The sequence below is a fragment of the Camellia sinensis genome, chromosome 7 (assembly GCF_055761805.1).
Source record: "Camellia sinensis isolate YWXY chromosome 7, ASM5576180v1, whole genome shotgun sequence".
NCBI classification, from domain to species: domain Eukaryota; kingdom Viridiplantae; phylum Streptophyta; class Magnoliopsida; order Ericales; family Theaceae; genus Camellia; species Camellia sinensis.
Window position 1 is genome coordinate 92,701,776 of NC_138967.1, and position 72,089 is coordinate 92,773,864.

At 35.7% G+C, this 72,089-nt stretch overlaps 2 protein-coding genes across 5 annotated transcripts; one reads left to right on the forward strand and one right to left on the reverse strand.

The window, feature by feature from the left end:
• Positions 1-11,587: 11,587 nt before the first annotated feature.
• LOC114319571 (uncharacterized) lies at positions 11,588-36,612 on the reverse strand. 4 transcript variants are annotated; one of them, XR_014335684.1, is made up of 10 exons: positions 36,090-36,612; positions 35,863-35,975; positions 32,462-32,511; positions 31,593-31,826; positions 31,280-31,432; positions 27,661-27,756; positions 27,543-27,563; positions 23,237-23,363; positions 21,687-21,857; positions 11,588-11,807 (listed from the first exon to the last, which is right to left on the reverse strand). XR_014335684.1 is itself a non-coding variant. In XM_028266600.2 (9 exons), exons 1-8 carry the CDS (start codon positions 36,452-36,454, stop codon positions 21,690-21,692), a joined length of 1,200 nt encoding a protein of 399 aa, XP_028122401.2. In that variant the 5' UTR covers positions 36,455-36,612; the 3' UTR covers positions 11,588-11,807; positions 21,687-21,689. The 4 variants fall into 4 exon arrangements, 2 of the variants coding, with proteins under 2 accessions (XP_028122401.2, XP_028122400.2); XM_028266600.2 differs by lacking the exon at positions 23,237-23,363; XR_014335683.1 differs by lacking the exon at positions 11,588-11,807 and having other exon boundaries at positions 21,337-21,857.
• Positions 36,613-44,169: 7,557 nt separating this feature from the next.
• Positions 44,170-45,347, forward strand: LOC114319555 (L10-interacting MYB domain-containing protein-like). Its single transcript, XM_028266575.2, has 2 exons — positions 44,170-44,562; positions 44,802-45,347. Exons 1-2 carry the CDS (start codon positions 44,170-44,172, stop codon positions 45,345-45,347), a joined length of 939 nt encoding a protein of 312 aa, XP_028122376.2.
• The last annotated feature ends 26,742 nt before the right edge of the window (positions 45,348-72,089 follow it).

The window sequence follows — 72,089 nt, forward strand, 5'->3', positions numbered from 1 at the left end:
CCAACTTTCAAACCGGCTTCGCGTAGCGTATAAGTCCAACTTTCAAAACCGGCTTCGCGTAGCGTATAAGTCCAATCCTCAAAATCTTATTGCATATCGTTTTGCATTTTGCCCCCCTTTGCCTGCGGGCATGCCTGCAGGCACATCTCTGTTTATCTTGTATGTTTGTCTAAGTCTTCGGCCTTGTCAAAAATGGGTCGTCTCTGGGCTTTGACATTCACTCCCGTCACTTGTGACTTCCGAGTTCTGTCAAAGAGGGGCAACTGTAGACACCCCATTTTTGACCGACCTTGAGACTCAAACGTCACCAGTTGAGCACTTGGTGATATTGCATAATGTGCTTGTTCAGAAGTTTCAGAGTCACGGCCGTGAGCCCTACCTCCGGACTTCCGAACCCTCTTCTGTGCCTTGTCTCGGTTGGCGAACCAGACTCGGTTTCCTCTGTTTCTTTTCCTAAGGGAAGGGAGAGGTCCCGTAGACCATCTCTCAATGTCCGTAGGCTACATTTGGTGGCCGTAGGCCATTTTTCCCATTTCGGAGTCCGGTTTCCGGTTTTCGGGGCCGTCAGGCCGTGTGCCTCGGTTCGGGACCGCTTAACCATCTCCTTTTGCTCCGGTTTTTGGTATACTTTCTATTTGCTCCCTTTTGAGGGACACTGGGGTCCCGGAAACCCACTTCGTGGCTGAACGCCATTTTCGGTGCTTAACAGCCCATTTTCGGGATCCCGAACTGCGTGTTTTGGCCCCCGAACATTCGTTTTGCATCGGTTTTCGTTCATTTTTGGCAGGTACCTCTGTTTTATCACCAGGAAGGTCACTGAAGGGTGGGAGGCTAGTAATTGTTGCAGCAACCAGTTATCTCTCCTCCGGAGCCTCCCGGCGCCCGTTTTTCTGACTTCCGGGCCAATGTTGAACACCCTGGGGTTAGTGTTGCCAACTTTCAACCACATATTTGTGATCTACACACTTGGGAGGATCCTAAAAGTTTATGGCCGGCCATTAATTTTTCTTTCCATTTTTGCCCCTCCTCTTCAAATGCAATGTTGAACACCCTGGAGTCACTGTTGCCAACCCCAAACCACATATATGTGATCTACACACATGGGAGGACACCAAAATTTGGTGGGAGGCCAGTAATTTTGCCGAAAAGCCAACTTCTTTTTGGTCAAAAGTGGTTCAGCATGAATCCGGGAAGGAGAAAAAGCTGCGCGGCTTCACCGAAACGGGCGTAACTCTTTGCACAAGAGGAATTAAGATATGAGGCCACCACCATTGGAAAGCTTACTTCCGGGGCTTCATTTTGCACTCAAGAATCTCCCAAGTTCAAGTCCGGGGGGGAGAGATGTGGTTGGTTGAAGTCCGCTTGGACTGAATCTGCGCGGCTTCACGGAAAGGGGCATAACGTTTTCTACAGGAGGAATTTTAATGCAAGGTTTGCGCCATTGGAAAGCTAACTTCTGGGGCTTCATCCTAGGGGGTGGCCGGCCACTTTTTTCTTTGACCTAGCCGGCCGGCTAGGGGAAGTGGCCGGCCGGCCACCTGCAGCAAAATACCTGGCCGGCCTGCTTTTTCAGGTTGAGTGCATTCCAGCTGTGCCTTGGTTTTCCCCCAAAAAATATCTACATCCGGGGACCCTTTTGAAAGAAGAAAAAGTCTCATTTTTCTCTCCACTTTGGGAGAGGCTCTTCTCTCTCTCTCTTAAATTTTGCTGGCCTCCCAACTCAAGAAAAGGGGTTACAAGGCTTGCTTTGAGGAGATACATACATAGCACCCCATTTCCTTCAAGTTTTGGGTTCCATTTCTTCATCATCTTCAAGCTCTACCACCACCCTTCCATTCCACCAGCAAGGGGAAGAATTCCAGCAGCTTAGAGTCACCAAATCTGGTCCAAGAAGCAACAAAAGTGTTGGTCTTCAAAGGTAAGTCCAATTTCCTTCTTTTCTAGCTCATTCTTGCACCATCTCTAAGCCATACATTCTTATTAATTTGAGCTCCGACCAAAACTAAAAAGGGCCCTCTTTTGAGCTCATCTTCACTTTTCATTAAGGGCTCAACCCTGTTTGAGCCCTCCATGACACACTTGCTTCATTGATCCTCTTGTATGTCATAATTTTGCATGCTATTTTTGACCCATGAGAAATTTATTTTCGAGCATGTTGTAAGCTGATATTAGGTTTATTTTGAGCCCCTCTTCAACATTGAAGAAGGGCTCAACACCATTTGGGACTTCCATTTTGTACCTACCTTTATACTCCTCTTTTCTTCCCCATTCTTGCATGCAATGGCAGCCTACCATGCTTTTGTTTTTGGCCATTTTACAGTTCTGAAAAAGTTCTTATTTTGGTCCATACTTCATGTTTCATTTAGGTCCTTTCATGGTTTGGGGCTTCCATAGGTCACTTCATGTTATATCCCTCTTTTATTCCCCATTCTTGCATGTTTAGTTAGCCTACCATGCTTTTGTTTTTGGCCATTTTACAGTTCTAGAAAAGTTCTTATTTTGGTCCATTCTACATGTTTTATTAAGGGTCTTTGGCTGTTTGGTGATTATTTTGTATACCTCATGTTATAGCCACTTTTGAGCCTTATTTTGCATCACATTTCTATCATGTTTGTATACTGATTTTGAGGCTGCCATATACTGTAAATATTCATATTTTTGGTCCCTCTTCAGTGTTGTAGAAGGAAATTTTTCAGTTTGGGTTTTGCTTATATCACTTGCTTCATTACCCCTCTCTTGGCCTCTATTCTTGCATGCTATTTTTGCCATACCTATGCTTCCTGTTTGGCCATGTTTATAACTGTGAAAGTTCATCTTTTGGGACTGTCTAGCTTCTGTCTTTGCATTGCGTGTCCATATTGTGCATGTTTGGCATAGCTATAGGTCATTTCGGGTACCTAAATTCGCATTCCGGGACAATTCCATGCATTTCATGTCATTTCGCCTCATTTCGGGACTGTTTTCCCCCATATTTTAGTGCTGAAATTCTATTACCATGTTTGCATATCATTTCCCATGTCATTTCATCGCATTTTGTCGTCGCCTCGGTTTGCGTGCCCGTGTGCACGCATTTCGAGGCACTTCATTTTTATCCGCCGGCATCCTATGTGAGTGTGGCTGAGGCTCACTCATGTTGGTATAAGCCCATTTGTCATTTTCATGTCATTTCATCGCATTTTGTCGTCGCCTCGGTTTGCGTGCCCGTGTGCACGCATTTCGAGGCACTTCATTTTTATCCGCCGGCATCCTATGTGAGTGTGGCTGAGGTTCACTCATGTTGGTATAAGCCCATTTGTCATTTCCATGTCATTTCATCGCATTTTGTCGTCGCCTCGGTTTGCGTGCCCGTGTGCACATATTTCGAGGCACTCCATTTTTATCCGCCAGCATCCTATGTGAGTGTGGCTGAGGTTCACTCATGTTGGTATAAGCCCATTTGTCATTTCCATGTCATTTCATCGCATTTTGTCGTCGCCTCGGTTTGCGTGCCCGTGTGCACGCATTTCGAGGCACTTCATTTTCATCATTCGGCATCCTATGTAAGTGTGGCTGAGGCTCACTCATGTTAGTATAAGTCCATTGTTGCATCTTCCATGCCATTTTAGTCACTTGCATTGCGTATACCATTGCCTCGGTTTGCGTGCCTGTGTGCACGCACTTCGAGGCACCTCATTTTCATAGCATAGTGCATACTAGGTTGTATCTTAGATTGCATTCTGTCATTTTCTCGGTTTGCGTGCCCGTGTGCACGCACTTCGAGGCATCTCATTTTCATAGCATAGTGCATACGAGGTTGTATCTTAGATTGCATTCTGTCATTTTCTCGGTTTGCGTGCCCGTGTGCACGCACTTCGAGGCATCTCATTTCCATAGCATTGTGTATGTTAGGATTATATCTTAGTTGCATTTCATGCATATCATGCATATTGCATCGTGTCCGGAATAGGAGTTAGCCCGGGCACGGGAAACGAGGTACATTTCGTATTCCGAGTGACGGAATGTGTCTCAATTCCCCAGTCACCGACACTCCGGATTATCCATGATGGAGTTAGGTTTTAGCTGTAGTTTCATGTGCATTCATCCTATATTGAGTTGTGCATTTCGACTCCTCGGCCATCATGCCTCGATATGCGTGATTGGTGACACGAGGATCGAGACATGCATATATCTGTGCAAATACATTGCTATGCCCCTTTCCTGCTCTCTGTTGCAGAAAAACCAGGAATCAGCAACTTTTTGGGGCTTGGCACGCATTTCAAGAACAGGTGTAAACAGAGGCTAATTGGGGCATTCCAGTGGATTTCCGCGCAAGACAATCCGGACATGCATCATCCACCAGAAGCAAGGCAGTCCCTGGCTTGCATGCCAGTTTTATTGGTTTTCTTAGTTAATTCATTAATTAATTAGGATTTTGTAATATTTTGGACTGTAATATTCTTTTATTCGGGACTGTAATATTGGGACTGTATATTTATTCGGACCCTCTGAGCGAGGGCATAACTGTAATAAGTGTGCGTGAGTGTGATGTATGTCTTCCAAACCCACGTCTTTCTCCCTTTTATTTATCCGCTTTTGATGGTTAGATTAGGGCATGTTTAAATTAGCATACAGTATGACAGCATGTTTGCATCATTCATCTGTATTGCATGCACCGGGCTCGGCACATCATACTAACTGCATTGTATTTTCGATTTCAAAGTTGAATACATGATAGTTGTAGCATTTCATATGCCATGTTTAGAATAGCCGAGCCTGTTATAGTTGCATTTTGCATGTGTTGCACTAAGCATTTTTGTATACTTAGGATCATGCATGATTTCTAATGTGGTTTCTATTTTGGCTTGGAGTACTCGGTGAGTTTTATGCTTTACCATCCTTGCATGCGTGTGAGTGTTGCCATGAATAGCATGCTTACCATGAGGCTATGTGCTTATGTAATATAATTGCCTGAATGCCTGTGGGTGAAGGTTGGGTTATCTGAATTGGAATAAATCATCAAATGTTTCAAGCCTACCTGCGGGTAGCAAACCATTTTCAAAAACAAGCATGAAATGTTTTATTCCAATCTAGGCGACCCGGTCTATACTTATATGCTGTGAGCATCACATAGTAACCTAGGCTAATAACCGGAATAAGAACACACAAAGTTTTCAAAAATTGATATCATGGTTAGTAGAGGCCGGTCTATGACCGGGCGAGCGGGGGTGCTCACGAAGTGACCTTCCCCAATCGTACCCAAGTTCCCGAGCCGAGGCAACTTTGGTGATGACGGACACGTGGCCTTTTGGCACCGAGTCAGGGTTTCCTAAATTTCCCAAAATAAAATATTTAGGTGGCGATTCTATATCTGGCAAAGCAGTCCATGTTTGGCACTACTTTTTCAAAAATCAGTTTCTCAAAACGATTTGCCGGATTTGGACTCTTTGGTTCAGATTAGGAACCGTGACATTTTAAGAGTCCGAGCTGTAGTAACCCCAAATGAACAGAACGGGAGCTAACCCTTCCGGGACGTTCGGGGGACGTCTACAACAGTCACTCATTCACTCGACACTACGTGCCCCAAAAATTTCACCTCAATGAGCCAAAACTCACACTTATCAAATTTGGCATACAAACGATGCTCGTTAAGCAATTCAAGCACTACCCGTAAGTGAGTCTCATGTTCCTCCTCGGAGGTTGAATAAATTAAGATGTCATCCACAAAGACAACCACAAAAAGGTCCAAGTATTCCCGAAAAATTCTATTCATCAAATCCATAAAGGAAGTCGGTGCATTAGTCAACCCAAAAGGCATTACAAGGAATTCATAGTGGCCATAACGCGTACGAAAAGCCGTTTTCTGGATGTCCTCCTCCCGTACTCTCAACTGATGGTACCCCGACCTCAAATCTATTTTTAAGAAGCAACGAGACCCTCTAAGTTGGTCAAACAAATCATCTATTCTGGGTAGAGGATACTTGTTCTTAACTGTAACTCTATCCAACTTGCGATAATCAATACACAACCGCAAAGACCCATCCTTCTTCTTCGCAAAGAGAGCCAGCGCTCCCTAAGGCGATGTACTAGGGCGAATGAAGCCCTTGTCTAAAATTTCTTGGAGTTGAATCTTCAACTCATGCAATTCGGCGGGTGCAAATCTATACGGTGACATGGAAATCGATGTCATGCCAGGCACTAATTCAATGGAGAACTCGACCTCCCGGTGAGGTGGTAAACTAGTAAGATCTTCTGGAAAGACATCCAGGTATTCACAAACTACCCTTAGTAACTCAACATGAGCCCCGTCACTCTCACCATTCAAGAGTGTTGCAAGCAGGCCAGTAAGCTTGCTCCTACTATGAGGGTCAAAGACTGGCGACAAGACCTTATCCACTCGGTTCCCTAGAAAGTAAAAACAATCACCACCTGAGGTGCAAACTGTAACTCTCTGACAGTAACAATCTATCACAGCTCGGTACGAACATAATCAGTCCATGCCTAGAATGACATCAAAACTCGACATATCTAGCAATACAAAAACAAACGGAAATTGACGCCCGACAACTTCTATCTCACAATCACGACAACCCCAGTCTAAATCAACTGTACCCCCAACAGGTGACTCTACTCTGAGCGGAGGCACGAACCGTGCTACCTCTAACCCCAATACAGAAGTAAATGCAGTAGATATAAATGAATGAGACGCACCCGTGTCTATCAATACATTAGCCAAAGTATTATACACAACAAAAATACCTCTCACAACTGAGGTTTCTGGCAACTGCTCTGGCATGGTAACAGCATACACGTGCCCCTGTGGCCCTAATTAACTTGCTCCCCTCTCGGAGCATAAGCCTGATGTACTGACTGAGATGAAGCTTCTCCCTGATTATCTCATGAAGCATGAGCTGAATGAGCCTGCTGGTGGCTCTGAGTCTGCCTCGACCCTGATGCGCCAGATACGCCTCCCAACTGTGGCAAGTTCTCTTCATATGCCCAGGCTGACCACATTGGTAACATTTTAGAACCAATTGTCCAAAATCATGGTCCATTTCCCAAATTTGAACTCAAACTTAAAGTTATAAACCATGCACGTCTTAACTTGAATGTTCTTTTTTTCAAAACACAACAAGATGGCATGAAATATATAAAATCATGAAAAACCTTCAAGGTCTTGTCTTCTAAACCTCATGCATGTCTGAAATTCAAGAAATCTTAGCTCAAAAATGAAGGATCATGCATGCATGTACATATTTCAACTCAATTCTGCCAATTCAAGGTGATTCATGTCTCTATTGTACAAGTTCATGCAAATAAACTCAAAAATTAGATGAATTCAACTTCTACATTTTTTTATCTACAAGGATTAAGGGAGAATTTCATACCTAGTGTGTGAATTCAAGTGTATCTTAGCTTAATTCTCCAAGTCTCCTTCAATTCTCCTTGTTCTCTCTCTAAGTCAAGTGTTCTCTCTCTCTCTCTAAAGCTCTCTTGGCAGATTTTTGAGCTCAAAATATGAGTTAAGCCCCTTAATTAGCATATATATAGGCTTCATTAACTTAATTCACTAATCCAAACTTAAGCTAATTAATCAAGGCTTAGTTTCATTAATTGAAGGCTTAATTAATTTGAATTAATCTAATTAATTCAGTCTGAATCAAATTTTAATTAAATTTCACCATAGGCTCTAAATATTATGCTAATCCAATGGTATAATCAATTTTAGTCTATGTTGCCTCTACGGCCCTTAATTTCAGTTTATAATAGAATACTGAACAGATTTCTCTACAATGGACATATATGAATTCAAAAATACACATAATCACATGATTAGCATCCAAACTCACATTAAGCACATAATCACAAGTATAATTAAGGATTAACAATATAACACAGAACGGGGTTATTATAATATAGTTCTACAACTCCACACCGGCATACCCTCAGGCTAGTGGCCAAGCCGAAGCATTGAACAAAGTTATCTAGGACGACTTAAAGAAACGATTGGAAAAGGCAAAAAGAAAGTGGGTTGAAGAACTCCCCCATGTCTTGTGGGCCTACCGAACTATCCCAAAGCGATCGACTATGGAAACGCCATTTGCCTAAGCCTATAGCATGGAAGCAGCCATCCATTTGGAAGTTAGTCTTCCCATTATTAGAAGTGAGAACTTTGACCCAGATTTGAATAGAGAAGCAATCACCTTGAAACTTGACCTTGTGGAAGAACAAAGGAAGAGGGCTTTAATTCACATTTCTTCACATCAGCAAGAGCTATCTCGAAAGTATAATAAGGTAGTGCACCCAAGGTAATTCAAGGTAGGAGATGGGGTTCTAAGTGAAGTCATGGGGAACACTTTGGTGCCTGGTGATGACAAACTAGGGCCCAACTGGGAAAGACCATACAAAGTAGTGGGGTTGGCGGGAAAGTGAGCTTACCGCTTGGAAGATATGGATGGCCGAGCTGTTCCAAGACCATGGAACACGACCAACTCAAAGTTGTTTTATTTTTAGTTTTAGCACTTGTAATTTTTTTTATTTCTTTTTGCTTGGCATTAATAAAATAAGTAGACAATTTTCTTTTTCAAACTTTGTCGTGTTGTAGTTTTACAATGTGCTTGTGCTATTTCGTTTTGAACTTTTTGGAAAATCTTTGCCCGACTAGTTAGCTCGACAAAGTAGGTTGGCATGATTCACCAACTTTAGAAAATCTTTGCCTGGCTGGTTAGCTCAACAAAATAAGTTAGCCGAATTGACCAACTTTGGAAAATCTTTGCCCCGGTTGGTCAAGCTTGGCAAAGTAGGTCAGTAGGATTGACCAACTTTTTGGAAGTTTTTTACTGAACTAGTTAGCTCGGCAAAGTTGGCATTCAAGCTTAATTGAAGCATAAAAACAAACTGGGTGAGCATAAAGTTGTAGAATTTTCATTAATGAAAAGGTTGATTACAATAGAGGGGCAAATAGCCCAGTTACAACAAAAAGAAAACAGAAAGAAAAAAACAAAAGTGAAAGCAAAGTCATATCTTGGTCAGATCACAAGGTCATCCAACTCGGTGGTGGCACCGGTTTCACCTTTAATCAGCACGACACTAGCACTATCTTCAACAGTCAGATCGACGATGTCCTTTTCTGTAGCGATGCTCGACTAAGCCTGGTTGGAAATCTCCTACCAAATTGAACCATCTGCCTGCCGAGCTAAAGCAACAACTGGCAAGGTTGGGGTGGTGTTGGCAGTTAGGCTCTCATCTTCTTCCTACCCAAGCAACTTCTGCTGCACGGCATTGGCGTACGCCATCATGTAACTCGGAATAAAGTGAGGAGGAGGGTTCATGAAGATTTCAGAATCTGTGGCCTGGCCTAACTTCTTGGTCGTCGCCTTCCAACTGCACTTGAAAAAGATATCCTTGGTAGCCTCGCACTGCTGAACATAAGCCTTTTCACCGTCAGCATAGCCTCGGTCCTTGGCATCTTCTACTTGCTTTTCCAGCGCCTTTATCTTGACATCTTTGGTGTCCTTGAGCTTCTTCAAGTTGTGCAAGTATCTATTCTTCTTGGCTGCCAGGGTCTTTTGCTTGCTTTCATTGGCCATGCGAACTTGTTCGGCCAGCTGGTCCTACTTGGTACTTGTCTCAGCCAGTTGTGCCTTCAGCTCGGCGTCTTTCACGTTATTATCAGCAATGGTTGCTTTGGCAGTCTTCCTCAAGTCCAGCACACGCTGATGCGCCACTTGATTCTTCTGCACGGCTTGCAAAACACGTTTGAATGTCTGAAAACTGAGCAAACAATTTAAGGTTAAACGAAACAATTTAAGGTTAAACGAAAAAAACTAGAGACTGAACTCACCAGTACCAAGGACTTAGTGGCCGACCTGATGGCTTTCAGGTCAGTGAGTTGCTCATGCTTCTCCATTTCAACAGGAAAGTAGAGACTCTTGGATAGATTGAAGGCCAATTGTGGTCCTTGTTAGCATAGACCAAATCTAATATGGTCATAGCTTAGCCCTTGTAAGTTAAGACCGGTGTCCACACCAGGAGGGTAAAGGGGTTAACCTGTTCGATCCAGCTTCCCTCCAACGAAGCATCCAAGTCGAACTACTCGATAGTTCGTTGCTCGGTCTCTTTTTCGTCCACCAGATGCTGGTCAATGGGCGTAGCTCGGGCCTTTTTGTTGGGCTAAGATGAAAAAGCCCTAGTAGTTAGAAGGGCAACAACAGCTGCCTTCCTTGGCTAGGCAGGTTGCTGCTCGGTCTCATCACCCGTAGGTGCATAAGAAGCTTGTTCGGTGATGAGGGGCCTCAGTGCTCTTTTCTTGGCCATATCTTGTTCTTCGGTCAAAGGAATGAGGTTGATTTCAAGAAAATTTGAATCAGGTTTAGGCAAAGTCTTTAAAATGAAGTTTGTAACCTTACTTTTCCATTTGCTACTATATCGGTAGGTCGGCTCGAAGTTGAATAGGTTAGTCTAGTCTCTTTGCTTATATCTCAGAACGACGCGGAGAGCATCTTGGTTTGCATAGGCATATCTCTCCTTCAGCGCGTCCAAATCTGTTAGGAAAAAATGCAAGTGTTACTGCGGTCTAAAGTAAACAAATTCTTTGCAAAAAGATCGTGCTATCAAGAAAAAGGAAGACGATGATATCCATACTAGCTAATCCTTTCTTGTGATTTATGTACCAGCCCAGCACGGGGGCCTTGATGTCTTTATAGTTGCCAGAGACCCACAAGAAATCGTCATCATGCAACTATTTGTCCGACGTTCTTTTGATGATCTTCTCGTGGCCTCTTTTTACTTCAGATAATAGCACCAGCTATCATCTGTTTGGCGAATGGAGTAGTGATGGAATAGCTCAGCTAGGCCTAAGTTGAGGCCTAGGCATCGATTTAGCTCGGCTATACCATTTATTATTCGGTAGGTGTTTATGACGAGTAGTGTTGGGAAAAGTTTGGTTTGCCTAAGGAATTCACACATTAAAGGTTAGACTGGGAAACGTAGTCCGCCCTCCACTATGGATATCATGGTGAAGGGGTAAAACCCTTTTCGGTCCCAGGGCAGTGTGTCCTGTTCGCTCAGCTTCACAGCGTGGCTGCAAATTAGTGTGTGTTTGTTCGAACAAATGGCTTTGCCAAGGGGCAATTGTGAAGGTGTGCCTGACAAAGCCTAGTTGAGTCTGCACAGTCGAAAATGAATTTTGTTATGCTCAAGTGATTGACCGAGCTAAAATAACAATGTAGATTGTGTAGTGTAACAAAGCTTTAAGCAAGTTGCTCAGTTGAAAAAATGTGTGAACATTGTTTTAGCTTAGTCGTTGAGTTGGGTGTATTGAGCTATGGTAGCTCGGTTTGGGACATGAACGTGCAAGGATTCAATTCGGTTTGGAGTGTGAGCAAGATTTTAGCTCGGTTCCAAAATACGAGCAAGGACTTAGCTCGATGGGAATAAATGAGCGAGGTTTTTGTCACATCCCAAACTTGGGCATGATCGGCCATGGCCCACAATGACTTAGCCCAAGGCACATATAAGCCTATACATGAACCCAAAATCACAAAGAATAAATGTGACGATAACTTAGAAATAAATAAATCAAACCCAAACTAGTGACAAGTCACAAGTATAAATGGTAAAACCAACCATAATCAATACCATCCAAACTTATGGGGTATAACCAGTCCACATATCAAAATAATCCTAAATGAACCTCAATAAAAAATAAAAAAATAAAAAAAATACACAAACTTGACATAACAATCTAAAACAAAATAAATGAATGTCCTAGAGGTCCATGCAATTGAGTCCCCGCTACGCCATGAGTCCACTCTAAGTCCTTCCAACACCTGGAAGTGATAAACAACTAAATCAATTGATAGCTCAGTGAGTAGCAACATGGATAGTAAATAAAGTTTTGAAAATAGAGTTCAATTCCAAAATAAGATATATATCACAGTAACTAGATTGACATACAATTTGATAAAGACAATCTATTTCAAAAAGAAGGTTCCACAGTTCAACAGTTGAAATACTCATGTTTCTCAAGAACATGATAAATGGCATTTTTCACTTAAAACAGATTACAACATGAACATCAATAATTTTCTGGGTACCAAGAATAACAAGTAACATGCCACAAAGTTCTAAAGGCAATAAGCCCATTAGATTCAATATCGAACCAAGAGTCATCTTCGAGGTGGCAACCTGAGCCTTTTCTCTAAGACAATTCAATTAAAGGTCACCTAGCCTAGCCTAGGTCCTTTCCTTACAATCGTTGAGCACTAGAGTCATCACAACCCAACCTGGATCTGTTCCCTAGTGGCCATAGTCACCACACACAGTGGAATAATTTCCCTAGACTAAAATATACATATGGTCCTGATAATCAATACAATTCAGTTTCGCAAAACATGATAGTTCACCATTATAAACATGAGACCATAACAAATAGTTTACAGTATGCCAAGTTTACACATGTTTCAGAAATAATATAATTCCATTGATAATATAATAATTTATCAAAACAATTTAGTCTTGAAACAACAATTAAATTTTCCAAGGTAGAGGAACATTTATAAAAATATGTAGCGTGCAACTACTCACCTGAATACGATATAATATATATCTCGGATAAAGTATGAAAGTCTAACTAGTACCTTGAACAAAGTATTAAAACTATACATCACTACTAATTCAAACATACTAAAAGGAATAATAAACTAAGTAACCCCAAACTAAAGCTCACTAATACAGCTCAACCTCACTCACCGTTACTTTTAAATAATACCTAAGCTCATGTTCTTCAAGGTCTAAAATCACCCAAGACATTGGTTCAGATCAAAACTTAATTAAAAGTAACTTTAAGATAAAACAGAATTTTAAGAGCTTTCCCAATCTATTCGCTAACTTTGAAAAATACAAAACTCACTCTACGTTGTTCGAAAAATTTCAAAACCCTCCAGATATCAACTAATATATCCTAAGCTTCAAACCCAATGGGTTTTACTTTATTTTCTTATCAAAATAATTATTTACAATTAATTATATCCAAATAGGTTGTTTTTTGCAACACTTTAAAGAAATTAATGGTTCTCTTAGTATACACGAGCAATCAACGCAAGGCAAAAAATGTAAGAAACTAGACTTGTAACCGGTTCTAATGACGCTGATTTGATAAATTTCAGATTTATACCCAAAGAGAACGACACTTTCAAAGTTACTGTTTTACACCAATTTTCTGAACAGATTTGAACGCACCAGTTAATATAGATTTTGACTTCCAAAAATTATGAGAACATTCTAATATGCAATTCAATATGTAATTAATCTATTGAAAACTTTCAATTCAAAATTCATCTGTTTGATATGATTCCTCGATTTTTAAAGTTTGTGGTTCTGTACAAAATTTTTAAACTAAGAATTACACCCATTTTTTCTCATCACCAACCATTGACTTGGCAGCCAAACAACACACCTGTTTCTCCTATTCCTTCCCAACAACAAGTAGATTACACACATGAAGCATCACAATAAATAGATATAATAAAATAGGAAAAATACCTTAGAGTTGTTGACCACCAATGTTCCCAAAAGTTTTTCTCAAATCTCTCTCTCTCTCTCCTTTTTTTGTCCCTCACGGTTGCTGCTAACTTGTGATGAACAAATAAGAAGGTAGGGTTTGTGTATATTTTATTTAATACTAGTGGTTGGGCACACCCAAAGCATATGTAGGTCAAATAAATAAATAATATACAAAATGTTTAAATATGTTGTAAGCAACTCAAATGGTAAGACCATTATTTATCAAATTGTGGTCTAGAGTTCAAGTCACACCATCTTCTCTATTTATTTATTTATTTTTTCAAATAATAAATATTGCCTCTAAATTAAAGACTTCACCATAAATTTATTTTAGGTTTTAAAATTAATTAAAAGACCCTCCAATAATATTTAGTTTGCACTTAAAGATTCATAAGAAAAATATTTGAAATTGTAAAATAATTATTACTTAATTATTTATTTGATTTGTATATTTGGGTTCTCACAGTTTTAGCTCGACTAGATTAAGGGGCAAGGTCTTAATCTGGTTTAGGTTATAGACAATGTTTTTTTAGCTCGGTCATTAGCTCGATTGGTTTCCTAAATATACCACAAACACAAGGTTTGCTCAGTTCTAGTGTGATTTTGGATCAAGCTTATAGTTTTTGTCTAGTTTGTCCCAAGTCGTTTGGTGTTCATCCCAGAATAGAGAGTTTTATGGGTCGTTTGAAGTCCTAGTTCATTACTAGGAATGGTTTTATGCAGGTTTTATTGAATATAAGTGCTTTGGTGCTGTTCGTGGATGTTAGTACCGTAACAGTAAGAAAATGCCAAAAATGTGAAAAATGGTATAAACAACAGTGACAAGATGTAGAGAAGGCATAGAAAAATGTTGAAGAGTTCAAAGAACTTACGAATTTAGGTGTTAGCTTAGGTCTTAGCCGGAAATGATGGTCCTTTGGCAATGGTGAATTTGGTGTGGTAGTGAGAATGCTCCGATCTGGGCTCGAACGCAAGAAAATGGTGAGATGGAGCTCTAGTTCTTACGGTCTTGTTGGCTTGAGAAGATGAACAGTGGAGGCTGAATGGTATATGTATCGTTTATTTATATACCAAATGGCAAAGGGCGTGTTGATTTGAAATTTGAAAATCTGTGCGTGACGGCTGGAATAGTGATATAGACACAATAGGGGATAGCCACATGTCCCAGAAAGGACATCGTGTTAGCGTGGTTGGTGAACATGTACAAATACAAGGACCTCCATTGAACCTAATTGGAGCCTTGACTGAACATGATTGAGTAGCTCGGCAGGAATGAGTATATTAGCTCGGCTGTAGTTTGTAATCTCTATCATGCGCTACAGATGAAATAAGGGGCAATTGAGAGGGTAATTTGTGTAGCCAAATTGGGTCGAGCTAGATGAAAGTGACTTTGAGGCTTGGGCCACGAGTTAGGCTGAGCTATGTTTTGGGAAGAACTTTATAGTGACCCCGGTCTTTTCCCATTTGATTGTTGTATCCGGACTTAGGTTCCGTAGATTTTGTCATTGTATAATTGTTGTTGTTGTCCCTTATTTTCTCATTTGGACTTATAGGATGTGTTGGGCAGGTTTGTTTCAGGGTGGTTGGGTTTAGAAACCAAGTGTTGCTGTCCAGAATTTTGGATCTTCGCTCGAGCGAGGAATTTGTCGCTCGAGCGAGATGTTTTGTTTTGGTTCTTCGCTCGAGCCGGGGTTTGGTAGCTCGAGCGAGAGTTTGCGTCAGATTTGGACCTGTAGCTGTGCATTCTTGGCTCGAGCGAGCTTTTCTTCGCTCGAGCGAGTTAGTTCGTTCTTCGCTCGAGCGATAGTTCCTTCGCTCGAGCGTGTGTCTGGTTACAGACCTGAGGGTTTGAGTTCTTCGCTCGATCGAGTTTTCTTTCGCTCGAGCGAGCTTTTGGGTTGTTGGCTCGAGCAAGGCTTCCTTGGCTCGAGCGTAGCTTCTCTGTGTCTGGTCGCTCGAGCGACCAAGTCTTCGCTCGAGCGACCAAGTCTTCGCTCGAGCGAGCCTGTCCAGTTTATATACACAGCAGCGGGTTTTGATCAGTCTTTTTCATCTTCTTTTGATTCCAAACCCTAGGTTCGACTTCTCTCTCTCCCTACTCACCTTCTTTCTTAGATTTGATCTTTTTAGAGGGTGTTTCTACTCTAGTTGCTTTATTAAAAATATAAAGGGAGTCGAGGGCTTTCATTTAATCTGAACATTTGGCGATTTGGAGCACATTGGTATTTGGGCACTCATCTCTGTCTTCACCATTTGGGTTGTTTTCTTCGAGGTAGGGATTTCCTACTCCATTTTATAGGTTTTGTTCTAAGCTTTGGTATTTTGATATGTTGGGGATACTTTGGTAAATTTTGGAAAAAGCCCTAGTTGTATTATTAAATTAATTTGTATAATTAATTCATGGAATTGGGAAAAGATGGTTAAATTCATGGAATTGGGGAATTCATTGATTAAATGGCGTAATTGGATAATTTGTATCATTTGTCTATTGAATTGTTGACATAGTTATTTTCAGTTTAGAAATAACTGTTTTGGGCTATCGGTGGAGGATAGTCGTGATTGTTGTAGACATTGCATGTGGATTAGGAATAACTGAAACTAATCACATTGGTTAAGTCATTAATTTTGACTATTGCATTGATACAGAAAATACGTGTATTGATTGAGCATTGCATTTGCATACATTGTTTTGTGTGGGAGGAGACAGGGGATGTACTCCACGGTTTAGGGGAAGATAGGGGATGGACCTCTAAACCGGATTTTGTTTAGGAGGAGATAGGGGATGGACTCCATTAGCATCACTTTTATGTGTGCTTATTTATATAGAAGTGTTTTATTGATACAGCACTAAAATGTGTATCAATCTGGAAGTATGAAGTGTTTGGTTTTGAGCTTGAGTCTCATTTGTTTGTTGATATTGGAAGGATGTGAATATGATATGTGTAATTCACTGTTGTAAGTTTGGCCAGGTTCTGAGCCATGTTGATAAAATTGGAAAGTAAAACGTGTCTTAGACAATAGTGTCATGAGACTGTAAAATGAAGTAATTAATTAGTATATTTCTACTGGGCTATGGCTCACCCTTTATGGGAACATCATTTTCAGGTTCAGGTGATAAGCTACCTCCAAGGACTTAGCTTGGAAGGACTTAGATTTTGAAGACTATTTTTAGTTATTTGTTTTTTTTTATTGTTAGTACATGTAAACACTCAAGCCTAGGGCTTTATTTATATTTGAGTTAGAACTCATACTTTGTGTCCAAGTGTTGGCTTGGAAAGATGTAAGCCAGTAGGGCATTTACTTTGATGTTACATGTAATGCTTTTGTTTAGTAAGACTCTGATGGATATTACAATGAATTATTAAAGTGTTTTCTTTAAATAATGCATGTCAATGATATATATAATGGGTATATTTTTGAGGGCGTTACAAACTTAGCTTGGGCTGAATAGTGAATGGAGTCGGTCAAAGAAGTTTGACTGAACTACCAAAATGCCCATATTCTTGGTTCTAACTACTTCCTATTGGTGGTCAATGCTTTGACTGAGTTGCAAGAGAAGGCGGTCAAATGGATTGAGAGTGAAACTTCAACTGAGCTAGGGAAAGAGCCGTGTAGTGTCATCAAGATGGACTGCCGAACAAGCTATGCACGACGCTGTGCGTTTGCAGCTAAGTCAGTGGCGGACAGAGTCAAGTAGTTCGGTGGCTCGGCTGGAAGCCGTGTAAAGAGTTAAACCATCTCATTTGGCTTGCGGTAATAGGGGTGTCAAAGGATAAGCATTATTCTTTAGAAATGTGATTCCTAGGAGGATTTTACAAATGAGAGTTAGAGTCCTACTAGGATTGTGCCATGTAGAACTTATAAAAGCTCAAACCAAACTTTAATCTCAGGTATTGCAATTCTTACTCCCGAATTCACAAAGCTTTTACATCGTTAGTCTATTTTCTAAGTTAGGCATCGAAGGGGTTTTCGGCATACACTCGCCGGCCAGCTCACGTTTGTGGTTTCAGGCAACGTTTGGAGGAGCGCAAGCTCGATCAACATTATTATACGAGTGAAGATTATTTCGCACTCATACAAGGTACATTGTTTTTTTATTTTTTTTTTTAACTTCACAACAGATAGGACAATTCCTGCTTCAGCTCATCTAACTTTACTTGAAGAGTATGTTGTAATATTTTTCTGTATTTTTTGTTTCACTATGTTCTTGTTTTTCTTCTTGCTCAATATTGTAACTCATTATAATAAAAATATTTTGATGAGTAAGAGTTTGAGGCAATATTATATTGTTATGAATTTCAAAATCCATTTTTCCTCACTAATGTGATTTTTTCAGTGAGGGAAAAAAAGTACAATTATTGTAGTGATTGAGGTATTTTGCAAAGTCTTGATTTATTATTGAAATTGTTTATTGTAGACACTTGTTTGTATGACATGTATGTATATATGTATTGAACATAAGTTAATAGGAGAGCAATACACAATTCTACAGTTTTTTTCCTAGCGAATATAACTATATTACTAAAGCAATAAATGTTAGAAAATTAAAGTATCCAATGGTAATATAGCATTACAGATTGACAATGTATGAATACAATAACATATATAAATTTACATACATACATATATATATATATATATGTAGACATTGGCATATATAAGATATCACAAAAATAATATGTGAAATCTTTTGCAACAATATAATACATGCAAAAATGAGAAATTAATTATTCATAATTAAATAGTTGGTCATAATGTAACTGTTTAGTGTTACATTTTTATGTGTGTGCACCATTTTTTAATTAGATTATTAAATTCACATAAAAATTGAAATTAATTTGTTAATAATTTGTGTAAAATTAGAGATTAGTGAAGAAAGATTAAAAAAAGATAAGTTTATAGTGTTTGGTTTGATTTATTTTTTCAAACTTTTGTTTTGAAAATTTTGATTTTCATGTTTTTTGATTTTGACATTTTTTTTTAATAACCATTTTATTTTCTTTTTAGATTCACTTAATTTAATACTTTTTTATTTTTTAATTTCACTTTTAAATTTAGGTTCACTTAATGTAAGTACACTTGGAAAATAATTTGTTATGTATTTTTTTTGGAAAAAAAAATGTTAATAATAATAATAATAATAATAATAATAATAATAATACATGTTTAACTAATATTTTACTTTTTAATTCTATTTAGACTATTAGATATTATATTTTTCCTGTAAAAGTATAATTTAAATATAAAATATGAAGAAATTTTGATATCTTTAATCATCAAAACTGAGAAAATATGAAAAATTAAAAACTAAAAAACAAATTTAAAAAATAAAACCAACGAAAATGGTTCTTGTTTAGAATTTTGACACTACCTGGGTTCTTAAAGTACGATATAAAATATTACATTTATAAAATATAATATAAACCAAGAGAAAGTGTATAAAGATAACTTGTAAATTTTTGAAATGCAACACAAATCTCTATTTTAAAAATGCATGCGCTTTCATCTATCTAGATTTAAATGAATGCATATAATTTTAAGATTCAACTAAAATTATTCACAGTGATTTAATCCATGATGGATAATTGTAAATATTATTTATATCAGTATAGAAGCAGACACAAGAAATTAAAAAAAAAAAAAGTAAATTTTTTTTTTTTTTTGTTCTTCAATCGTCATCAATGTAAAAAAATAAAGAGATGACTTTTTTTTTTTTTGGTTTATTTATATTAATATAGGACTCTTGAAAGCAAATATATCGTTTTCGAGTGCTAACTCTAAAAATAAAGAGATAGTTGATTTATATAAAACTCTCCAAGACTTTTAAAAAGTACAATAGATTTGAGAAGATAAAATTGAAATTTAAAAACAAAAAAAGTAAAAAACACGACAAACTCTCCACACTTTTATAATATAATAGTAATTCACACTTTTATAATATAATAGTAATAGATATAATTAATGAGGCAGCAGGCATGGTATTTTCATTAAATTTTAAATTTAGGATTTTCTAGAAAGTTATTATTATCATTATTATTATAGTCTCCATTTGTCTTTTTGGTAACTTTATTATATTTTTTGCAACCTAATTTACGTTAGTAATATTTTATGTACTATTGACTTGATTCAGAAAGTGAATTACGACTTTACCAAGTAATCTTTCACCAACATAAATTAGGTAGTAAACCTTCTAGGCAAATGAGTTAGTTTTTAGTAATGAAAATCTAGAAAAAAATTTCTTTTTGTTTTGTTCTTATATTTCTTTGTGTATTTTAGTGATTACATACGCTTCTCTTCAATTGGAGAAGTCTGGATGTGTCTAGTCGTCAAGGTACAATTTCAGATTAGTATTATCACAATATCATGAAATAGAAATTTATACACTTCAAAGCATTTCCATATCTACTACATCAACAACACAAGTTTTAAAAAATAAAAAAATAAAAACAGAATAGAACAGAACATTAATCTTAGGTTTAAAAGAAAAAAATTATACAACTTCAAAGAAATTTGGTTTGCAAATTGCATCTTGACGATTAACCCAATAATGAATTTCAATTTATAAGGTCCAAAGAAATGCTTTAAAGCTCCTGTGTTTGTTAATAGCATCAGTAGCTAACCCAAGATAAAACAAAATATAAAGCAACAAAACTGTTTATGGCATTTTGTCAAATACCTAGTAGACATAAAGACAAGTTAAAGGTTTCTCCAAAAACAAAAAAGACGAGTTAAGGAAGTCAAAGAAACAAATTTTAAACAAACAGTCAGAGATCCAAAGGGCAATTCATACAACACATTCATAGTCAAACCCAGAAAGATATAATCAAAGTATATGCATATCATAGCCAAATTGAAACACACATATATATAGAGAGAGAATCCTGTCTGTTTTCTGGATGTTCAAAGAACAGAAACGAGAACAGTGAGCAATCAACAAACACTCAATTTCAAATCTAAGAGAGCAGTGAGCAAACAGTCTTCGATGGACCTTCCCTGGAGAACTGAAAAACTCTAGGGCATAGTCACTCTTTAGACAATAGTGGAAAGAGTAAAAACTATTAAGGTTTCTTAATTTCTAGTACCGGTGAATCCCACAAATTTGTACTTTCCAGCCGAAATTTTCTGGAATCACCAAAACGGGATGGCAAGCTGGCAATACAGAAATATGGCATACAGTTCCCCTTTTTTTGACTGGTACAGTACGTACCAGCTGGTATGGTACCATATTAACAACTCTGACCACCACATGTATTACTCTAATGATCTCAACTATTCATCCCTCTATGTATATCATATAACCCATAAATGTGTAGATATGAAGTTATATTTTGGAGTCTCTTTTATAGGCTTAAAGCAAACAAAACAAAACAAAACAACAAAACAAACTAGCTGGCAATGACTCCAAATCAAACTGTGGCATCCTTAGCAAGCAGCAGCTGTTGCTGCATCAATGTTGAAGGGGCATGTTTGGAATCTGTAAATTCCATGCATCCTTGCAGAGTATCACAAACTAAATGAATTGCACACTCATTGACTTTTCTGCTAAACAACCTCCATTATTGACCCCTTTGCTTACAAATTGGATGTTGCACTCCCAATTACTCAAACCAATAACGTTCATGCAATAATGCAGTGCAACAAAAATTGTGTGCTGAAGTTATTGTTGCATGACTTGCATCCCCATGGCATACTTATCATGCTAAGCAGAGACATTTGCAGAGTGAAATATTTCTCAAAAAACATTAAAAAAATCTCTCTCGCGCGTGCACGCACACACCCACACACATACATATATGGACAGAAAAATTTGGTTGCCACTACAAATCATTCTCCATGAAGGATGCAGCTGAACAAGGTTTACAAGTTACAACATGCAGCCTAAAGTGAATTTGTCGGTACAAGCATGTACTCTCAGACTATACAAAAACTGATAAAATTGAATCAAACACATTATCAAAGAAATTTATCAAACAAAAGCATGTAAGACTAAGACGATGAAATTTCATTTTACCACGGGTTTTTTATTTTATATTTTTATGGGTTGTTTAGAGAAGTGCAATGAGGGAACAACTTCATTTTCCTCTGCAGCTACAATGGTTCACAGGAGCTAACAGAGCTTTCAGCCAGAGGAAAAAAAAGGTCACCTGTTAATATGGGACTGTCCCAGTCATGGTCCTGTGTCTTGGGTCAGTGAGAATTGTTCGCACATTCACAAAACCAGCTTCTTTCATTGTCCCTTCCAGATCAGTGAGGTAGTATTCATCTAAAAATGGTTCTGTGCTCTTCATCAATGTAAACAGTACTGGAGATAATTCCTGCAACATAAAACACCCAAGAGACTGCTTTAAGTCCATCTGTGGTCTTATCGGTAGATTTCATCCAAAATATTTTTAAGTTCCAGAACATGATAACATTTCCCAATTGTCATGTTATGTTCTTATTTGTTATTTACAAAAATAAAAATAAAAAATGTAATGTTCTTATTTGAATCCAATGTGACAATGTATTATGTTAAAGTATTTTCCATACAGATATTCCCTAAGCTTGGTTTATTTTCTTGTATCTGTTAAAGGAAAGGAAAATAAAAACTAAATTCTCTACTTTTGTTAGTAAGACTGATATGATAAGACAAAAAAATTAAAATTTCTCAAAAAACCAATTTTTTATTTCATTGATAAACAGATACAATCATACAACTAATTTAATTTGTCTTGTACAAATCCAAGATCCAAACATAGCATGTGGGGAAGAAAATTGGAATTTTTAAACTTCATGGTGCTTTGATAACTGATGTTGGCAGGTAAACAGATACATCAAGCCTTGCCATGTGGGCCAATCCCATCAAGAACCTTTCCAAGATTTAACAATATAAAGACTTTTTGGCAATGTCATCTACTAAAAACTATGGTTTTCCCCAAAAATATATAGCACTTTGTACACAACAAATATTGAACTTCTGAATTTTTAAACACGAAGTGATGGGTGTCCCTAACAAAGAAAGGGAGAAGCACATTTCTTGTTCACTAGAATCAACATGGGGTTTTACATGGATAATTCCAAATTCAGAAATATTAATCCTGAACAAATTGATGCATCATATTACCATAAAACTAAACCAAACCAAACCTTAAATCCCATTAAATTGGGATCGGCTACATGAATCATTCTTCTCCATTCGGCTCTATTAAGGGCTATTTGGTTAATCAATGTAAAGAGGTTCATGTCTCTATTTGCCAGTTGGGTACTCCATAGGTACTTCATGGGTACGAGATTGGTACATCAAGAGTACACCAAGCTATGTGACATTAGTGGAGATACGTTTAATTTATTAGAGAGTTCAGATTTACTTAAAATTGCAAATCCTTTATTTGACATGCTAGAAATAAAAGACATATTATTCAATGATGAAAGTGAAAATTAAAGTTTCAAGTTTTCCAATTTTACTTAGCTTGCTTTTTGAATGAAACTTTTTTTTGTAATTTCTCCTATTTAATAGCATTAAAATAGCTTATAGACTTAGTTTTGGTATTGATATTGGTATTGTTGAACTATGATTTCTCTTTTGGTTTTGCAATTTCTCCTTTTAATTTTGGTGTTGAGCTTTGATTTCTAGATTGAATCTCAAACTATAAATTTAAAAAAATAATAATAATAAAAATAATAATAATAATTTATTGATGTACCCTAACAGTACCTGTATCCTAATTTTTTAGTTCTTTCTGTATCAGCGTACTCTTTTCGTACCCGTACCAGTATTCTTATCCGCACCTATGCTTCATAGGTGTTAACTCCTCTTGTATCATCAACTAACACGATATCATCTGCAAAAAACATACACCATGGCGCATCATCTTGAATATTTCTTATTAACTCATCCATAAGTAAAGCAAAAAGATAAGGACTTACAGTAATTGGAAATTCACTTGTCTCTCAACGATCTAATAGTGGTCACCACACCTTTATACGTATCCCTAATCACATCAACGTAGCCTTTCGTCACGCCTTTCTTCTCCAACACCCACCAAATTATATCCCAAGGCACTCAATCATACGCTTTCTCAAGATCGATAAAAACCATATGAATATCTCTTTTATTCTTTCTATACTTTTCTATTACTCTCCTCAGAAGATAGATTGCTTCCATCGTTGATCTACTGGGCATAAATCCAAATTGATTCTGTAACACCTTTGTTATATCTCGCAATTAACATTCCATCACCCTCTCTCATACTTTTATTATATAAGACATCAATTTGATTCCTATATAGTTATTGCAATTCTATATATCTCTTTTATTCTTATAGATTGATACTAAAATACTCTTCCTCCACTCCTTTGGCATTTTCCTAGTCAATAAAATCTTGCTAAATAGCCCAGTCAACCAAGCAATCCCCTTCTTAACCAAGCATTGCCAAGCTTCAATGGGGATATCATAGAGTCCTAAAATCTTATTTGATTTCATCTTCTTAAGTGCAATCACCACTTCAAAGTTCCTTATCTTGTGATAGAACCTGTAGTTTTAATTTTTCTTGTCACCGATAACTTCCTCCCCTTTTGAGCTTCTTACATGTTCCTCATTTAACTTCTCAAAATAATTTTTCCACCTCTCCTTAATCTCTTCATCCTTCACCAACAACTTAGAATTCTCATTATTGATGCACTTAACCTGAGTAAAATCTCTTGTTTTCCTCTCCCTTATCATAGCAAGTTTGTAGATTCTCTTCTTTCCCTCCTTACTATCTAGTCTAATGTAGAGGTCGTCATAGGTTTTCAACTTAGCATCTCTTACTGTTTTTTGAGCTTCTTATTTGCCAATTTGTAGCTCTTAAAGTTTTTCTTAGTTCTATCATTTAGCTACTTTTTAAAGCACTCCTTTTTTGTCTTACTACCGCTTGAACCTCATCCTTCCACCACCAAGTTTCCTTAGAGTTGGGTCCCTTTCCTTTCGACTCTCTAAGGACTTCCCTTGAGAATCTCCTCATACAATTGGCCATTGAAATTCACATAGTGTTAGCATCATCTTCTAAATCCCAAGTACCTTCTTCATTCATTCTATTCTTATTCTAGCTTATCCCCTTCTAGGTTCCACCATCTCGTTCTACAGTACCCACTGCAAGAACTCGTATTTAATTATTTTTATAAATGCATTATAGGATGTGAATAATAAATTAATCTTATCTAAACTACTTAAATTTAATATTGTATAAATTAGTTAAAAAATATTCTAATTTAGTCACTAACAAAAATATTGTTAAGAATAATAATTTTGTGAGTATTCAGTTTGTCGTCTGTAATTATTTTTGACAATGATTCAACTTAGTAATTACCCTTGCTAAATACCTTCGTTAAAAACTTGGATTAATTGATTTTAAGAAAACCGCACAAATACACAATTATACACATTTATCATTCAATTCAAACTATATATATATATATATATATTGCATTAGGTGGCTGGTGAGAGTTACTCACCTCACCACTTGTTCACCTGCATGGAACCTATTAGATAGGTTATGATTGAAGTCAGGATTTGTGATAATTCAATATATTGAAGGGGAATAGGTGGCTGAGTTTATGAGTCTATGTATGCATGCAACTCTCCTTAACTGATCAGGGAGAGAGAGCAAAGTACAAAAAAACTGTGTTAGCAAGAAAGGAAGGAAGAAGGATACAAGAAGAGAAGAAGAAGAAAAGCTAGTATTTTCCTATCATTTCACCACCTCATTTCAATCTCATTGCTAAGTAGGAAAACCCTCAAAACCATCTCATTCTTCTCTTCAATTTCAGATTATATTAAAAATACCAAAGAGGCTAAAAAATCTTGATAGAGCTTTGTTTGTAGTTGCATGTGAATTTGTGATATATATTAGATGTTTAAAGATTGTTTATATGTTAGTAGTATTAAAATCATGATACAGTCTTGGATTTAGGCTTGCATGTGTTATTTGTGATATTTAATAGATGATTGAAGATTTTATTTGGTTTGATCACCTAGTTCTTAAATTTGCCAGAATTTTGTACAAAATTTTAGACTTAAGAATGATGCCTAGATCATTCAAAAATTTTTGTATCAATTACTTTAGTTTTGTGCGAATTTATACGAAATTTTAATTCAATCTGAATTTTTAGACAGATTCTACTTTATGTTTGAAAAATCACTACAAATCCTATATTAGACCAAATTTGGTATTGTTTGAGTTAAAAATGAAATTTGAGAAGTCTAGTTTCATCCTCAAATTTTAGATTATAGATTTGATTTATAAATTTTAGTGTGAAATTATTTTAAGAAAGCGTGACAAATCTGTATCACATAACTTCTTGTAATTTTACAGAATTATTTATAATTTATTTTAGGAAAACTCTTTTGAAAAATGACCATAACTTGTTGATAGAACATTCCTGATAATTATATGAATTTTACAATTGTCTTAATAATTTATTTGTAATTTTAACTATGAAATTTAAGTTCTGGAAATTCTTGAGATAATATTAAAAGAACCAAGATTACAACTTCAATTATTTTTAGATTTAAAAATAAGTGTTGTGCTAGTCTATTTAATTGAATCTTGTAAATTAGTAGTTCATGCATGTGTGACGTTGTGATTTGTTTTAGTATTTAGAATTATTATTTCACATTATGGCTTGATTTAACTGTTTACAATAATATGTACATTCATTGATTATTGCAGAACGTATGTGTTAATATTTGATAAATACAAAATTAGATCACCATCGATGTTATATCATTTTATTACAATTTAAAAAATATATATATTAACACATACGCAAATGATTATTATGGAAAATAACTAAAATGATCAACGAAATGTACGAAATTAACGATTGACGGTTAATATCGGTTGATCAGGGTAAGCCCTAATTTTGAGAATTCTTACGTAATTCGTGTCACATAACCCTAAGATGGCACGAGACTTATTTGAACATTTATTGCTATTCGGTTTTGGAATAAGGTTGGATGTGCAGGTGGCATACCGAGAGGATACATACCCTTGGCAGACCGTTCCTTGGAGCAGACCACGAATGCCACTATTTGGGTATGTAACTCTGGGCGTAGGCATCCCTAGTAGCCACAGTTTGTAACACTTAATTATTTAACTAAGGAGAAGTCCAAATTAACCGTGACCATGGCTTAGTGGTTTGTAAGTTAAATATCTTTAATGAGATTTCGAGTGTCAATTTATTAAAATTGTTGAATTTATTCTATTGGATGTAATTTATGTTTGCAATTATATTGTTGTATCATGCTCATAATCTCTTGTTTTTCTTTCAAAAAAAAAAAGTTAAGTTTGTTGTATTTTCTTTTTGTGCTTATCAGCTCATGGCATATATTTCTGTTGCCATGGCATTTTATGCTAGATTTTGATGAGGAAGGAATGGAAGCTGAAAATGGAGATGATGCTAACGTAGAGCCTTGACTGACTTGAAGCCACGATTAGAATGGAATAAATTTTATTATCTTATGTATTAACAATTAAGGATTTTATGATTTTGTTTAATGTTGTACTTGGACATTTTAAGTTTTTATTTTGTGTTGATTGAACTTTTGGTTGTATGAGAATTGAAATTTCTACTTAAAATGTCAAGTTTTTAGTAAGTTACTTTGTTAATTTAATTTCCCTTGATGTTACGAGATTTTGGGGTGTCACACCAACTATCCTTCCTAGCTTGGTATTACCCTTTAATGCATAATTCTAGTATCAAAATCTTATGTTGAGACGTCAGGTTCTCTCCAGGAATCATCTTACAGTCATTGCACTTTAGATGGTCCACTTTTCTTACTAGAAAGTAATCTATCTGGCTCTTATTTGACCCACTCTTAAAGGTTATTAAATTATTGGTAAGCAAACAACTAGTAGGTGCCTTTAAGAATCCAACAATGACAAATTTCGTTTACCGTGTGCCATCCTTAAATGCTAATGATTTCAAATCAATCAATTTCATGAAGGAAAAGATGCCAAAAATAAGTTAATTTATCATACCTGAAGGATCTTCGACTTTGGCTGTAGAAAGAAATAAAAGTAGTTAGATACAACTAATTTCTAGCAGCACAACAAAATTTCTTGAATACAAAGCCATAATAGTCACGCTAGTTACTACCGAATTGTCTGTCACAGAAAAAGTGCCTCCAGGTCGGAGCAGACGAAATGCTTCCTTCACTAAATTAACTATTGCTCTTGCGGGACATTCATGAAGCTGCATATGAATTCAGGGCATTAGCAGTTAGTCACAATTTGACGCAAACAAATGTCATGAGGCTTGATAAGAAGCAAGTTCAACAAATTCTAACATATCAATGCCATTGCTTCTTGCAAAGAACATTATGAATTTTTTTCCTAGTTCTTGCAAAAGCTTTCATGAGAATCATGAGGATGATCCTCTCTCTAGAGAATGTCCCCCATCTTATCATCTTGACGTTTGGCAGTGCTTAATTGATTTTCCATTTTCTAAATTTTTTTGTCGAGTCTTTCCTTGAAAATTCAGAAATCCTGAAATTTTATATGGAGTTCTAAACTTTTGTTGACTTGAGTTTTCAAGAATAAGTACATCCCAATGAAACTGTAATTGAAACACATTCTAATATTTTGATCTTTACTAATTATCTGATTGTTAAGAATAAGATTTGAATCATGTCAAACAGAAAAAACGATTATCTCCTCTGAAGATGTTTTATATAAATGGAAATGATCAAAATAATAGTTTTTCAGATTACATGTTGCAGATATGGGTAATTAACACTTCTTTTTTTTTTTTTTTTTAATACTACTATCAGTATTGTTACTGTTATTAGTGTTACTAATTTGAGTACAATCATCTTAAACTGATAAAAGATTGAAAGCCATGGGAGGTTCGCTTATACATTGCATACAGAGAAGCTTAATTGGCATGGCTTAATTGGAGGAACCCAACAATTTTGAAGATGCATAAACCAAGAGCCAATTTTTCGTAATAAAATAACATGGACACCGAAAAATAGCACAAATTATGTGCAGTTGGGTTATTCATATGTAATGTCCCTTGTGTTATGTTTCCAAATAAATTCCGGAAACTTCTACAGATTCTCTCCATTTATTTTATGCGGCATGGTTGACCATGCAAACATATTCAGGAAAGCATCTTTGAATGGTTGATTTACAAAACTATCATGTCTAATTTGAATAAATTTTGGGAATTGGGATTGTGTATTTTTAAATATAAATTTAAAGAACAATAATGAGGAAACTTATGGTTAAAATTTAAAAAAATTCAAATATTGGACAAACAAGCTGGGGCTTCTGAAAAGGAAAGTAAGAATCATATAATAAGCAGAGGGAGTACAATGGAATTTTGAGATCAAGTAACTAAAAGAATCAAAACAGAAGCTTGGTAGTTGACAAAAAAAATAATTAATTAGTGAATGATACTTGGAATGGTATCAAACAATACCCAATACCATAAAGGAAAGCCAAACTTCAGCTCCATTGATAAGGGCCTTATTATCTCGTGTTTTGAAATCAGATAAAGCCTTGGAAATTATCTTGGAGAAATGTATGGTTCACTAAAATTCCATGAGCTGTGATATAATGTTACCATTAAAATATTGAGATACCGTTATGTAGTTTTACCTCATAGCAATATACCCACATAGGTTTCCATTTTCAGTTAAATAACATTCGCAAGAGAAATTTAATAAATCAAACAGCTTCACAAAATGGACAATGTACAAGGCAATGACCAATCACTAGGATGCACCAACGAGATACTTTAAAATTACACTTCCAGTTGCCATTGATGATTCACAAAAATTAGTACCCAATGTTTATATACTTTCAAAGTTAATACTTTAGCAATTGAAGCTTTTACTACCTAGAGACAGCTTCTATTGAATTTCATTTGTCTAACAGAGAAAGTATAATTTGTCTATCACATGAAGTATAAGTTGAAAACAAGCTGCATTAGCAGGGAAGACATATATTTGCTCCTCTTAACCCACAGGATAACTTGTTTATTATGCTACATGTATATATTTATTAGTAGGTAGATAGTTATTAGGAGAAGGTACAGGAGCCTCTTTATTATGAATCTAAAGCACGTAGGGTTTCTTTTTAATCAGTCGAATGTCCATGATGACTCAAGTCTTTTCATTCAAATTATTCCTTTAAATCCATCAGTCCCACGGTGCCACTTTGATTTTTCTAAAGAAAACAATGCAGATGAAGTCAATTTTTTGTTATATATAACAAAGAGTGAACAATTTCATTACATAGGTTCGATTATTAATAAGGATGGGAGGTTAGCGATGACATGAACTAGAGAATCAAAGTAGGTTGGCTAGTTCAATTAGAGGAATGCTTCTGGCATATTATGTGATGCATACCAACAAAATTAAAAGAAATTTTTATAGAAGAATTATGAGGCCAACAATGTTTACAGGACAAAATATTGGGCAACTAAGAAAAAACATTCATAAAATGAGTGTAATTGAGATAAACATGCTAAGATGGATGCATAGCAAGACTACAAATGATATATTCGTGAAATGATAACAGTAGCACCAAATAAAATAAGTTGAGAGTGAACAAACTAAGATAGTTTAGTTATATACAACAAAGATAGGTAGACACAATGGTACAAAAAAGTGATATGATCACCAATCATAAATGGAAATGTTACGAGGGGAAGATTTAAACTAACATGAGATATAGTAAAAAATGATATGTTAAGAAGCACGGACACGGATACAGATGTTGACACGGACATGGATGCGGACAAGGGACACAGTGATTTAAACAAAAATGGAGACACGGATACAATGGGGACACGGCAATAAAATATGTTTTAATATATTTTTATTTGTTATCAAGATTAATATTGCATCCACAAACACTCAATATTAACAAAAACAAACTCTAATTCTATTTTTATTTGTTTAAAAAAAAAACACTTTTAAATTAAGGAAAATTTACCCATAAGTCCTAGTTTCTGAAAAGTTGAACCATTTAGTCCTAAAAGTTTTCTTATGCTCCATTTAGTCCCATTTGCACATCAATCTAATGTTTAAAACATTAATCTGATGTTTGAAATCTAATGTTCGAAACATTAATCTGATGTTCGAAATCTAATGTTCGAAACATTAATCTGATGTTTGAAACATTGTAATGGGACCTTTCAGTCTATAAGAAAACTTTTAGGACTAAACAGTGTATAAGTTATTAATTTGGGATTTATTGGTGCATCCCCCTTAAATTAATACTTATAGTTTTTATCTTTTTTATTTTTATTTTTATGGATGATCTATTAATTATTTAAATCTAAGAAAAAAATAATAAACATTCAACATTCATCAAAAACACTAGATAAAATGAAGGAAAAGAGAACTTGGCATGTCCTTAGTGTGTCCCCGAAGTGTCCCCAGGAAATAAATTAATTAAATAATGTGGTGTGTCCCATACGTGTCCCAGAAGTATGCATGTGTCTGACACAGATACGGCACTTGTTTTGAAGTGTCTGTGTTTCATAGATGATATGATTTTATTTAATTGAACTTAGTATATGAGCGGAATCGTGTAAATTGATTCATGTAGCCGACCCACATGATTAGGACACAAGTTTTAGTTTGGTTTGGTTTGGAGTAACAACACAACTCACTGGGAAATATACTAAGTTTATGTACTTATTGGAAGTAAGAAATTGATGTCACTCTGCAAACCAGTTATTATTTGTAGGCAACAATACATACCACATAAGCAATTGATACAATGTCAAACGATTTGGCTGGCAGGCCTGTGTGTTCACCATTTGCATGTACCCAGCTGATTGGATTCTTTCTTGGGGTGCTTTGCTTTTCCTTGAATTGAGCAACAGCAAGAAAGTAAGGTGATAGATCCAGCCCCTGTAACGGATGGATCAAGAGATCAACAAATGATAATATGCACAAAGACCGAGGCATGATAGACATTAGAAGATTTCAAAATGGTAAGTTTATCACTTCCAGCACTATCATATGGAAATATTGTTTCAACAAATTGCACAGAAATAAAGTTTGTACTCACTGTGATTTTAGCAGAAGGAAATTTGTCAGCAAGATATCTAGTGCTCACACCAACAGAGCACCCGACATCAAGAATGTCTTTAACCATGGCATTTCCTGAATACTTCTGATGATGTTGTTCAATTGCCTGAAGCCAATTTCCTCGAACTATTTGTTTTGCTTCATCTGGTGAAGAAGCATCAGGTATTGTTCGTCTCATCATTGACATAGTTGCTGCCTCTGCTTCAGCTGCAGCCTGCAATTAAGATGTGCAATTTTGAAAGGGTCATTACAAATATGTTACTTTTGAATAGGTAGGTACTCGCAAGTTATCTACATACACATAATTCTCAATACATAACAAGTTATTTTTCAGTCATAACAACCCTGGAATTAATTTTACAAAGATGAGAACAAATTTTATATAATCTCATAACGCGGGACAAAATTTTCAACTTTTTAAAGGACAAATTTTCAATTATCTGAAGGAGAAGTACAGTTCAACGCAATTGCATGTCAATAACAAAAATAAAGACTGTAATTCATTTAAATCATGAGGTCAATACTTTAAAATACTCCCCCTTATCAGCATAAATCATAGGCTAAAGGACACTGTTACTTTTTCTGTGTAAACTTAAAACTAATCAGACATCCAAATGGTTCTGTGAATAACTCATAAAATAGCTGATAAAAGGTCAAACGGATATGGTAAATACCATCATTCTTCCTGCTGTCTCTTAATAACTCATAAATAGATATGAAAAAATATGGAGCAAGCAAACAAGAGAACAACCACATACACAAACACAAAATGCATTCACATAATTTCGCTACCACAAATACAGTCAATAATAACCATTTATATAATATCAGAAAGATATAGATATTTACCAGCCAAGAGAGGTTGCCCACATCATATGCATGGAAAGGATTGAGATAATCTGTTCAGAAGACAATCAAGACATCATGAATCAATTCCTCTTGCAGTAGAGCAATCCAAAATGAAACATCAGAACTGCATATAGAATTACCAATTCTTTTCAAAACTTTCTGATTTATTTTTTACAATGATTTTTCAGTTGTCTTCGGACTTTTCAAGGATTGGCACTGTGACGACCCTGACCTCCATATTATTATTATTTTCAAATATTATTTCATTGAGCATATTTGCATGATTATGTGCTTAATTGATGCTTATCTATTTGTTTGTGAATTATTCGTTTAAATGTTGACCTAGAATTCGAAATTGAAAGCCCATACAGATCCAAAAACCAAAATTGACAAATTCAATAGGCTAATTGAATTATCTAGAACCATGTGATAAATTTAATTAAAATTTGATTCGGATCAAAATAATTAGAATAAATTAATTACAATTGATTAGACTTAAGCCCAACTGATTTGTCTTAATCCCATTTGATTAGTTAAGCATAATCCATCTATATATATATATATAAGTTAGTCAAGCTTGGGACTTCATTTTCTACAACTCTTAAGCTGAAAAATTGAGAGAGGAGAAGAAAGCTCAACAATTTAGAGAGAGAAAGGAGGAATTCAAGGGAATTCAAGAGAGTTTGAAGAGGTTAAGCTAATCTAAAGCCAAATTCAAGCTCTAGGTAAGATCTTTACCCATAATTCATGAAAATAATCCATGTAGGAAGATGAATTCACCAAGTTGTAGGACCATTTGCATGAATTTGAAAGAAAAGAGTTAGAATCACCATGAGTGTAGTTTGAGTGAATTGTGTACATGCATGCATAATTCTCCATATTTGAACTTAGTTTTCTACAAATTCATACATGCATGGGATTTACACAAGTTATTTCTTGAGATTCTCCACCAGTACTTTCGTAGTCAAGCCACACCACTCGAGCGACCAAGTGTGCGCTCGAGCGAAGACCCTGTTTTCAACAAATTTTGACTAACGCTTATAAATGCATATTTACATCCTCATGCCCTTTTAGGCATTCTTTTGCATCACTTAAACATCCTTAATCATGGAATAAGCTAGAAATACACGTCAGAGAATCAAATTAAGATACATTATCTGTTTCGACCTTGTGCTTCATTGTGTATCTATGTTATGTGTTTTGTGTAGGTGGTCAACCGAGGTTTGACATCAGTACCAGCCCAGTATGAATAGTATCTCTGTAAAGATATGTTATGAAAGTGTGTTTTGGTTTACTGCAAGATCATTATTTTGGAATGCTATTTTGATACAAATGAATGATTGTCTCTTAGAAATGTAATTGTGGCATCCTTAATGTAGCCCTCACCTGGGAGTACCAATACCATGGTCCTTTGCTATAAGACCCTCGTCCGGGAAAAACAACACGGTGACCCTTTGCTATAAGACCCTCACCCAAGAGAAACAATACCATTTCCCTTTGTTATATGTGCACAGAGGTCTCTGATGTTGACTCAAGTTGCCCCTTTGCTTGACCTATATAGTCCCTTCGTTAGACCCATGTGGTCCCTTTGCTATGCCTTTGAGCCCTTTGTTGCACTATTGGATGTATCACATATGATTATGATTTGTGAACTTTGATACGATAAGTATTCAGTTATGATTTGCTTCGAAACCCATGTGATATGAGTTTGTATTACAATAGACATCATTCATTAACCTTTACTAGTATTATTCACTGGGTTTTAGCTCACCCCCTTCCCCTATATATATAGGTGAGCAATTGAAGCGTCAAGCTTAGAGCAACCTCGGGAGTCCACCCTTCTGTCAAGTCGCTTCGGAGTGCCTCTGTGATGGGGCGATCTTGGTCTCATGTGGAGCCAAGTTGTGTCAACCTTGGGGAGCCAAGTTGTGTCAACCTTGGGGAGCCAAGTTGTGTCAACCTTGTGAACCAAGTTATTATGTTTAGTTTTCCTTTGTTTTTGAAACTTGTTATGTATGGATATTTTATATAAGTGTTTAAGATGTTGATATAACTATGTGATCACATCTATGAAGAAGGTTGAAGTTTTAATTACTTATGAAAATCTCATGTATGCACCGCTCCATGGACATGGTTGTATTTTTGTTATTGCTTCCGCAGTGCCCAGTCATTATTTTTAATTATCAGTTTTGTCTTTGAGGCCAGAGGTAATATGGGATTACTAGCTGGTCACGGCCTAGATGTTAAGTGTTCTCCTTATTCGGGTGGTGACAGGCACCATGCTAAGTGTTCTCCTTTTTCATTTCTTTAATAAATTAATTATTTTAGTTTAAAATTTTTGAAGAAAAGACCAAAGTTCTGACTCTCCTATATGTGTTCATATAGGTTGATAAGCACCAACTTGTTGGCTACTGAGATAAGTTCAGATTTCTTTAAAAATAAATAAATATATAAAATTGAAAATTAAAAAAAACTATATATTTCTTTATCAACATAGAGAAAGGTTTCCTCTACTTTTACGTAACAGTGTTGTTTATATTACCTGCAATTACAAGACAAAAATATTTCAGCCTACTGCTGCGACAAAAGAATAATCCAATATTTTTGTATACTGAATCAAAAGGAGAAAAGAATTGAACCAATATGATCCCATTAAGTTTTCTCATGAAGTATTAAAGCATAATTACAAATGTTTCTCTTAACATAACATTGGCAAATACAAATTGCTACTTAGAAATGTAATTACATCCTCATAAAACTGAAGCCACGGTTATAGAGAAAAAAATCTTCACAATTTGGGCCTGAATCCCCAGAAGGATGCTTTTGCTTTACATCAGACAGATTGAAGGGAAAATATTCTAGAAGATTAAGCAGTGCCAATTGACTGGTTTATGGAACCAATAATGGCATTGAAGGAATGGATACATTTGACGAAAGCTAAGAACAAAGGTACAATCTAATTAATTCAACAAGGAGCACTCGAACGAAACCATTTAACCTCCATCAACAACAAAATGAAAGCCCTCGTCAATATGTGACGAAAATGAAGCAACCAAATTTATGACGAAAATGAAGCAACCAAATTTATGACGAAAATGAAGCAACCAAATTTGTGACAAAAATGACAACCATCCTTCTTCAACAACAACAGGCACTGGCCCATAGAGGTAATTTGTCAAATTTGTGATCCCTAGATGCAATTAAACAACCAAATTCAACTAACTCTTGTATTTTTTAAGCTCAATGCACCATACAAAATTGTCTCTTCCCGTGTTAAAAATACTATTCAAATAGGCATTGTATATAGAGTCTGAAAATCCAACTTGAGGGAAAATTTCAAAACATAGTTAAAAAAAAAAAATAAAAAAGAAGTAGGGAGTTTGGGAAATTGAGAAAATTACAGTCAGGGTACACAATGGAGTTGTTCTGGATGCTGTCCATCTCATTGTAAACCTCCGATTCCAGAATCTCCCTCGTCATATCTCGCCAAGGTATGTTTGCTTTCTCTGCTGTACTGTTCATCCCCACAAATGTGTGTATATATATATATTTAGATTCATAAATGTGTGTGTGTACATATATATATATATATATATATAGAGAGAGAGAGAGAGAGAGAGAGGGGGACCTGATGAGGACTTGTCTGGCGCCGAGCTTGAGGAGAGAGTAGAGTGGTTTGAAGGAGATGAGAGCTCCGACGAGACGGGAGAGAGGGGTTTCACCGGTCCATCTAGGGCGTTCCAGCTCACCCTCTTGGTATAATGTCGCCCTGGGGATGGTTCCAACACTGATTCTGGAGACCTCCGTCGACGACGACGATGATGATGAGGAGGAGGCCGCGCGAACAATCACACAATTGGTTTGTCTTCCATTTCTCATACGGGCACAGCCGGTGCTGCTGGTTAGGACTGTGACTGTGGCTGTGGCGGAGGAGGAGGAGGAGGAGGAGACGGCGCAGAGGCTGTTAAGCTTCGCGTGGGCACAAAACGCCATTGGAGTTCCAGTTCCTGCTTTCCATTTCTCCCCTTCCCTTCGCTTTGGGGGTCTTATCGCCAGGCCACATCATAGCTGTCCAGTATCTTACACTCACCTATTGAAATTATACACGTGGATGGACAAATTATAGCCGCTGCCGTGGTTCTGCCGTGCTTGCTGCAGTGGGCCAAAACCACGTGGTTTTGTTCAGTTGTTGTTGCGTTTTTTTATTTTTTTTTAATTTATTTATTTATTTGAAATATTAAAGATTTCAAAAGTCTTATTAAATTTTTTATTAAATATTTTATATGGATGTAAGACTTACCTACAGTTTCACATTTAGTATGTTTTAAAGTCTCTAATATTATTATTATTATTATTTTCCTTCGCATTTCTCTTTTTTTTTTTTTTTTTGTTTCTTCTCTCTCTCTCACATTGGTTTTAGAACCATAACTAGGGGTGTTCGTGGATCGGTTTTGTGCGGTTTGCGGTTCGGTTTTGACCCGCCCGCATCTATGCGGTTTGGGAAAAAGTCAACCCGCAACCGCCCGCAGTGCGGTTTGCGGTTTGTGCGGATAGGGTTTGCAAATGTGCGAGCGGTTGCGGGCGGTTTGCGGTTTACACTTTTTTCTTTAAAAATTAATTTTTGAGTTTTTTTTTCCCAGCGAATTTAGGCATCAGATTCATTTTATATATTTGTGATAACAATTTTTTGATGATTTTACAAATAAAAATTGAATATTAATACATTAAATGAAAGTACCCAAAACAAAGAGACCCTACACTAGCATTTTTGCCATGAAAAAAATGTATATCAATGCATTAAAGGTTGTACTCAATTAGAATTGCCAGTTCAGTAATCAATAATCAAACTATAAGTTCTATGGACCATTAGAAGGAAAATTTTATTAGGAAAAAGTGGATGAATCACCAATGAAAATCATATAAGAAACCAAGTTTAGGACTTGATAATTCTACGGTATTAAGAAAGTTGAGAAATACTTAAAAATAAGGATCCTAGTGTCATAGAGAATATAATGGTGCTCCTGTAAAAGTTACAAAGTTGGTATATAAAAAATAATAATAATAATAACAATTAAAGTGCGGGCGGTTTTTGCGGGTGGCGGGTTTAAACCGCGACCCGCCCGCAACCCGCAAATTTGTCATATTTCAAACCGCATCCGCCCGCATTATGTTTGCGAAACCGCCCATTTATATGCGGGTTGGGCGGATTGGGCGGATTGAGCGGTTCGGATAAACCGTTGCCCACCCCTAACCATAACCCGTCTATGAAGGAAAGACGAACAAAAAAGGTGGAGGAGAAATATAAAGGGTGGTTGACCTGTGACAATGAGAGAAGGGGAGATGGCGATAAATGGGTTTATTGTTGATTCTTTAAGTGCCGTTTTGGAAACTTTGATAAAAAGTTACGTTTTTAGGCTAGGGAAAAAACACTAGTGTGTGCAAAAACGCTGAAGACACCATTTGGGAAGACCCAAAAAGGCAACTCGGCCATTTCTCATGTAAATTGGGGCTAGGGAAAAACGAGGTCAGATTTGCCTCCTCCCACCTCTGGTTGCTATTGCTTCGTCCTCTTCGAAGCTGCGCTATGTAACTCCGTCGAACAACCCACGACCTTGCCGTCCCTCGCCGAAGCTGCCGCCAGATTCGTCGTCCACGTCCTCGCCTTCGCCGGATCTGCACCATCAGGTAAGCCAAAAACCGTCTTCCATTGTTGTCTTCTCGCAAGTAGTGACAGACCCAAAACCATGGCAGCAGTTGTTCACGAATGATGGACGACCTGCTGTGTGATATCTAACACTGATAATGGTTGCTCCATATTGGTTTGAACTTGTGATTTCGGATGTCAAAAAATAAATGTTTTTCCGATCTGAAACACCAAGGTGTTCTGTGTACTTAGAACAGCTGCAAATTAGATCAATTTTTTCCAAGAATTCTAATGAATCCCATTAAGTGAAGTGTAGTGTATATATATATATATATATATGTGTAGACGCGCCCGCGTGGGCCTCGCTACTACAGTTCGGACTCAATTTTTGTCGCGGTTCTTAATCTGAACCAAAGAGTCCAAATCTGGCAAATCGTTTTGAGAAATAGATTTTGAAAAAGTAGTGCCAACACATGGACTGCTTTGCCAGATACAGAGTCGCCACCTAAATATTTTTTAAAATGGGGAAATTTAGGAAACCCTGACTCGGTGCCGAAGGCCACATGTCCGTCATCACCGGAGTTGTCTCGGCTCGGGAGCTTGGGTACGATCGGGGAAGGTCAGCTATGAGCACCCCCTTTCGCCCGGTCCGAAGACCGGCCTCTACTAACCGTGATATCCAATTTTGAAAGCGTTTTGTGTTCTTATTCCATTTATTAGCCTAGAATTACTATGCTATGCGCGCAGCAAACAAGTATAGACTAGATTGCCTAATTTGGAAAGAAACATTGCATATCCGTTTGTTTTAAAAATGTTTTGAAATTTGCTACTCGCAAGTAGGCTAAAAAAATACGGATTTCAACGAGTTTTTCCAACTCAAACAATCCAACCTCCACCCATAGGCATTCAAATAGTTTAACACATAAGCATCTAGCCACATGGTAAACATACTGTTATGGTAGCATTCACACGCATGCGATATGCTAAAACTGGAAAATACTCACATAGTACTTCGTGCCAAAACAAAGAACTCGTTAGCAAACATGCATGATCCAAGTCCATGTTAAGTGCCTAATGCATCGCATACAAAATGTTGCTAGAATAGGCTCGGCTATCCTAAACATGGCATGTGAAAATGCACAATTATCACATATTCAGTTTAGAATTTGAAATACAAATGCAATTAGCGTGATGTACCGAGCCTAATGTATGCAATACAAATGCATGAATGCACACATGCATAGCATAAGGTATACTAATTTAAACGTGCCCTAATCTACCATCGTAAGCAGGTAAATAAAAGGGAAGAAAGAAGTGAGGTTGGAAGACATACACACCACCCACACACACTTATTACAGAATAAATATTACAAATTAATTAACTACGCAAGCTAATTAATAATTACAAATTAATTAATTTAATTAACAAATTAAATTAAGCTAAGAAAACAGATAAACCGCCTCGGGAAACGCGCCGCCATGCATAGGCTGCCTCTGTTTTCCTTCCTTCACTCCTCTGGAGGCTGTCAAAACCTCAGGACTGCATCCCTGGACACTGGGGAGTGCCACCGGCTGAGTGGAATTACCACCGGCACTGGTGTGTGGCCATCGGCACAAAATGGAGCTGTCGGCAGAGGAATTGTTGCCGGTCGGCACATTACACTGCCGGTCGGCAGATTGTTCCTGCAGAATCTGCAAATGACAGCAACAGAGGGCAAGGCAAAGCATGGCAGCACAATTCAAGACATATATGCACCAACCATGTCCCTTATCATGATAATGACTCAAAGGGGCATGTGCCTCGATTCTCGGACCATCAATCACGTATTTCCATGCATGATGGCCCAAAGAACCAAGTATGCAACTTTGATTTCAAATGCAATGCAAGCCAAATCAAACCAAAGTCCTAATCCCTATCACCAAATCAAGGGACAAGGAATGCATGCAAGATGCAATGCAACCTAAGCATACAAGCTAAGGATGCAACATGGCATGGCAACTAACTTATGCAAGCATACAAGCATACATATGGTAATGCAAATGGATGCAAAGATGGTCTTAAACATGGATTAGGCAGCTCTAAATAGGCCTAAAACAGTAGCCATAATGCTAAAATGAGGGGCCAAATATACATGCACACATGCATATGTTGAAAGGCCAACACTTAGGCATAAATTGAACAACTCTCAAGCACACTTGAAAGGGGGAATCATGGACTATTAATATGCAACCTAAGCTCTGAAAATGCATGTTAGGATGGTGTCAAACCAAGCAACAAAATAAGCTAACATTCACATGCAAAATGGTCCAAGTGTTGAAAGCAAATCAAAGGAGCATTGAACTACACTGAGTAAGACCAAACATGGCATGAAATCATTGACCCAAAACAGAGTTTTAGGGCATTAATACAAGGCCTAAGGACCACTTAGATGGCATCTAAATGACCCAAAAACAAAAGCATGCACAAACACCAAACATGGAGCATTGCTACACAAGCTTCCAAAGCATTAAAGAGGCATGCAAGGCAATCAAACAAGCATGGAAATGGGACTGAAATAACATATAAAGTGACCCCAAATCACCAAATCGATGCAAAGATGTCATGCTACACATGCACATACTCAAGGCCAACAAGCCCAAATACAAAGGAGCTATATCAAGCATGCCCAAATCAACCCAAACAACCTAGGACAGACCTAGAACATGGCAAAACATGCACAAAATCTTCACAAGACTAAGCCTAAAACATGCTCCAACAAAGGCTAACAACCTAAGACATGTTAAGGCATAACAAGGCAACTATGCTAAGCATGCATGGAGTACCAGAACCAATTTAAAATCATGTTATATTATGGATATATAAGCATGAAAAACAGCCCAAACATGCTCAACACACACTCAAGCATAATGCTCTCTCAAGAGGCCAAAACATGCCCTTTTCAAGGACAACAAGGAGAGGGGGTGACCTTCTCCTTCTTGGGACTTCAAGGCATCATCTTCACCACTGAAATCCCTCAAGATTTCAGTGGTGAAGAGACCCCAACACCAAAATCCCGGAGCTAGCACAAAATGGCCCAAAATGAGGCCTTTCAAGGCTTAAGGGGGGTCAACCACCCTCAAACAACAAAACACTCTAAATAAACAATAAAGAGGGCCTAAAAATAGAACTTTTTTATGTTATACAATAAGCACAAAAACAGCTCTAAGATAGGTAGAAAATCAATGCAAAAATGGGGAATAAAGGTGTAAGTTTCTTACCCTTGATGATCCCTTCACAAATGGTGCTCCAATGGCCTCCTTTAGGTTGAATCCAACACCAAAACTTCAAAACCAGTCCTTTAGAACCTCAAGAGCCAAAGGAAGGTGAAACACTAGGTGTTTGTGTGCAATAGTAAGACACAAAGCACCTAGAGCACAAATGAGAGGGAAAGAGAGATAGAAAATGTATGTAACTCAAACCCTGGAACCAGAGCTCAACAATGGCTGTTTTTGCTCTCAAAATATCTTAACTCTCTAACCTAAGTCCTCTTTCTTTGCCTTAAGAGAGAGTCTCTCTCTATATGTCTTGTAAAGCTTACAAGACAAGCTTTTCAAGAGGGAGATCCCTCCATACACGTGTATGGAGGGGAGCAAAAGCAAGACAGCTGTCTAAAAATATCTGCAAAAGCAGATGAATAGCAATCGGCCGGCCAAAAATGCCATCTTGGCCAAAAAGAGTGCCGGCCGGCACTAAAAAGTGCTGACCGGCAACAAATAGTGCCGGTCGGCAATATACATTGCCGGTGGCAGCAAAAACCAGCCGGTGGCCTCTAGCCACTGCCGGTGGTGGGTGGGGATGGTCTACAAGCCCTGCCTCTCCAAGGCAAAACACAAGTGTTCGGTGTGAAACCAGACACTAAACGGTCGAGTTCGGAGATCCTGAGGCAAGGCACGCGAGCCGAGGCCTCCGGGAACTCCAAACGAACACAAACATGGATGATCACCAAGTGTTCAAACGGTGACGTCCAAGTTTTGAGGACGGTCAAAAATGGGGTGTCTACAATATGTACTATATACGGTGAAGTGGAGTTATTGTATGAAACTTGCACTCTTTCATGGATTGGACACCATACTTTGTTGCTTGAAATCACTTTTATGATGTTGTCGGGAAGAGCTTTTGATCATGAAATTGTTTGTATAGTTTCCAAATTGGGCTGAGTGATTTAATTAATTAATTTCAGCGATTGTTAGCATTCACATGGTTGATAAAACAATTAGATATGGGTCACTTGTGTTCTTTTAAAGCATTCTGCCCTGGTGCCTTGCATGTTTAGTGGAATCTGATATGTATATATATATTTCCCATGGATGTGATCTTATTAAATCAAGCAGGCCATTTTTATTACATTTTTTTTAAAAATTATTTGTTTTTGTTAATCTCACCTGAAACACCTACATATCAATGTTTTGTGTGAACAAAATAATACTATGACCATTTTGGTGTCGATGTGAGAACCACTTGTTGTTCTCATGGCAGTGTTACGAGGCTAGCTGCAATAAAATAAGGTTGTAGTTATAGAAAAGTTATAATAGAGATATGCCTCAAGTATAAAAGGTTGGTGACATGATATGTGTTGAAAACAAACAACTCTTCGGTCCAAATTTATTACGACATTTCCAAAAATAACCTATTAAAAAATTACAATATAGTAAGGAACAAGTTGGTTGTGCACCGCAAACATTAATAAGAACCCAGTATGGTTTTGGTAGGTGAAATTAATTCAACAAAATTTATATGAAATGTGAAGAATGAAGAGGGCAACAGATTCTGTGCTAGTACAATTTTTGTTTCTTTAAACATATGTTTGACAGACCACAAATAAATTATTATGTGGTAGTAGAATGGTAATGCTAGTAGAATTTTTTTACCTTAACCATTAAGTTGACACACATGAACAAATGTTGAGCAACTATTATCATTTACCTACTTACTAGTTACCATCAACATGATAAAACATAAAACTGTTGATTGTGTATTGTGTTGTTGGGATAAGGAGGATTGTATATAGTACTGTGGAGGTGGTCATTTTCATGTTCATTTGATGTTTTAGTTTACTTCCCATACTACAGAAATTCGTAAAACATAAATCCCATATATTCTTGAAGTAGTTTACCAATACTTGACAACACAAGACAACGACAGTACGGAAAAATTTAGACAACAAAATGGCTAGAGTCCTGACACACCACTAAACTAGCATGTTCAAGTATTAACCTAAATTCAAAATGAACTTGTTGAGAGTGTCTGTCTTTCATTTCGCACAGTAGATTATATTAGTTCACCTTTATAACATGAACAAAAAAATCAAAGGAGTATACAGATGGCGTCCTCCACGTCAAGTGCCACTTCATCATGGCTACCGAGGATGTGTGATTGTGGGTTTGGACATTGCGTTGTAAAGATATCAAGATCCGCCAAAAACCTGGTCGTGCGTTCTACATTTGCCCTAGAACTACGGTGCGTTTGTGTTGCCACTCTCTTATACACTTAGTCATGTCGTCGTTCATTTGTGGTTGTGTCGTATAGTATGCATGCTAATTATCTACTGCAATTTTGTCCAGCAGAGATGTGCGTCGTGGGTTGGTTGGTGTGACGAGTTTCGCAGCACCAGTTTGCGTACTGACCAGCCACATAATGATGTCGATCAGGGGTTACGAGCGAACGTTGCGCGCATAGATCAAAGCCTACGTATGCTTAGGACCGCCGTCGATTTTTTGTGCGTCGTTGTTTTGGTGTTGTTGTTTCGGATGTGATGTATTGTCATAGATATTGCTGCGTAGTTACTTTTTGTATGACATATGTACTTTGCTGTCAGTTAGATGTTTTGGTCTTGTTACATAAGATTTCCCCAACGTGTAGTACAAACGGACTTTGTCTTTCGGAAAGTGTTGTACTGTTTGTTGTTATTACTGCAGTAATTGTGTTTACTATTTGGTTATTTTTTGGCCATGCAAACAATATGTACTGTACTTCATTTCTTTCTCATATTGCATTGTAAATGTTACAAGCAGGACAACACTACTCATGGCAACAAATCGATCATCACCCCATACCCTTTCAAAGTCTCGACGTAACGCTGTCACAGTAACCCAACCCCAGCCAATCCACAAATGCCAATTCAACAGCGACAATACAAAGCTGTTTCTTCAACTCATCATTGCTAAAATGGAAGGTGGTAATCGAAAACCGTGCGGATTGTCCATGGCAGGGTATAAGAACGTAGCAAACAAATTTCTACAGAAAACTGGCCTACTACATTCAGCCAAACAAATGAAAAACAAGTTTGACAACTTGAAGAAAGATTGGGTCGCCTGGAAGAAGTTGGAGAATGCCAGCCACGGCTTGATGGGGCTTGGGTACGACCATGAGACAGGCTTGTTCACTGCACCTGACCATTGGTGGGCCAAAATGCAAACGGTATGTTTTCACAAAACTTTTATGTTCCCCAGTACTGTTGTATTAGTATCGCTGATTTTAGTTGCTATATTTTGTTCACATAACTATTTTTCCAAATCAAAGCACTTGTTGAACATACTACTTTAACATATGTTGGGTAACCCACAACGTGCAATGTGTACACTTAATTCAAGAGTTACATTTATTGTTTTGTAATTACATTTCAAGCTGTACTGACATATGTGTTTTCTCCTTCACAGATGAACAACCGATGTGCTAAATTCAAGAGTAAGCCTCTAGAGCACATGGATCTCATGGAGCGGGTGTACTCTGGCGCAGCAGTGACTGAGAAACATGCATGGACTCCAACAGAAGTGTGCGATGATGCTGCTGTTACAACCAATGCCATAGACGTAGATAGCGGGATGGGACCTCTCAGTGCAGGCACACCACCACGGCCGGGCCATGACACTGTCGGGGAGAACGTGGTTGATAGTAGCCTCTTTAAGGATGCTCTCCCCCAGTCAGCTGTGGATGGATCAGTCAATCCAAAACGGCGCAAGCGGGCAGCGCCTAGTACTGTCGCTAGTAGCATGGACAATCTCGTGGAAGTAGTGAGCAAACAAAGCAGGGAGCTGAAAATCATGCAATATGTTGTCACCGGTAAAGGTGACAACACAGTGGGGGACTGTCTTGCACGGCTTATGAGCATGCCTAGATTAGAGCCTGGCAGTAAGTTGTTCTCATTCGCATGCGGCATAATGGATTCACCCGATAATTGGGACATCATCATGGCCCTCCCCTAGAATTACATTGTCAACTGGTTGACAGAGAAGCATGCCTGCACGCCGGCCAATGTTGACAGGGATCGTGAATGGGGGACACGGCTGTTCAGGAATGGTGGTGCTGTTGACTTGGACTAGGCCTTTGTGGTTGGATTGTCATTTTACTATTTGGTTATCATGAGATTGTAGTATATTATGTGTATTTGTATTGTTTTTTATTTGTTTTTTTTTTTTTGGATGGTAAAGTCTCGAGACAGTTCGCATTTCTTTTATTTTGGTGTGGACATCTATGTATGATTCTGCAGGACTTTGCAACCGATATGCGAGTATACACGCCGCAAGGTGGCACTGTTCTGTCACATCCTTGTTATGTTATGCACAACTTTTGGCCAGGGAATGTACATGCAACTCTTTGCAGGCTCTTTTTAGTTTGTTGTGTTATTATTTATTTTATTTGCTCCTTGTCACATGCAGATGGTGAGTTGTGGGGCAGACATTAGTCTGCTGGGAAAAACAAGAGGGCAACATTCGTATAGTGTATTTGGATTGAATTTGTTAAATCTATTTTATAATTGACAAAACGAAAATTGGTCTTACAAAAGCAAACACTAATTTGCACAAAATTAAAATGTAGATAATGTAGTCCCCAGGAAGGTTAAAAAAACTTTGAAAATGATGGGTTTTTTGAACTATGTTGAAATTAATTTTTGTGATGAGAAAAAAAAAAGGATGCAAAGTAGTTACATTTCTTTAATTGACTTATTTATTCTTTATTTATTTTATTTATTCTGCAGGACTTATTTATTCTTTATTTATTTTATTTATTGTGTACACTTATTTATTCAAATTATTTAATATATGCAGCAAAGTACTTACATTTCAATAAATAAAAAAATTATTTATTTATTGGGTGCTTTTTATTTATTTAATGCAAAAACATTTCTGTGTTTCATTATCTTATTTATTTACATTTCTTTATGTACATTATTTTACTCCAAAACAATTCACATCAAATATTGAAAAAGTTGATGTACCATACATCAATCAGAAGCACATGAAAGTTAGATGCTTATATGCAAGCATGCAAACTACAAATTGTACAAACCTGGAAATGTAGTAGCATTCACATGGTAGTGTGATGGTGTACTAGTAGTTGGACAATCACATGCCCACAGTAACACACGTTGATAGTAGTTGAATATGCTTCTGCAGGAGTGTTATATATCATGGAGTTGTGCAACTCATTTCGGCAATTAAGCACTACAACTGATAGTTCTTATTTCATATAATTTGCAAGGTCTATGGATACACAAGAGGGAACTAGCTCGGGAGTCGTATGCAATGGCCAAATAAATGCTTGGATACGAGAGACGATCGGAGAAATGGAGTCCACGACATCAATGATTTGGGTGGAAATTGCTCGCGTTGCCAATGAGTACGCGTATGTTGACAGGACTCCGTTTCACACATCCGCATTGACTGGTACTAGCATGTGGGTGCAGGAGATGCTTCGAGGAAGGAATGAACCATTTCAGCGAAATTTTAGGATGTCACAGGATGTGTTCTTGATGTTGTGCAAGACATTAGTTGAGGATTGTGCTCTCCCAGCACCACAGCGTCCCCATGGTGTAGACGTAGTTGAGAGTGTCGGCATGTGTTGGAAAAATGGTTTAATATAGGCATATTTTGGGCCGACTTTGAGCCTAAAATTGAGTGGGCCCCAAACGTCTTTTGGGGCGGGTTCGAAGAGGTGAAGTGTTCCTTACCGCGTGGCAAGTCACACGGTGAAGACGGAACGTCAAAACCATTTATTAGTGAATGGGAAGTTGACGTCGTTTTTGGGTTTAACATTAATTTTTTAGATAAAAATTCTTTTGAATTTTTTCAATAAAAATTATTGTGAGAATTTAATTTAATTTTAAATTCAAATTTTAGGTTCCGAAGTGGTTTCCTAAAGTTTGTAATTGTGGGAATTTAATTTAATTCTAAATTCAAATTTTGGGTTCCTAAGTGATTTCCTAAAATTTGTACCTCTTACTTTATTTATTAAACTATTCAATTTGTTTAATATATATATATATATATATTCAATAGTTTAATATATATATATACTAGCGTATGCCCATGCCTAAAGGCACGATGTAAATAATGTTAGGATTAAAATATAATTATAATCCCAACACTATTTAATAAATTATAAATTGACCCATAAACAATCTAAAGTAACCCTAAAAAGATAGATGAAACACGATATTCAAACAAACCTCTAATGAACATAAATCATCAAAACACCATAATAAATCAACATAAATCAAATTAATTCACAATAATAATAATAATAAATAAATAAATAAAGGGATAATCTCAAATTAAGCCAAATCTATAAATAAAGTAAAAAAATTAAATATGAGGAAGAAAAATGAGAACTTGGAATAAGAACCAACGCCATAGATGCGGCCCAATTCGAAGTCTTGGATGGTGAAATTCTCTTGGGGTGCCCTAAATGCAAAGCTCTTAGATCTGGGTATTGGAAGAATTGCTCTCAATCCTCAGCTTTGAATCAAAATCCTTCCAGTATCCATCACCTGCAGCTCGATTTGGCCGCTTCTCATTCTTATACTTTCGATCTCTTGGTGTAAAGAAACACCATTCCTTCTCTTCATATGGCTTGTAATTTTCTGTTAATTAACACCAGACATAATATAAATAAAACTCATTGAACATGTTAGACTATTAGCTAGCCCTCATTCCTTAAAACTTCATCGAATGTTAGAATATACAATTCATAAACCAAAGAATGAATATGCATACATCAAAGGAAGAAATAAAAAGAATCAGAATGAGTTACCATTCCTTCTCTTCATATGGCTCGTAATTTTCTGTTAATTAACACCAGACATAATATATATAAAACTCATTGAACATGTTAGACTATTAGCTGGCCCTCAATCCTTAAAACTTCATCGAATGTTAGAATATACAATTCATAAACCAAAGAATGAATATACATACATCAAAGGAAGAAATAAAAAGAAATCAGAATGAATGGGCATGGGCAAAAAATGACTTTTTGTGACTGATCTATATATAAGTTTTAATACATAAGACTTTAGAAGGAATATCTTCATTTCATGAACTTAATTGTAATAAGTTTGTCTTTTATTGTCATGAGTGCAATAATCACATAGATAGAACTACGGGTCCTATCAAGGATCTCTATCTCAAGCAAGTCCAAAAACATCCCAATGAGGTTACCCTAGAGAAAGAATATCATTGAAGTTGAAAAGCTATTACGATTATTCATAGAACTTGAAAAAGGTGATACCTTTGTATAATTTGCTTTTTCCAACAACCGTGCCTGAAACCACACGAAATGAAATATTACGCGAGAGAAATCCATCTGAAAATTAAAACTGACAACTTCTAGACAACATATAGAATATCTAAAAGAGCATGGGGCTCAATAGAAGAGTCGGAGAACAACATAGCCATAAACAAAGATGGAAGATATTTTTTTTCACTGAAACCAAGAAAATGGAGAGAAATTGAACGAAAGAGCAAGTGGATCCAAAACATTCCCAGGAAAATTCTTGCTGGTAATTAGGATGAGAAAATTTAGAATTAAAAAACAAACCTGGAAAATTAAACTCAATGCCAAGATGGTATGTGCAGGTATCATTAAGCTGCGCTTGAAAACCTGCAATACATGTAAAATGAGAGACCAAATGTTTGTGATCATTTGTTGCCCAAGAAACATTTCAACCTTTCACACAAATGCTTGCATGATGCTAGTAAATAACACATGGGATGAATCTCACCAACCAGGTGATAATCAATAAGTTAACTAATACAATATTGGGACAATCAAATCTGGAAGAACCCATTAGGTATATCATAGCAGCCAACATCAATTTAAACCATAGAGACAAAATAAAAATAGATCAGATTGTTTGAATAACCTGAAACCAACATTTGAATAACCTGTTCACAACCGTAAAATAACCTGTTCACAGCCCGATAGAGAGAATGCAGAACAACCCAAGAAATCGCGAGAAAGTGACAGAAAATAGTAGAAAAATAGGGAATGCAGAACAGCCCAAGAAATCGTGAGAAAGTGACAGAAAATAGTAGAAAAATACGGATCTGATAAACGAACTCAAAACTCATAAAACATGATAATTAAACCAAACAAAAACCATTTCTCATTTAGAATGAATGTCCAACAAACCTAGCATCAACCAACTACATGCCTGAAGTTCTCCTATACAACATTCTCCTATACGATGCTTACCTGTATGGCTTCAGAAATAAAACCAGCTACATGCCCTGAAGTTCCAAAGCTAATGAAATCTTCAACATCTCTTGCATATTTCTCCCTGTCTGAACAAAAGACTCCACTGTATGGATCTGGGTTAAGGGCATGGTGAACTCCGCTCTGTTGACCAATCCAAAAAGAATGCCAAGATTAGGGAACTGGATTATCTTTAATAATAATTTGGTTGCATTGCATTTGTGAATGCTAATTTATGATTACTTGGTTCTTTAGTTAAGGATAAATGCAGTATAAGGTAAGATTGGAAGCTTCACAAAATAATTATTCTTCAATATGTTTAGTATCTTCAGCAATATCAACTATAAAGTGTAAATGTTAACATAAAGCTACCAATGGTAAAATAAGAAAGTAAACAACACAACAATCATGCAAATAACAAACTAAATTACGATATCCTCAGAGTTAACCTATAAGTGTGTATTGGCCACCGAATTCTAATAAAAACAGGAAATCAAACCCCAAATTACATATGTATTAATGAAATGAAGAAGAAGAACAGAGAGAGAAGGGGAAGAAAATAACAAATAAACAACTCTAAAAATGTATGTATTCATGAAATAAAGGAGAAGAACAGGGAGATAAGGGAAAAAATATCAAACCCACATCACACCAATCAACAAAATGTACATAACCTTGAAGCGAATGTAAAATAAAGAGCTGCAGGAAGCCCGAAATTGGTGTCATCCAAAAGTTGTGTGTGCAAGAGTATAGAAAGTCAACACACCAGCTTGTTACCAATGAGAAACAACAGGAAACATAATCTAAATTACTTTTTTCTCTATAGCATGAAATTTTGGAAATGCAATATGAGATAATAGACATAAATGAAAAAGAAGTGACAACCTCTATTTATATTTGCAATGTCTATAATTACAGGAAAATTTGCAACGGTGAAAACCACCATCATTGACAATCAATTAATAAAACTAAAACCCACTCAAAAATATTAAAAACCCAGTTCTCAAAGTACAATGATTAAATTGGTGCAAAACTTTTTGATCTAAATTTCAGTTATTTTGGGAAAAACATACACTAAACCTTAACATCATATTACATTCAAACTGCTAGTTTTCATTCAATCATAACATAACTATTATATATATATATATATATAGAGAGAGAGAGAGAGAGAGAGAAAGAGAGAGAGCGCTAACCCGGCGATCAAAGAATCAAACAGCCTTAGGGTCCTGAAAATAGAGCACCACAATCAGATTAGGGTTGTGAGATTTTTCAAACATTTCCACTCGGAGAGAGAGAGAGAGAGAGAGAGAGAGAGAGTCAAAGAAATGCAAAGTATAAAAGAAGGGTTTTCTTACACGGGGTAGGGTTTTGAAGAATGAGAGGAACCCTTGCGCTTGCTTAGCATCTATCACAAAAACAACAAATACCCACAAAAATTAAAGAAAATCCAAATTGAATAAATAATGATGAATCACCGAGTCCCACCGACGGTTAACGGAGGATGAGTTATCCGATGGAGAAGCTGAGGCCGAGTCATTGCTGCTGTGGCACCAACAGAGTGTAGAATCGGAAACCCTAGAGAGAGTGAGGGCTTGATGAGAGAGAGTAGGAGTGCAAAGATGATCGTCTCAATCGGGAGGAGATTTTAGGGTTTTGGAAGATGAATTTGTGGGGGTTTGGATTGGAGCGAGGGGATGGAGAAGGGAATGTTGGCGAAGAGTCGACGCCATGAGAGAGAGATTAGAGAGAGAAAACGGTGAAGGACTGTTATGAATGTAGGGATAAGGATGATTTTCAGAGAGAGGCCAAGCTCAGCAGTGAAGAAGAACGGGAGGGAGAGAGAGATAAAGAGGGAATGAGGTGGGTGAGAATAGAGAAGGGAGAGGGATAAAGATAGAAGGGAGGGGAGACGTGGGCAAGCGGGAAGGTGAGAAGAGAGAGATAAAAATAGAAGGGTGGGGGAGACATGGGTAAGGAGGAGGCATCATGTTTGGACGGGAAGATATATATTTAGGATTGATATAAAATTAAGGGGGTTATCTGAGCCATTCATGTGAATATACAAATAAATCATGACCCTTGAAATGTCCTACTAGGACAATTGTGTCTAACACATTTTCAAAATTCGTTCTGCTTTATTATATATATATATATATATTCAAAATAGTTTATTTAATAAATTGCAACAGATTTGAGTTCCTATATGTTTCTTTTGGTTGACCAACGGTCACTATTCAATTTGTTTGAAAGTGTGTTCAATGCAACGGTCTACAGCTATTTGAATTTAAATTCTGAAGCTATCCAAATTTTGCACCTGTTCACTTCGGAATGAACCTGTTCGGGTTAGATCTTTGTGCCTATATATACCTTTTATTCTGGCAGTCTTGGGGGCTAATTTCTAATGGGAAAATTCAGTCTGATTATTGTCTTTTGTTGTCCTTAATTCTACATTTTTGCATTATTCTTCATATTAGTTTTAGTATAAATTTCAGAGAGTTAGAACACAAGTTTTGTTCGCCGAACGAATTGTTTGGAGTACTATTACAATTTGTGAAGATCATTGTATCCTGAGAGATAGACGCCACTCAACCGTAAGTACCGTAGCGTGGCGAATCTGTCTTAAGGACAGAGTGTCACACACTCGACTTGGTCTTAATTTTAATTCGGTTCGATAAATAAATCTGGTATGTTATTTATTTATTTTGTTTGAATTTATTTCAAGTTATTTTATTTACACAGAAGATTGTTCCAACAATCTTAAGACAGACTCGAATTATTCTGTTTACAGATTTTTTCGTTTGTTTCCTTTTCTCTTTCTTCTTTTAAGAAAATTATTTTCTGTGGATTTACAAAATAATATTCTGGTTGGAAAAACAAATAGTGATTATATGTTATTTGACAGATAGTAGTAATATACTGTCTCTTTTCTTTGACAACAACTAGTAGTACGATTCTGGTGTCATTAACAATTCAGAATATATTTTTGTAGAATTTTTTCAGAAATTAATTTTGGGTTTTAGAAATTATTTTTTGATTTTTTATTACTTAAAATTCTATTTTAGTATTTTAATTATTGAAGTGCTACAGAAATTAATTTTCTGTGTGGAATTAATTTGGGTGAATAAAATTTAATTTTATTTTATTTCCAAATTAATTGAAAAAAATAAAAGTTAGTTTTTATTTCTTTTATTCTATAGAATTTAATTTTCTGTGTGGAATTAATTTATTTAAATAAAATTTTATTTTATTTTCAAATTAATTGAAAAATAAAAGTTACATTCTTGTTTCTTTTATTTTTACAGAATTTAATTCTGTGAATTTGGATTAGTTTTCTGTGTGGAATTAATTTGGTTAAATAAAATTTTATTTTATTTTATTTCCAAATTAATTGAAAATAAAAGTTACATTTTGTTTTGTTTCTTTTATTTTAACAGAATTTATTTATGTAGTTTGGTTTAATTTGTTTAAATAAAATTTTATTTTATTTTCAAATTAATTGGAAATAAAAGTTACAATTCTTATTTCTTTTATTTTTACAGAATTTAAAATTCTGCGTTTTTTGGTTTAAATTTTCTGTGAAGTATAAAATTCTAATTCTAATTTTATTTTATAATTTAGAATTTATGGCTATTAAAACTGGTCAAACTAATGTTCAAACCAGTACTGTTATGGTGTTTGCCATTACGCCAACCTCTCCTTATGTTGGGACTGTGCCAGTGAATAATGGTGAAAAGCCAGAGAAATTCTTAAGAACTGATTTTTGTAAAGGCAAAGGAAGATCAAGTAAGAAGGTTGCTAAAGCCAAAATGACCGAAATGGATAAAATTTCCAATGGTGTAGATGTCATAAATCTTTCTGCAGTTGTTTCCGAGGCATATCTTGACGAAAATCCTAAAGAATGGTGGGTGGACACTGGTGCTACTCGCCATATCTGTGCCGACAAAAAGATGTTCATATTTTATTCTACAATGGACAATGGTGAACAACTTTTTATGGGCAACTCCTCAACTTCCAAAGTTGAAGAACAAGGAAAGATTGTACTAAAGATGACATCAGGAAAGGAACTTACTTTCAACAATGTGTTGCATGTACCGGACATTCGCAAGAATTTAGTTTCTGGATCTTTGTTGAGTAAGAATGGGTTTAGGCTAGTTTTTTTAAGTGACAAGTTTGTACTTACCAAAAATGGGGTGTATGTAAGAAAAGATTACATGTTTGATGGCCTTTTCAAGATGAATGTAATGACCGTTGTACCCTCAGTCATTAATAAAAATACATCTTCTTCTTACTTGCTTGAGTCCTCAAATTTATGGCATGGTAGATTAGGACATGTTAATTATGGATCTTTGCGTAGATTAATTAATATGGAATGTTTACCTAAATTTGACATTGATTCAAATCATAAATGTGAAATTTGTGTTGAGGCAAAATTATCTAAAACTCCTTTTCATTCAATTGAAAGAAGTACGGAATCACTTGAATTAATTCATAGTGACATTTGTGATTTTAAATCAATTCAAACTAGAGGTGGGAAAAAATATTTTATCACTTTTATAGATGACTATACTAGATATAGTTATGTTTATTTAATTCGAACCAAGGATGAAGCTTTGGAAACTTTCATTCAATATAAGAATGAAGTTGAAAATCAACTTGGTAAGAAAATCAAGAAACTTAGAAGTGATAGAGGTGGTGAATGTGAATCACCTTTTGGTGAATTTTGTAAAGAACATGGAATAATTCATCAAACCACCGCTCCTTACTCACCTCAGCAAAATGGAATTGCTGAAAGGAAAAATAGGACTTTAAAAGAAATGATGAATGCAATGTTAATAAGTTCTGGATTACCTCAGAACTTATAGGGGGAAGCAATACTTTCTGCTAATTATATACTTAATAAAGTACCCCGAAAGAAAGTGAATCAAACACCTTACGAATTGTGGCATGGAAGAGTACCATCCTACAAATACTTAAAAGTGTGGGGGTGTTTGGTAAAGTGGCTATTCCTAGTCCTAAAAAGACTAAGATAGGTCCTAAGACCATTGATTGCATTTTCATTGGTTATGCCAAGAATAGTAGTGCATATCGGTTTTTGATTCATAAATCAGAACATTCCGAAATGCATGTAAATACTATTATTGAGTCTCGGAATGCATCATTCTTTGAACATGTATTTCCAAATAAGACTGGACAAGAGACTAGTAATAATAAGAGATCTTTTGATGCTATTACTAGTAATGATTAAGAACATGATCAAGAGCAAGAGTTAGACCAAAATGAGGAAGAAGAACCTAGGCGTAGTAAACGTGCTAGAACCTCAAAATCTTTTGGTCCAGATTTTCTAACATTTTTTGTTAGAAAATGAGCCTTTAACCTTTAAAGAGGCTATGTCCAGTCCTGAAGCTCCTTTATGGAAAAAAGCTGTCAACAGTGAAGTTGAATCCATCTTGCAAAATCACACTTGGAAATTGGTGGATTTGCCACCAGGTTGTAAACCTCTTGGGTACAAGTGGATTTTCAAAAGAAAATTGAAAGCGGATGGATCAATAGACAAATACAAGGTAAGACTTGTAGTCAAAGGTTTTAGACAGAAAGAAGGTCTAGATTACTTTGACACATACTCACCGGTTACTAGAATAACATCCATTAGAATGCTAATTGCCATTGCATCTCTATACAATCTAGAAATTCATCAAATGGATATTAAAACCACTTTCTTAAATGGTGAGTTAAATGAAGAAATTTACATGGAACAACCAGAAGGGTTTTCTGTTCCAGGGAAAGAAAAGAAAGTGTGTAAATTGGTTAAATCATTATATGGTTTAAAACAAGCGCCAAAGCAATGGCATGAGAAATTTGACAAGGCAATGATGTCAAATGGATTTAAAATTAATGAGTGTGACAAATGTGTTTATATTAAAAACACAGACAAAGGTTATGTCATTGTATGTCTTTATGTAGATGATATGCTCATCATAGGTAGTAATAATGATATGATTAAAACTACCAAGAAAATGTTGAATAAACATTTTGACATGAAGGACATGGGCATTGCTGATGTAATTCTTGGTATGAAAATTACCAAAATATCAGAAGGATATGCTTTGTCACAATCTCATTACATTGAGAAAATACTTGATAAATTCAGCAAAGATGATGATCATCTTGCTAGAACACCTGTAGATGTTAATTTGTATTTTTCTAAGAATGTACATGAAAGTATTTCTCAATTAGAGTATGCCCAAATTATTGTAAGCTTAATGTACTTGATGAACTGCACTCGCCCAGATATAGCTTATGCAGTAAGTAAATTAAGTAGATATACGAGTAATCCGGGAGTAGAACACTGGAAAGCAATGATAAGGGTTCTAAGATATCTCCGATTTACTCGTAACATTGGGCTTAATTATACTAGATATCCAGCAGCAGTACTTGAAGGATACTGTGATGCAAATTGGATATCGGATACTAAAGACTCGAAGTCTACCAGTGGGTATGTCTTTACTCTTGGTAATGCGGCTGTATCTTGGAAATCTTCCAAACATACTTGTATTGCTAGGTCTATTATGGAATCTGAATTCATAGCTTTAGACAAAGCTGGGGAAGAGGCAGAATGGCTTCACCACTTCCTTGAAGATATTCCAATATGGCCAAAACCAGTGCCTGCTATATGCATACATTGCGATAGTCAATCAGCTATAGGTAGAGCACAGAGTCATATGTATAATGGTAAGTCACGACACATTCGTCGTCGACATAACACCGTGAGACAACTACTCTCTAATGGAATTATTTCCATAGAATATGTTAAGTCTAAAGACAACATAGCGGATCCACTAACCAAAGGGTTAGCAAGAGAGTTAGTTGAGAATTCATAGAGGGGAATGGGACTTAAGCCTATAAAATAAGAGTTACCACAACGACAACCCAACCTAGTTGACTGGAGATCCCAAGATCTAGGTTCAAAGGGACAACCGAGTTGTGATTGACTCAGAAGGATCACTGGGGAGTCTAACTTCTACCCATTTCTTTGATGAAAAAGTGATGTTTGCAGCGTTTGAGGTTAAGTAAAATTTTAATGATTCTTATATCTAGGTAAACCTAGTGGAGTATGGCAGGATACTCTTCATAAGAATCACCTATGTGAGTGTGAACTGGGCCGGTTCCATGAGATTTGTGAAGGGCTACAATTCTCTAGAGCACTCATGAAAGACCAAGTTGTTCAGGGCCAAAATGAACACAATAGTGAGAACTAAACTATGTCTGGGGATATACTGTGTGAGTTCTATTGTCTTGGTTTATACAAATGGCTGAACAGTTCAAAACATTACGTTCACTGGTTAGCTAGTAAATCCGATAAGGTTCAAAGCCAAAAGCTATCTATCCTTTGCAGAATATTTCCAATTTCTGTACTCTCTGAATTTGGATCATGTTGTTGCATTTTCTCTCCGTCAAATTCCATTCATGTGGGGGATTGTTGGAAAAATGGTTTAATATAGGCATATTTTGGGCCGACTTTGAGCCTAAAATTGAGTAGGCCCCGAACGTCTTTTGGGGCGGGTCCGAAGAGGTGAAGTGTTCTTTACCGCGTGGCAAGTCACACGGTGAAGACGGAACGTCAAAACCATTTATGAGTGAATGGGAAGTTGACGTCGTTTTCGGGTTTAACATTAATTTTTTAGATAAATATTCTTTTGAATTTTTTCAATAAAAATTATTGTGGGAATTTAATTTAATTCTAAATTCAAATTTGGGTTCCTAAGTGGTTTCCTAAAGTTTGTAATTGTGGAAATTTAATTTAATTCTAAATTCAAATTTTGGTTCCTAAGTGATTTCCTAAAATTTGTACCTCTTACTTTATTTATTAAACTATTCAATTTGTTTAATATATATATATTCAATAGTTTAATATATATATATATATATATTCAAAATAGTTTATTTAATAAAGTGCAACAGATTTGAGTTCCTATCTGTTTCTTTTGGTTGACCAATGGTCACTATTCAATTTGTTTGAAAGTGTGTTCAATGCAACGGTCTATAGCTATTTGAATTTAAATTCTGAAGCTGTCCAAATTTTGCACCTGTTCACTTCGGAATGAACCTGTTTGGGTCAGATCTTTGTGCCTATATATACCTTTCATTCCGACAGTCTTGGGGGCTAATTTCTAATGGGAAAATTCAGTCTGATTATTGTCTTCTGCTGTCCTTAATTCTACTTTTTTGCATTATTCTTCATATTAGTTTTAGTATAAATTTCAGAGAGTTATAACACAGGTTTTGTTCGCCGAACAAATTGTTTGGAGCACTACTACAATTTGTAAAGATCATTGTATCCTGGGAGATAGATGCCACTCAACCGTAAGTACCGTAGCGGGGCGAATCTGTCTTAAGGACAGAGTGTCACACACTCGACTTGGTCTTAATTTTAATTTAGTTCGATAAATAAATTTGGTATGTTATTTATTTATTTTGTTTGAATTTATTTCAAATTATTTTATTTACACAAAAGATTGTTCCAACAGCATGTTCATATTCGTGTTACGGGGCTTCACGAGTTGGGACATAGAAGACCGTTTTCAACACTCGGGGGAAACAGTTTGGCGTCATGTAATACGAGTTCTTAAAGCGACGAAGTTGTTCACGAGAGCACACTGCCGATCGACAAGGTCACAACACAGTAGACATTCGTACTTGGAGTCCCAACGGAAATATTTCCCATTCAAAGTGAGGGTATTTATTTTTGGCACATTTAATTATGAATAGTAGCCACTTTCGGAAAGTAAGGCAAACTTTTTTTGGGTAGTAGCATTTCTCCTTCACATGATGCTGTGTGATTTTGGCAGGACTATATTGGCGCGCTTGACGGCACACATGTGGAGGCATATCTCCCGCCTCATGAGGCACCGCCATATTTTGGCCGTAAAGGACAACACACGCAAAACATACTCGCAGTGTGTGATTTCGATTTGTGTTTTACTTTTATCTCTTGCAGATGGAAGGGAAGTATGCATGACAGCGAGTTTTTAACAAAGTAACACAGGACCCAGCCAAACAATTCCCCATGCCAGAGGAAGGTAGGATGAACGACACATCTTTCTTTGTTTGTATTAGTTGTGTGCATTTGATATTTGTAATCGACCACCGTACTAATGTGAAATTATCGATACAACCAAGAAAATATTACCTTGTTGATGCGGGGTACAAGAACCAAAAAGGATTTTTGGCGTCGTTTAATGGATGCTGCTACCACCAGGAACAGTTTTTCACAACAGGACGGCCAAAAAATGCAAACGAAATTTTCAACACGGTGCACTCCTCCTTACGGAGTGCAATTGAACGTACGTTCGGCGTATGGAAAGCGCAATGGGATTCCTACATAACATGTCGCGATATGATTTAAGGAAAGTGAAGGTGCTATTAGTTGGGGCTTCAATGGCAATACATAATTTTATACGCCGCAACTCGAGCGACGATGAAGCATTCAACAAGGTTGCAAATGCAGAGAATTTTACATTCAACAACATGCCAAATGTTGACGGTCTTGGTGACGATGATGATGGTGAACCAGAGGGCGACAATGACGTACATATGAACGAAGTGAGGAAACCAATACGAAATGAATTAGTACGACATCGGCGTCAACTTGGGTTGTGAATCCCGTTCGGTTTGTACGAGGTGATGGCAAACGAAATGAATGTGTGAAATTGTTGAAAGTGTCAAAAAAAATGTACGGTTCTGTTGGTAAGTTACAGGTTCTGAAGGGCGTTTACCAAATTGTAATGTGGAAATTAATTAATGTAAGAGCGCAATTTGTTGGGAAAAATTAAAAAAATAAATATGCCATTCAATTATAATAATAAAAATAATTAACAAAACTGTCATAATAATTTTAAAAAATTTGTTACGGGTATTTTGGTCATTTGCAATAATTGTTTGGATAATTTGGTAATTGTTTGTATAAACAAAATAATACATTCACTAATAAACTTATAATAATAAAAAAAATAAATTCGTAAAAAAGAGAATAATAAATTTGTAATAATAAAAAGTATTTGGTAAAATTTGAAAATTGTAGTACTAATAAAAATAAATAAAAAATTGTTGGAACATGTGGTAGCTGTTACATTCAAAACAGTGTTGACGTACACAAGGGCAGAATCATAATTTTCATTAAAAGGTAAGGGTATTTTCATCATTTTCTAGTGATTTGACACTTTTAAAAAATATTAAACCAAAAATAAAAAAAGTCATCTTTTTACCAACTTCCCAAATCACCTCCAAAAAAGCCAAAAAGCTTGGTAAAAACCAAAAAGCCAGCTTTTTACCAACTTCCCAAAACGCCCGTAAATGGATTTGGTTTCCCAAGTTTTATGAGTTTTATGTTATTAATGGGTTAGATTTGTTATTGATTTAAGTTATTTGATTTCTGTTTATATAAAATTGAAATTGGGTAAATTACACTGACACTCCTGAGGTTTATGTTTATTATAGTTCCCCCCATCTTTTGAAAATTACATCTCTCTCCCTGAGATTTAAAGTTTCATTACAGATTCCTCCCTCAACAATTTATTTTTTTTAAATATCAATTTTGTCTTTACTGGATAAATTACATTGACACCCCTCACATTTTAAAAATTACAATTCCCTCCCTAAGATTTAAAGTAACATTACTAATTGCCCCATCGGTTAGTATTAGTTGGAAAAAAAATTCATTGAAAAAAAAAATTTATTTGAAAAAAAATTTTGTTAGTAAAATTTTTAAATTTCTGTTTAAAAATCAACGTAAACTCATTTTTTGAATTTACGTTTTTTTCTCAAATTTACAAACTGAGACAACAATTTAAAACCAAAAAAAATTATCAAACAAGTTTTTATGACATTTTTTAAAATTTTTGTAAATAGAAATTGAAAACTGAAAATGAAATGATTACCAAACAGGTCTCAGATGGTAAAAATGTCGTAAAATTAACAAATAATTAAATAAGTTATCAACATAAGAAAAAACTTATCAAAACATTCTTAGGCTATATATGGTTTGATTTTTAGAAAAAAAATTTAAAAATTTAAAATTAATTTGGTTAAGAAATAAAAAATAAAAAATAAAAAATAATTATCATTTAAGGGTAAAAAATAATTATCATTTTAACTTTTGGAGAAGGTTATATACATATGTAGGCTGTTTCAATTTAATTTGTAAAAATTATTTCTAACCACTCGAAAAATAAAAATTATATAAAAATGAATTTTTTATTTTTGTAAAAAAATTATTTTTTATAAATAGTTGTCTAAGTTTGTAAATTTGAGGAAATAACGTAAATTCAAAAAATGAGTTTACGTTAGTTTTTAAACAGAAATTTAAAAATTTTACTGACAATTTTTTTTTTCAATTAATTTTTATTTTCAAATAATTTTTTTTTCAATTAATTTTTTTCAAATATTTTTTTTCCAATTAATTTTTTTTCAATGAATTTTTTTTTCTTTCAATTAATTTTTATTTTCTAATAATTTTTTTTTCAATTAATTTTTTTCAAATATTTTTTTTCCAATTAATTTTTTTTCAATGAATTTTTTTTTCTAACTAATACTAACTGAGGGGGCAATTGGTAATGCTACTTTAAACCTTAGAGAGGGGATTGTAATTTCTAAAATCTGAGGGGTGTCAATGTAATTTACCTAGTGAGGGATAAATTGGTATTTAAAAAAATTAAATTGCTGAGGGGGAATTTGTAATGAAACTTTAAACCTCAGGGAGGGAGACGTAATTTTCAAAAGATGAAGCAACTGTAATAAGTATAAATTTTAGGGGTGTCAATGTAATTTACCCATTGAAATTTTGAAGTACAAATTTGTTTTGGTTTGGTCCATATTAAGGAATTCTTCAACAAACGTTTCAAATGGAATGATGGTGCATGCAAAACGTTGGCTGTTTTTTTGGGTTTGAATTTATTATTTTATTTAATCCTTCATCAATGAGCATAATGTGATTTTGCAAACCAGGTTTTATTTTCTGTTTGGATTTATTTTTTGGAATGGAGGCAAGCTCTGTTGGGAACAAAGTTTTTCAAGAAGAAAGGATGGTGTATTTGTTTGCTTCTGACATCGATGAAATTGCATCTTGATAATGTGATTTCGATTTATAATTTTTCAATGAATTGTCACCCAACCCCCAAACAGATTCTATTGTCGAAGAAGTAGATGAAAATTGATGTTCGAACTTCTCTTCATACATCAGATTCGATTTTCTTTTTCAATCCTCTAAGTCAGGTATTCTCATTTGATATCATCCCTCCCTCGAAATGGCTTGGCAAGCTCTATGGAATTTTTGTTGTTGTTCGTCTTTGAATTTGGGTTTTATGTGTTACTTTTGGTTCTAGATTTTATGGGTTGATGCATTTGACAATTGACAATTGACAATTGTTTAGGGATGGATTTTATAAAAAAAAAAAAAAAAAAACAACGCCCACTTAGTACACATTAATGTGTGTTTGGGAGGGTAAAGATTGAGTCGACATCTAACCTTTGGCATAATACACAAAGTGGTGGTCCCAAGACTTGAACCCATAACCTCAAGGTTATTAGGCCAAGTCTTAATCATTGAACCAATGGTAGGGATGGATTTTATGATTAGTGAAATTGATTCATTCAGGACTTGTGAATTCTTTTATTGCTGAATAAGCAAATATGTTCGGTTGAACGTGAATGTGAAAACGTTTCCTTGTTTGTGTGGCTGTCAAACCCTCTACACTTGGGTCATTACAGTATTATTTCTTTGAAAGGGGAAGAACCTAACTTTGAAGAGAGATGATCTCTAAACAGAAGTAGGGAATTAAAGTAATCTTTGCTATCATAGGTTCATCCTTGGTCATTAATGTTATGATTTTGTGAAAATCCCTATTATTTCATAGTGTTATTCCATAGTGATTCCGAGTGATTCCATAGTGATTAATTGCTATACAAATACTCAAAATTTACTAGTATCAAATCAAGGAAGGTTGCTAATGAATAAATCAGGGAAAAATGTTGGTCTTGTTCTTGTTAGAGTTGCTAATTATGGTTTGATATTATATTTGTGGCAACCGAGTCATGCATAGCATTCATGCATTCATTTATACTAGGAAATTTTCTCGTATTTTACTTGTATTATATATGTGATATGCTTGCTAGAAAAGAACTTGGACTTTTGGGTATGAATAGAAAACCCAAGTAGCTTAGAAAAATTTGAACATGGAACCTTAATGTAGGAAATTTAGTAAGTGGAAGAGTTAGGCAATTTCTTTTGGACTTGAGAATTGAACACCTAGGCCCCATTTGTTTTGAGAAATAGAGGGGGGATTGAGACTGAGATGGAGGTGGGACCCACTAATGTTGTGTTTGTCTTGAGAGATGGAGAGGAGATTCATAATCCCCTCCGGATTAGGATGGGCCTTAGGGAGGAGATTATGATGAAGGCTTGGGACTAAATTAGATATTGATTAGGAATCCTTTCAACCATTCAAATTAAATAATCTCTTATATATTTTGACATATTTTTAAAAAATTGTCCTGCTTTATTATATAGATTTTTTTTTTATTTTTCTGTAAATCTTTTGATAAAAAGTCAATTAAAATAATCAATTTCTAAACAGAGCCTAGTATTGCGAAGGGATATTGAGTGTGAGTGGGGTTTTTGAATGGGATCACTATAATCTAGACAATTTTTAAATTTCCAAAGAGGAATTGAAACCATAATTGCATCCCAAAACAGATAACTCCATCCACAGCCAAATGTATGCTGAAGATTGAGCATCATTGTGACTAATTCAATTGAGATCAATTTTTTTTCCGTCGAAAACACTTTCTGCTCTGTCTTTCCTACCAACCCACGTCTCCTTTCCATTCCTTCTTTATCTCTCTCTCCCTTTCTGTTCTCATGTCTTCCTATTCCCTTTTTATCTCTCTATCCCCTTCGAAATCAGACCCTTGGCTGAAGAATGTTTGAGTTCATCTATGGTATGCGAAACAGCGAGCCCAACGATCCACCGATTGGTGTAAACCTCCGAACTGTGAATCGCAACGCTGTTGACAGTTACGACGCTGTTCGCCGATCGAATAACCACCATCTTGTGAGGAGATAGCATCTCCAATCGTCCTGGCACAATGTGGCGAAGGAAATCGAACTGGAATCCATTAGATTCAGAGAAGAAACTCGAGTCTGATGGAGCGAATACGGTTATGGCGTCCAGATTGATCAGGTCGGAGCGTTTCACGGCCATTACGGTCGCGACCATATTGAATCCTCTCTTTTTCAAAGCCTTAATCGCATGATCAAGAGGCGATTGAGATTGTGATGGAGATGGATCGACTCCTCCAGATTTTATCAGAAGCGTTTGATCAAGAAACATACACTTGGACACATTGTTAGGGTCCAATATACCGTCGACGTCGTGGATGGTGAGACGATCGTTCACATAGAGATTAGGCTAGCGGATTTGAATGGCGGAGATTGTTTTCTTGGATCCAGAGATGGCGAGATCGCCCTTGAAGCCCTTGGAGACAAAGAGGTAGCGATTGGTTTTCCAGGTACGGCTTCATGGGTTTTGTCTATTATCATTAATTGTTTTGTTTTTGGTTCTTTTGTTGATGAATTTTCAGTGTGCGTTGCAATTTTAGGAAAAAATAGAGGAATTGAAGCTGAAATTTTAGAAGACCCAATTCAATTCAATTGATTTATTTTTCTTTCTACAATCTCTGTTGGAGTTGAGTATGAGAAGATTTGGCAATATCAGGTATTTATCAGGTTACGACTTCATGGGTTTTGTCTATTATCATTTATTGTTTTGTTTTTGGTTCTTTTGTTGATGAATTTTCTGTGTGTGTTGAAATTTTAGGAAAAATTATAAGAATTGAAGTTGAAATTTTAGAAGACCCAAATTTGAGGAAAAGTAACTGAAATAATGGATGATTTTCATTTTTGCAATCTTTGATCCTTTGCCATACATAAAATGAAAATCTTTCTTCAATAAAGCTCAAGTTTTTAGTTATTTTTTTTCTTTATTTGGTTTTCAGATCAGATGATAAAATTAAAAAAAAAAAAGGCATTTTCAACTTTAATAACCTTTTTGCGTTGTTTTTGCTTTATGTGCTTGGAATTATGTTGTTATTTTTGGTGTTCTATTAGAATTGATTTGAGTAGTGATGTTGTAGGTGCGATGGGAAGAAACGAGTATGATTCTTGTCCTCCTCCCTCTCTCTGTTGTATTTTTTTCCGAAATACATCTTCAATCTGGCTCTGTTGTTCATCGTTGTTGTCTTTGTTGAAGTCGATTCACCGCTGCTCATCATCACCACTTACAAGGTTCCCTCTCTCCTACCCTCGGTTGTTCCCTTTGCAAGGCACTTTTAGTCCTCCTCCCTATCTGTTGTATTTCTTTTTTGGGTGGATAGTCTCTGTTGTATTTCACATTTGGAGGAAATACGTTATGTTTTCGCCGCTGCTCATCATCACCATTCGCAAGGTTCGATTTCTGCCTCTCGATGTGTTTGACATATTTTTTTGTGTTTGCAGTCTTCGACATTTTTTTTAACAAGAAATTTCTACATTGTCGATGAAGCATCATTATATCAGCGAATTTTTGGTTTGGTTCGGTTCTGTTCTTATCTGCGAGACAGTGAGTCTTCGCTCTCAGTTTTTGGATTTGAGGTTTTGCCTTTTGCCCTAATTTCTATTTCCTTTCTCTTTCAAATGAATGTACATTTGGATCAAATTTTGAGACATTTTTTCTTTTTCAACAGGAAATTTTGACATCGTCGAGGAAGCATCATTGTATCAGCGAAGTTTTGGTTCGGATCTTATCCGCTAGACAGTGAGTATTCGCTCTCAATTTTAGTTTTTGGATTTGAGGTTTTGATTTTTGCCCTAATTTCTATTTCTTTTCTCTTTCGAATGAATATACCTTTGGATCAAATTCTCAAACAGAAGACCGGAGGTTGGTAATCCCGTCAAAGGGTTTCAACGATACACATTCCTTTCGTTCATATCAATGTTCCAAGTAAAATTGATTTTGTGAGCATGCTTTTGTTTTTAATGATCATTTTAATGAGCAAACACTTGGGTTTTTTTTCAAGTTTTGTTTATGTTCTAATTTTTAAGTTGTTTTAAGCTCTTAATTCATCTGTTTTTTAGTTCTTTCTTTCTTTCATCGGTTCATCTATTCTTCTATTTTTTTGGGGTTCTAATTTTTAAGTTGTTGCTTACAACTTTGCCTTTTTGTTATTGTTTTATTGGGTGTTTTTAGATTTTACATTGTGTTCTCTCCTTGTAATATTTGTTCCAGAAATGAAAAATCTGTGTTTGGTAATAGTACTTTTATTTGTTGAAAGAGTTAATTACTCAAACCAAATATATGTTTCCAGTGTGGCAGTAATTCAGGTAGTCTATAGTTTATTTAGAATTCTTGGGGTTTGTTTAGAATTTCATGGGGCATTCTTCAAAAAATTTATGGAAAGTTGTATTTGTTGAATCGAATTGAAGTAGGATTGTATAATTTTCAGGATTGTATTTGTGAATGTGGGATCTCTGGGTTTTTGATTGTTTATTCAATGCTTTGAGAGATGTGAGGTTTGTGAGATTTTGTTGGTTTATTACTGAGTCGGGAAACCTTTGAAAATACTGATCTCTTATGTTTTGATTGTAGTGTACGTTCGGGATAAATAAACTTTTTTGTTCTTGGGTTTGAATCACACTTTTTAAGTGGTTCTGTCTTAACTGTTATGATGCTGAAAATTATGGTTTTGTCTTAACTGTTATGATGTTGAAAATTATCTCTGATGGTAGTGCTGTTTTCTTTAATCTTGATATTTAATGATGCTGAAAATGCTATTTGGTGCAAGTATGTCATATTCTGCCATTGATTAAACTCCCATTGATTAAACTCTGAGCTATTATTAGTTCACAATTGGTGGCTTGCTGCAACTGAAAATGCTATTTGGTGCAAGTATGTCATATTTTGCTATTGATTAAACTCCCACTGATTAAACTCTAGGAACTCTTTGAGCTACATTATTATTAAAGTATTAGGAAATGGATTGAGTATCCTATTATATGCTATCAATATGTTTTAACGAATCAAGACTACTCATGTGTAAAAGATATTTGATTGAAATGCATATCAACCCCACTTACTGTAGCAAATAACTTACAAAAACATGCATTGCTTGAGGAGATTGGAAGGTACAATGAAATCATTTCCAACATTGTATATTTTTTCCATCCTGCTACTTTTTCTTTCTTGATCTGTTAATATATTGAAGCAGTTGATGGCAAACTATAGGGTCCTCAAGGATAAAGGAGTTTATATTTTGGTAATCATACCTTACTTTTTTATTCCAGATCAAAAAAATTAACCGTTGTTACATTTATCATGTTTACATTTATCATTTTCTTTGAAATTATTATTCATTGCAGCTTTGTAGATTTATGTTTTCAGTGTGAATGTAAAAAATTTTCATTTCAAAATTTTTAAAACTCACAGGGGTGTCGTTGCTGGAGAGAGCTAGATCGATGGCGATTTTAGTCTCGATTCCGATCACAGAGAGAGACACAGAGAGAGAGAGAGAGGTCCAATCCAACGAAGCAAGGTTATAGAGAGAGAAGAAACGATGGTACTGGAAATAGTCAAGTTGAGTTCTATCTTTTGCTTCTTTATTATTGTTTTCGGCTTTTGAAATTCTAAGTGTGTTGGGCTTTTTCTGGCCCAAACACATGATGGGAGTTTTCGTGATTAGGTACATCTATCTATCTAGCTATATATTATATAAGCAAAAGTAATTTTTTGTGAGGAGTTTTGTGAGAATTCCAAAATTTTATAATAAATTTGTGAATTTTTCAAATTAAAAAATAAATTTAAATAGTGTTAGGATTACAATTATATTCTAATTTTAACATTATTTATGCCACACCTTCAAGCACGGGCATACACTAGTGATATGACAAATTATAATAGTTTTTTTTTCACTAAAAATCATGCTTCTCAAAAGGGGCTGTATATTCTTTACTCTTGGTTCAAGGAATAAAGATTTTGAGAGAACCGGAGATTGAGACAGAGAGATAAAAGGTGTAGAGAGAGAGAGAGAGAGAGAGAGAGTGAAAATGAGAAGGAATCATAATAGATAGAGAGATACAAAGAAAAATTGAGAAACACACACATAAAGCGAGAGAGAGCGAAAGTGAGAGCCAGAGGTGTCTTGAAGCTCTTGAAGAGTGTCTTGAAGTTCTTGAAGAGGTAATACTGTTTTTCTTGATTTCAATCTCTTTTCTTTTTTCTTTTTTTTAATCTATGGTTTGATTGATAATTTGTGATATTTTTTCTCTTATTTTGTTGTTTTATTTTTAATCCATTGTTTTGCCTCTTGTAGATCGGAAATAGTGAAACCCAGTTTGTATTTGTGATTGTTTTTTCAGTGATTATTCTTTCTATTTTTTTGAAATTTTGTGTCTGGGCCAAATTCCTTGTTTACTCGACTTGGATCTGTTCTTTTTATTTCATGCATGTGTAAATCTTTAGGTTTATTAACTGAAAATCACATCAACACACTCAATTTCACGATTTAGTATTTATGTGCCCGTACAATCTTGTGTTCATTGATGTGTGAAATCATTTAGTTTCAGGGATGTATTAATCTTGAAGTTCGGAAATCCAAAAATTATTGGTACAGACATTACTCTTTTTCCATCTTGATTGCTATTTTAGATCTTTAACCTAATGTGTAGTCTTCGTTTTCAAGATCTCTCTCTTGATGGGGTAAGATTGTTCTTCTTGATTTCAATCTCTGTCTCTCTTTCTTTCTTTCTTTTCTTTTTTTTTTTTATAAAAAAACTATGGTTTGATTGATAATATGTGAACCATTTTTCGATGATTTCGTTATTTGATTTTTAATCCATTTGTTTTGCCTCTTGTAGATCGAAAGGAGTGAAACCCAGTTTGTATTTGTGATTGTTCTTTCAGTTTTTTTTGGCAATTGTGTGCCGGGTAGATTCCTTGTTTACTTGATTCAGATCTGTTCTTTTCTTTTTATGCATGTGTAAATCTTCAAGTTTATTAACTGAAAATCACATATATACACTCAATTCACGATTTAGTATGCACCCATAGAGTCTTGTGTTCATTGATGCGTGAAATCATTTAGTTTCAAGGATGTATCAATCTTCAAGTTTGGAAATCCAAAAATTATTGGTATATGCCTTGCTCTTTTTCCACCTTGATTGCTATTAATTTTATTTTTCACGTTCTGTATTAGAACTTCCTCTCTCCTCTCTCTCTTTTTTTCTCTGTGTAGATTTTGTTTGTTTTATATATATATATATATATACATATTAATGTTAAATGATGCATGTTGGTCACTGTTATTATATTCTAAGAAAACGAAAAAGTGAACGTTATATGTTGTTTGAGTAAATTGGATGATTTTGGGGAAAAGTATTTATATAAGTATACTTTGATTATAAACCATCAATTTGATATGAAGTATCCATGATCATATCTATCTATGTATTGTTATTATTTAGGATCATGTTGGGATATGTTCTGGGCTTTATGCTCATCTCACGTTATTAATCCTTCTTAAGGTACAGGTTGATAAGGGATACAAGATCGGTGATCTTCCTTACATGTTGGACATGGGGCCTTTATTTGTTGGTGGAAGGCCTTTATTGTATTGAGGGCTGAACAATTTCTCTTCTATGTAACAATGTAGACTACGTGCAATTTATTTAATTGTAATTCATGTTGCATTTCGTTATGTGTGTACGATTGAGGGAACCTTTTTGTATTTATGGATGTTGGTAGACTTGTTTCCATATTATATGAATGAAAATGGACTACAATAATGGATTTTGGTAATGATAACCGTGTAATAAAAAGTGGGACGTAACATAAGTGGTGTCTGGAGGCCAGATTGGTTACTATCAACCAGCTCCAAGTACTTCAGTTACCATGAGCGGCATCCTTGAATCTAGACATGGTAACCAAAGGGCAGTTTAGGCAACCCATCCAATGCCTAGAGTTGTAACGATGAGAGTAGAAGGACAGAATGTTGCCATCCATCCAATGTTGGCTGCGTTAGAGCAATTTATTGTTGACTCGCGGAGAATTAGAATGGTACTTGTAATTTAATCCCTTTTTTTTAAAGTAAAGTTTCCTATGGGAGATGTTCTTGTTATATTGTCTTAAGTATCTCATAATTCATGTTTTTGGTTTCAGTTCATTCATTTCTCTTATTGAATCTTTTAGGCTATGTTGAATTTGGGAAGGCAAAGGAAAGACAAGAAAAAATTTAGTTTCATTTCTTCCCATTTTCGTTTCTCTTTCCAAATTCATGATCCAAATATAGTTTTATTGTATATATAATACACACCTTATTGGAAACATTAAATAGGAAAGCCTGCCGTTGTCCTATACCAATGGTGATACCTAATTCTAATACACATAATTGAAGTTGGCTTTGTCCTATATCAGATTCCAAAGTTTTGTTTATTACTTGAAATATCACGTAGTAAGAAATTTTTATAAGCTTGTATAGATTTTTTCTTTATAATTTCTTGTTTTTCTCTTCTTACAATTGTCCCAAGCTCTCCCGTCGAAGCTCTAATTATCTTTGTTTTTCCATAAGTAGGTTCGCCAAGCTTTAGGAAATCGTACAACGGGCTGGTGGTGCCGCCTTGCAAAATAAGGTTTGATCTTTCGCTAGGTTTATTTTATACTTCAATTATCAAGTTTGTGCTTGCTTTGGGAAAAGCATAGAAACTTGTTGGAGTTGCTTTTTCCATGTTTTCCAAATATAAAAATATTATTTGGCATTAATTGCTTGCTAAAATCGGATCAACTATTTTTTACTACATTATTGAATACCATTGTATATCTTGACTATATAAGTGTACAGAATAACATTTCTCACATGTTTTGATTTCATCAATGCATAATATGTGGCTTTCTTGGATGGTGATGTGCTAGGATAGTATGATTGTTGGCCCAATGTTTAATGAGCCTGATGTGCATGAAGATATGCGTCCTGTTGTAGAAAACATGTCTTATGAGGTAACACTTCAGGAAGTGAAGTAAATGTTTACGTGGCCTTTTTTGGCATTTTTTTATTCTCATTATCATTAAAGATTTTCTCGTAAATGTTGGACTTGGGTTTAGGAATTGTTGTCCTTGGAAAAGCAAATTGGCAATGTGAACACTTGACTGAGTGAGGATGCTATTTCAGGGGGTGTGAAGCAGCATAGGCATCAATCAATGAAATCAGGACTTCTAATGGGGGACGAACAGTGCTGTACTTGTCAAGTAATGCGCATTAAAGTTCATCATCTTCGGGCTTCTATTTTTCTTAAAGTTTCAAGTTTCCCATTAAACTATATGCTTTCAGAAAAATAGAAGCCCGGAGATGAAGAACTTTAATGCGCATTACTTGACAAGTACATCACTGTTCGTCCTCCATTAGAAGTCTTGATTTCATTGATTGATGCCTATGCTGCTTCACACCCCTTGAAATAGCATCCTCACTCAGTCAAGTGTTCACATTGCCAATTTGCTTTTCCAAGGACAACAATTCCTAAACCCAAGTCCAACATTTACGAGAAAATCTTTAATGATAATGAGAATAAAAAAATGCCAAAAAAGGCCACATAAACATTTACTTCACTTCCTGAAGTGTTACCTCATAAGACATGTTTTCTACAACAGGACGCATATCTTCATGCACATCAGGCTCATTAAACATTGGGCCAACAATCATACTATCCTAGCACATCACCATCCAAGCAAGCCACATATTATGCATTGATGAAAGCAAAACATGTGAGAAATGTTATTCTGTACACTTATATAGTCAAGATATACAATGGTATTCAATAATGTAGTAAAAAATAGTTGATCCGGTTTTAGCAAGCAATTAATGCCAAATAATATTTTTATATTTGGAAAACATGGACAAAGCAACTCCAACAAGTTTCTATGCTTTTCCCAAAGCAAGCACAAACATGATAATTGAAGTATAAAATAAACCTAGCGAAAGATCAAACCTTATTTTGCAAGGCGGCACCACCAGCCCATTGTACGATTTCCTAAAGCTTGGCGAAAAACTTATGGAAAAACAAAGATAATTAGAGCTTCGACGGGAGAGCTTGGGACAATTGTAAGAAGAGAAAAACAATAAATTATAAAGAAAAAATCTATACAAGCTTATAAAAATTTCTTACTACGTGATATTTCAAGTAATAAACAAAACTTTGGAATCTGATACAGGACAAAGCCAACTTCAATTATGTGTATTAGAATAAGGTATCACCATTGGTATAGGACAACGGCAGGCTTTCCTATTTAATGTTTTCAATAAGGTGTGTATTATATATACAATAAAACTATATTTGGATCATGAATTTGGAAAGAGAAACGAAAATGGGAGGAAATGAAGCTAAATTTTTTCTTGTC

Excerpts from the sequence above, each read along its gene's own strand:
- LOC114319571 (XM_028266600.2), bottom strand. The coding sequence starts at position 36,454 with ATGGCGTTTTGTGCCCACGCGAAGCTTAACAGCCTCTGCGCCGTCTCC. Across the intron at positions 35,976-36,089 it reads GCCAGACAAGTCCTCATCAG|TACAGCAGAGAAAGCAAACA; the intron begins GTCCCCCTCTCT and ends GGGGATGAACAG. Across the intron at positions 31,827-32,461 it reads TGGGCAACCTCTCTTGGCTG|GCTGCAGCTGAAGCAGAGGC; the intron begins GTAAATATCTAT and ends TCTTAATTGCAG.
- LOC114319555 (XM_028266575.2), top strand. The coding sequence starts at position 44,170 with ATGGCAACAAATCGATCATCACCCCATACCCTTTCAAAGTCTCGACGT. Across the intron at positions 44,563-44,801 it reads GGTGGGCCAAAATGCAAACG|ATGAACAACCGATGTGCTAA; the intron begins GTATGTTTTCAC and ends TCTCCTTCACAG.